This window comes from Homarus americanus, unplaced genomic scaffold, assembly GCF_018991925.1.
Source record: "Homarus americanus isolate GMGI-L3 unplaced genomic scaffold, GMGI_Hamer_2.0 scaffold57965, whole genome shotgun sequence".
Taxonomy (NCBI): Eukaryota; Metazoa; Arthropoda; class Malacostraca; order Decapoda; family Nephropidae; genus Homarus; species Homarus americanus.
This window is the reverse complement of record NW_024725031.1, coordinates 4,617,006-4,689,094: the sequence shown is the minus strand read 5'-3', so window position 1 is coordinate 4,689,094 and position 72,089 is coordinate 4,617,006. Positions and strand designations below refer to the sequence as shown.

The 72,089-nt window shown below is 46.0% G+C and overlaps 1 protein-coding gene across 1 annotated transcript; it reads right to left on the bottom strand.

The window, feature by feature from the left end:
* Window positions 1-14,532: 14,532 nt before the first annotated feature.
* LOC121864703 lies at window positions 14,533-54,196 on the bottom strand. Its single transcript, XM_042363862.1, has 6 exons — window positions 53,740-54,196; window positions 49,343-49,526; window positions 36,659-36,915; window positions 18,971-19,176; window positions 18,285-18,606; window positions 14,533-17,615 (listed from the first exon to the last, which is right to left on the bottom strand). Exons 1-6 carry the CDS (start codon window positions 54,194-54,196, stop codon window positions 17,509-17,511), a joined length of 1,533 nt encoding a protein of 510 aa, XP_042219796.1. The 3' UTR covers window positions 14,533-17,508.
* Window positions 54,197-72,089: the final 17,893 nt, after the last annotated feature.

Sequence of the window (72,089 nt, the reverse complement as noted above, 5' to 3'; positions counted from 1 at the left end):
CAAACCCAAACCTCAGCCTCACCATACACTAGAAAAGTACAAAGATATACACCACTTATCTCCATATAAATATATCCTGAGTCCAGACCAATTGTACCACACTTGCACCACACACTATCACCAGCCTGGCTTGTCTACCTCCCTGCACTTGCCGTGACCCGTACTTAGAATGTGGATACAATGCCGCCAATTACCATACTATTTTACCTCAGAAATATATATACTAGACAATGTTTACATATAGTAACATATATAAAATATAGTCCTACTTATTGAAGAAGCAGTGAAATTACCTCTCAATCAAATATATGTAGTGCCTTATAAAATTCCCTCCCCAGAGATAAAACACCTGTGTTATATTTTTCAGTCTGGTGAATGAGATAGAGCATTTGCTACGAAATTCTCTCACTCCTACACAACATACCAAGTCCATCCCTCACTCCTACACAATACTACAAGTTCATACCTCAATCCCACACAACATACCAAGTCCATCCCTCACTCCTACACAACATACCAAGTCCACCCCTCACTCCTACACAATACTGCAAGTCCTTCCATCACTCCCACACAACATACTAAGTCCATCCCTAACTCCTACAAAATACTACAAGTCTTTTTCTCACTCCAACACAACATACCAAGTCCATCCCTCACTCCTACACAACATACCAAGTCCACCCCTCACTCCTACACAATACTGCAAGTCCTTCCATCACTGCCACACAACATACCAAGTCCATCCCTCACTCCTACACAATACTACAAGTTCATGCCTCAATCAACATACCAAGTCCATCCCTCACATCTACACAACATACCAAGTACATCCCTCACTCCTACACAACATACCAAGTCCATTCCTCACTCCTACATAACTTACCAAGTTCATCCTCTCCTCCACAGCATACCAAGTCCCTTCTGCTCTACCTTTAGAGTCCTTCCCTCTTTACACGTGCTACAGTTATTTCCCTTCATACCCCTTATGCACCAAGTCCTTCCCTTACTCCTACACCACACTGCAAGTCCTTCCCTCACTCCTACACAATGCTACAAGTCCTTCCCTCACTCCTACACAATACTACAAGTCCTTCCCTCACTCCTACACAATGCTACAAGTCCTTCCCTCACTCCAACACAGAACTACAAGTCCTTCCCTAATTCCTATACAAAACTACAAGTCCTTCCCTCACTCCTACACAAAACTACAAGTCCATCCCTATCTCCTACACAAAACTACAAGTCCTTCCCTCACTCCTACACAATACTACAAGTCCTTCCCTCACTCCTACACAATGCTACAAGTCCTTCCCTCACTCCTACACAATACTGCAAGTCCTTTCCTCACTCCTACACAATACTAAAAGTCCATCCCTCACTCCTACACAAAACTACAAGTCCTTCCCTCACTCCTACACAATACTGCAAGTCCTTTCCTCACTCCTACACAATACTTTAAGTCCTTCCCTCACTCCTACACAATACTACAGGTCCTTTCCTCACTCCAACACAAAACTACAAGTCCTTCCCTCACGCCTACACAACATACCAAGTCCTTCCCTCACTCCTACACAACATACCAAATCCTTCCCTGCAGAGTTAATCACCGTCTATTAAGTCTCTGATTCTTGTTTTTCATTCGATTTCTGAACTGTAATAAATTATGGTCACTGTAAACTACAATTCTCTGGGAGGTGTTGCCAAGATATGTTAAACTTTTCCAGTGCCATAAGCGGAGTCACAGCTTCTTTCTCTATTGTAGAGTAATTCCATTGCACCAGCCCCAACGTCACTGGTAAAACATATATTTTACTTAGTAACTATTCAAAATCCTGTCTCTGCCTCGTCCAGTTCAACACGACTTCAGTCCATGCGGCAGTCGAACCCGAGGCCTCCATCGTCCACAACAGGTACCTTGCCAGTGAGCCACCATACTCTGTTGAATAGTATATACACCAGTGTCAACATTAGATCGGGTAAAAAAGGGCATGCATATTTTAAATTGCAATTTAGAATTTGTAATAGTCTAGAAAAGTTGCTCCTATATAAAGTTTATCAAACTCCAACATATGGTATTAGTCTTGTATTATTACAGTAAAAGATGGCACCAATTTGCATCCCTTAACTAATACTACGTAGATCTATCCATACTATTAATACTGAAATGTGCTCCTTAATTTGGGTTATTTGATCAACAAACACCTTTCCCTCAATATCAATATCTTTTTATTTTTTCCATCAGTATATAATACAGTTATCTCTTATTTTTCCTCTTCAGTGTACAACAGTTTACATTACCCATCATCATCTCTGACGTTTGCCTCGAGCTGCTGGAGGCTGCCCACCATCCGTGCCTCCACACTCGCCTATTTCATTTTTCTAAGTCGCGCATTTTCACCTATATGAAGGCGCCAATTCATGATATAAGTGTTAACAAATTAGGTTTGATGAATATTATTCACTTCTTTGATAACTGCCCTGTTCACACGGCACGAGAGATGAAGTGCTGGTCAGAGGAAAGGTCGAATGAAATTGACCTTTTGGACTGGCCATCTAAATCTCCAGGTCCATATTCCATAAGTTTCTTTCAGTTAAACAATACAACTTTTCCTTTACCCAATAGAATAATAATGTTGTATTTTTATTGAAACATTTAATATCACAAATATAATATTGAATAGGGCCAATGCTTGTGTTAAGAGATTACTGTGACTGTTTGTGAGTGCTACCCAGACCTCAATCCTATAGAGACCATTTGGACCCAGATAGTGAACGCGTGCGAACCTGAAGACAAGCTAAACACAGGTCCCGACTCCTCCTACACACCCAGAACGAGTGTGAGCAGTTTGTGAGGAATCAACCACCTATATAACCTTGTGTCTCAGTCCCAAGAAGGCTCCAGGGGTCTATATAAAAGGGAGGCCGTTGGACAGGCTATTGATGTTCTGTATGACCTGTGTTGGTAAATATTAAAAGTAAATGTGATTTCCACCCTCGTATTTTTCAATATTTATCCTCATATCTACGTTATTATAAATATCTAATTACTGGTGATTAAAACCTGATCAACAACTTGAAAATATTATAAATATAGAAATGGATGGTACATTAAAATAATGTATTAGCCCGTCAGACAGACAGTAATACTTATACTAATGTGGGCTACAAACATTATGTTTATATAATTACATCACCCACGGTAACTAGCCTATGAGCCGCGGTTAAGATACTAAACGCCTGGGCAATATTTCTATAGTGTGGGTTAGTTTTTATAAGACACAATTGAAGTGATTGTGATTGTGGTGATAGTGTTGTGATTTTGATGATGATGAAGATTGTGGTGATGGTGAAATGATTGTGGTGATGGTGGTGAAGCGATTGTGGCGAAGTTATTTTGGTGATGGCTAAGTGATTGTGGTGATGGTGAAGTGATTGTGGTGAAGTGATTGTGGTGAAGTACTTAAGTATTTAAGTGGGTGAAAGGAATCAATAGAGGAGATATAGGTAAAGTTCTTATAATATCCGAGCAGGATAGGACTCGTAGCAACGGATTTAAATTGGATAAGTTTAGGTTTAGGAGGAAGGTAGGAAGGAACTGGTTCACAAACACGGTGGTGGACGAGTGGAACAAGCTTAGCAACTTTATAGCAAGTGCTGGAAAGCTGGAAAGTTTTAAAAGAAGGCTAAATCGATTCATGGATGATAGAGAGTGGTAGTAACTCGACAGTAGCTGCCATGCACAGGTCAACCGGCCGAGAGTTACTACCACTATCATCCATGAATCTATCCTTTTAGGTACCGTTCCCTTTAAAGTTATTCTAACCAGTTCCTTCCTATCTTCAGCCCAGCTCCGTTGCTACAAATCTAACATTCCTTTCACCACTAAACCTCTTTCTTATCTCCCGCACTCTTCGTCTTTCTAGGGAATGCAGTTTAGTTTAGTTTATTTAACCTATCTTGATACGAAAGGTTTTTAATTCACGGAATCATTTTCGTCATTCTTCGCTGCACCGACTTCAGTGAATTTATATCCATTCTATAATAAGGGCACTAGAACTGAACCGCATAAAGGAGGTGCGGCCTGACTAGCCCAAGATATAGTTGCAATAAGACCTCCGCACTCTTATTACTTACACTTCTAGATATAAAACCTAATACTCTGTTTGCCTTATTTCGAACATTAACGCCCTGTTTTCTAGGCCGTAGGTCCGGGCTTACAAGTACCCCTAAGTCTCTTTCACAAGTCGACTTCTCTAGGTTGAAGTTGTTAAGGCTGTATATATTGACAGTATTTATTCTTCCAATATTAAGTACGCTGCACTTGCTGGTGTTGAATTTCATTTGCCATTATACTGACCACTCCTGTAGTTTATTTAAATCCTCCTGTAGTGCATTTGCATCCTTCCCTGAATTAATCTGCCGCCCTATTTTGGTGTCATCCGGAAACTTACTTATGTCACTGCTGATCCCAGTATCTAGATTGTTTATGTAGATTATGAACAAGAGTGGGCCCAGTACTGACCCCTGGGGAACCCCACTGGTTACACAGCCCCACTCAGATTTAACACCATCTACGCTGACCCTCTGTGTTCTATCGGTAAGCCATGATTTTATTCAATTTAAAACTTTCCCCTCGATACCACGAGCCTTAACTTTTCTCCGAAGCCTCTGATGCGGTACTCTGTCAAACGCTTTGCTAAAGTCTAAGTAAATAACATGGTAATTTTCGTCATTATCTACTACCTCGAAGACTTTCCTAAAAAAAACGTTAGCTGATTTTTAAACAAGATTTTCCCTTTGTAAACCCTTGTTGAGAATTGGAGATTAATTTGTTTTTCTCTAAATGCGATCGGATGTTATTTGCTATAATTGATTCAAGAAATTTCCCCACTAATGACGTCAAACTAATCGACCGGTAATTTGACGCTGATGTTCTGTCACTCTTTTTTTAATATGGGTACTACATTTGCCTGTTTCCACAAGTCTGGAACAACTCCCGTGTCTAATGATTTTGTAAATAAATTTACGAGGGATCCGCTAATCTGGTCCTTACACTCTTTCAAAACTCATGGAAAAATTCTTCCGGCTCTGGGGATTTTGTCTTCTTTAATTTATTGATCTTCTTATGAACATCCTCTTTTCTGATAGTGATATTCTTTAATTTCTCTTCTTCATTTCCCTAAATATCAGTGCGTATCTTGCGAAGGTCATAAGTAAATACAGTAAATACGGTGATAATGGAAAGTAAACTTTTTATTTGACCATTATACTTCACTTGACTATGTAATAATTTATAGCACAAAAGTATATTATTCTACTTGTCGAAATTATCACCTTTACACTGGTGATTGGAGGTTGGCAAGTGAGTTACCTACCACCACCACAGACACTTCCCCATCACCACCATTCCTCCACAGTGACCAACTGATGTACTCAAGATGGATCTGATTGTTCCTGGCTACAGTATTTGACTGTCAGGTGAACAAGGTAACATCGCCTCTTACACTAGGATTTAAAACGCTCATAGAAATCGTGTTTGGATTAAACAAGATAAAATTCTGAAATCACGAAGATATGGCAGCAGCCCATCTTATATCACCTGAAGTGAGATGACCATTCAACACACCCCCCCCACCAAAAGTGGCACTTCTGTGTATAACAAGTAAAATCTGATTGGGTGCCTAATCTTCACGTGATGGCTAATGTCGAGCTGAGTTTGGCTGCGTTGAGTGGTTAGTTGCTTATATTGTTACATACGTTTTAGCCTAAAAGTTCTGTTTACATTTTGTTCCCGACAATCATAGACCACTTAGAACACTTATGAATATACCAATGACGACTGAAGGCACAATGTACACAGTTGAGACATCTCTATTACGCAGACTGGGAACAACCATTTATAAGGTTTGATCATGGACACTATTAGGTGTTAATCTGATGTTCATAATCCTGTAAAGCCGTGTTAAAGGACTCCGTATAAATGCTAAATCGGATAATGTTCTAGGGGAGAAGGTCGGGATAACCAGCGTGGGTGGTCGCCTTGTTCTGGTACCTAGCCTTAAATTCCCATAACCAAATCACGTTGAAATGGGTTTCTACCCCAGTGAATCATTCAGTATAATTAAGTCCCAATCATCAACATTTCTATACAATTAATGGGCTATCGAATTGACGTAGATTGGAGAGAGAAATAAGTTGTAAGGGAAATATATACAGCGACATACCTTATATTTTTCATCACCAACACACACATGATGGCGTCTGTATTTTATAATTCTTGACAACTGAATGTATTAATTTAGGAGCATTTTGTAAACGTTAACTTCCGTCACACATCCACTAATTCCTCGACCGTGTCACTACTGGCCGGCTCCCTCCCTCCACGTCTGGCTGTCCCTGGTCTAAAGTTCATCCACATCTCCACCACACACTGAACCATCTCCAGTACGAACATACGCTCTTGTGGTGTTGAAGCACACGATATAAAGCGTCACTTGCGAACCTTAGTAATAACACTTAATCGGATGGCTGGCGTGGCCATATTTGTTTGGCTTAATTTGACACCATAAGAAAGTACTGATACCTTCCAAAGTGACAACTAAGAGCTCGACTCCTAGACACTGAACCACCCGATCGAAACTTCTATCTAACCGACGCTCTTGTAATGATAAGGACTCGATATTACATGTAAATGCTCACTCACAGAAAAACTGAGTTGCTTCTGCAGGAAATATTGGGAAACGTTTTTATTCAGCTGATCAACAAAAAATCACAGATGGTTCAGAGAAATGTGGCTCCAAGCTCGACTCGATCCAAAGGCCTTTGTAGTCAGCCAGGAACTCATGATACAAACGACAGGTTGACATATTCCCATGATGAATACATTCTGAATAAATTACACGTAATGGCATGTAGATAATCAGAATTTATTGCATATGCTAAACAAAGATTTTTATTTGGAATATTACGATACATTTATTTTTAGGTTAGATTTCATTTCACCCCACATTATGGCTTCGTCCCCGTGCAATAATAACCTACCTCAGAGTTCCTCATTTACTATTTATGAATGTTCAGTCATACTAATTCCCTCAGTGGCAAACCTCTGGATGAAAGGCTAAATATAAAATGATAATACACGCGTAGTTGCTAGTGGCGTATCCAAAGCCTGAGTATTTTTGTTTACCATATATAAGAAAACCTGATATCGGGACACAAGCCATCTGGGTGGTTAGTTTATCCAATGTAGGTGCAGGCGAAAACCGGAAATCGTGCTACGTCAGACATACATTTAAAGCAGAGACGATTCGATCCCTGGACTTGTGGGAGAGAAATACGCACGTTACGATATACAACCCAAGATCCAAGTGAATCCCTGCTCTTGGTTCGTCTCCTTCTCCCTGGCTGGATTTTCAACCTGAAGTGATTGCCCTCGGTGGACCGCTCCCGAAATCCCACGTGAACCCTGTTATTCTCTGCAAATACCACCTCTCCAGGATCGCCCACTGGTCCCAAGGTAGGGTCGTCCTCTACACTGATGGTTCTGTTGACCCCGCTATAGGTCGGGCCGGGGCTGGTGTCTACATCTGCCGTCCTGAAGCACCTGAGCCTATCAAACTGTCTCTCAGAGTTTCTGACGGGGCATCCTCCACTCAGGCGAAACTAATAGCCCTCCTTGCTGCCCTTCTCGCTGAGGAAGAAGCAGATGGTTTCTGCCCCTTGCTTGTCTGCTGCGATTTCAGGTCTGCTCTCGACGGGATCGCATTTGGATCAGGGGAAAATAAGGACCTCATCCTCCGAATACGAGGGTTAACATCCACACTTCAGGATCCAGGCCGTCCTGTGACATTCCTATGGATACCCAGTCATGTCGGTATCTTAGGGAATGAGGCAGCAGATGGCCTTGCCAAGACTGGCTGCAACAAGGCCACACCTGACTACGTTGTTCCTCGAACACTCTTACAGATTAGGACCCAAATTCGCCGCAAACAGAGAGAAGCTCGGGAAGCAGCCATCCCCCTGGACTCCCCGCCCACCTGGTACGATGTCCTCCGTAAACTTCCTGACCTCTCGTACGTCTACGGGAAAGGGTCGCGGAAAGGGGACGTGATTGCTGCCCGTATCATCATTGGGTATGAGTTTGCTTGGGAGATTGGTATCCCCGCATCCCCTGAGCAACGCTCTTGTGCATTATGCAGAAGACCCGACAGCAACACCCTTATCCACTACCTCCTAAGATGTCCCCACACACAACGCTTCCGTGACGCCTACTGGACCACCACTCCGCGACCCTATGACGGAGACAGGATGATCCTCCCCATACTGGCCAGATATTATGTAAATAACGTTGATTATGTGTTAAAGGAATATCCTTCCTTCCTTAGGCTTTAGTAAGCCCCTTCATAATATTTATACTGTATATACTTGTGACACTTGCCAGATGCTTCTGGCGTTATTGTACAGGGGTATCTAGTGACAGCACTAGGATCCCGCTTCCTCTATCAAGGAATAAACAATTGAAATTGAATTGAATTGATCCAAGTGACGCGCTAGGTATTTACACTGTCAAGGGCAAATAATTATATTGAAATGTTGGTTAGTGATCCCATTACATAATTTACTTCAGCAATAGCAGCATATGGGCCCCGGTGACGATACCTACCACTCTTACTCTAACAAAAACCTCAACTGAACAAGGTGTTTAACATGACATAACCAGGCCGATAACCCTCAGGTATGTATGTATGTATGATTTTTACTCAATAAATTCATACAAAATCAAGGTCCCAGTACAGGTGGATAAGTACCCAGCACTGCAACAACAATGTACCGATACAATTCTAGGATTTTATTCATATATCCACATATTAGCTTAGGTTAATAGCCATCTTAATAGCAGTATTATATGTCTATCCACATGATAACTTTGGTTAATAGCCATCTTAATAGCAGTATTATCTATCTATCCACATGCTAACTTTGGTTAATAGCCATCTTAATAGCAGTATTATCTATCTATCCACATGCTAACTTTGGTTAATAGCCATCTTAATAGCAGTATTATCTATCTATCCACATGCTAACTTTGGTTAATAGCCATCTTAATAGCAGTATTTTCTGTCCGAGCCACGGCATCCACAACTCCTGTACACATGGCGGAGAGCTACACTACCGCCTCCTCCTCCTGGACCCCACAGTACAACAACACAACTTGTTATCACCTTACCTTCACTCAACTGCTAATATCCATGCACAACGTAGAGTCCTGGAAGTCCTCACGACGCCACAAACACGAGGTAATCCACAAACAGCAAACGTAAAACATGGAAATAGCGATCAAATACTGTATGACCACACACACACATGTTGCCTCCACCACTGCCGTACCTCTAATGATCACTGGCGAGTGGCGAACCCGAGGTGCTTCGATTCCTTAATTCATTGGTTCGCTTTACTGTTTCATATGAAAATAATCGACTGGACGGCGGAAAGAATACCATACACGATTGGTCCGTCATCTATAATCTCATTAATTTTCTTAAATCACTTCTATCCACCATTAGCTAAAATAGAACTGATGATTATTAACGAAAGATAGTCATGAGTTTCGAAGCTTCGTCAACGTTCCGCTCTTACGTCACTAAACTAGTCCACAACCAAACAAGCAGTTGGCTTCCACGGTTAGCATAAGCGTAATACTTCCATTACTATTTTTATCATTATTACTATTATTATTATTATTATTACTATTATTATTATTATAAATACTATTATTATTATTATTATTATTATTATTATTATTATTATTATTATTATTATTATTATTATTATTATTATTATTATTATTATTATTATTATTATTATTATTATTATTATTATTTATTTGGGGTTTTTAGGCCGTGAGACGTGAGTTATGTTCGACGATGGCTCGCTCCTTGCTCGTGAAAGAATATCAAAATCATCAAATATTCATTTGAGTTTTCTTTCTAGGGTGTGTAGATGGAGGAAGGGTGTGGATTGGGTGGGGTATGGATGGGGAGAACCAGAGGTGGAGTGGGAGGAAAGAGGGTGAGTGGATGGGAGGGAGTGTGTGGATGCGGGGAAGGGGTTGTTGTTATTTTAGATTGTTTGGCTCTCTGAGGCTGAGCAGGGTTTATGGCTGGCTAGCTGGGAAGTAAGCGGCTGGCTGGCCGGTGAATAGCTGGCTGGCTGGGGTGAATGGCTGGCTGGGCTGAGCAAATATCTGGCTGACCAGAACTCCGCAAACAGATCCTCCAATGCCAGACAGGCTGCATGTGGTCGTGGCAAGTGCTGGGCAAAAACTGGCTGCAGAATGTATCTGCACCTGCGCCAGTATTGGTCAGTTTGGTGTGAATAGGCTCACTCTCCGGTGCTGTCACTCTCTGGCAGAGTGTGCGAAGGTTCTAAGAGCTCGAAGAAAAAGTACAAACTCAGAAAAAGTTTGCCTTGACAATTTCCGAACATGGCTTCTATTCAACTATAAGCTGTGACCACCGCCCCGCCCCAGGCTTGGCCAGGCGTCCCCCAACTCAAGTATGAGCCCTAGACTGAGTAATGCCCTCTGAGTTGTTTATAAAACTTCAATTAAGTCGCCCCTTGACTCCCTGTAGTATAAGCTTAGGTAATTCATGTAGGGGAGGAATATAAGAGCTTGCCCCACTTAAAGTTTGATAAAAAGCAAACCAAATATGAGCACTATGAGTGTATTCAGCATGTGGAGATTAATAGTTCATGGTATAATGTGCGTGTAAACTGAAAGATATGAACAAGTACTGTGTACTTAGGCTATGCTATTTACCTAGCAATGGCACGTATAAACACTACCACTTGTATGGATTCATCAGACACGTCATTAATTGTCACATATGAAGAATTCGTTCTAGACTTGACAGTTGGCATCACTACAGCAGTAAATTCCGATTCTATTGGACAAAGTATTCCTTCCAGTGACTGAAATGGAACGTTGTCATACAAATTTTAACTTAAGCAAACTTACCGCATTTTGAAATTAATCAGGGTTTGGAAATACACCGAAATTATAAACATTTTAAGTAGTCACAGGAAAGTCTCCTTAAAAAATAGATCACAATTGATACAGACTAACGCCAATTCTATTGAATAGCCAGAAGATTGAATTTAGACCTGTTGAGCCTACATTTTAGTTGCCGCTTAATCAAGCAAGTGTTACCTTTTACCGCTTATTTCCTGTTGTTGGTGTTATTGTGGAGATGGAGTGACTATAGCTTGAACTCATCATGGTATTTCTTTTCGATTGGATTTGCTTCTTCATTCGAAAAGTTGAACAGGATTGCTGAGCATCATCCATTGTCCACTTCTCACATCATGGGGAACCCTTCTGTAGAGAGCAGCTTCTGTAACTCAAACATTTGTCATTATTCCCGAATCAGATTATTCAGTTGATGAATTTAATCACAGTCTGCGTGAAGAGAACTGCTCTACGAATGTTGCCTCGAACACTACTAATTTTACGAAGGTTCATTAATTAAGATGTATGAACGAGTAACTATTTATATTACAGTTAAATTAGAATTGGTTATGTTTGATGGATGGTAACCTTAAGAGGAGGACTGAGAGGGAATTCTGAACCAACCAATAATTCTTGTTTACTGGTAAAGTATATGCACAAAATCGGCGATTATATATTGCATATAATTATTCACTTGAACAAGATTATTCCAGATAGATTAGATTAGTTTCTTCTGTCATTCAAACAGACTTCACATAATAGATAACATTGCTGTTTCACTACCAATTGGTTTTGACCAGAAATCTATTTTTTCCCCATGTTATTTAGGGCCTCATTTGAATGTGACCTTCATTTCCGGAGCGTTTTTGGAGTTCTCACCCCTCCCCTTAGAACCTGACCTAGCCTTACCTAACTTCCTCGTCGCACCATATTAATCAGAAAGCATTTATTTCGATATTTGGTACCAACGAAAGCAACTTTGTTGAGGTATCATGGTGTAATTTTACTTTTTGTGGACGTATCTTACCTGTCCATCCCCACCATCTAGCTGGCCACCTCGCTTGTACGCCCCATTAGCGGATCACCTTACCTGTAAGCCCCATTAGCTGGTCACCCTTACTTGCACGTCCCATCATCCAGCTGGTCACCTCGCCTGTACGCCCCATTAGCGGATCACCTTACCTGTAAGCCCCATTAGCTGGTCACCCTTACTTGCACGCCCCATCATCTAGCTGGTCACCTCGTCTGTTCGCCTCATCAGACGTCATGGTCACAGCACCTATCATATTCATCAGCCATATTAGTCTTCCAGGAAACATCTTTCTTGGTTCAGTTGACACAAGACGAGTGAAGATGTGGTTGGGTCTTGCTACAAACTCTTTTGTTGGTTAATGAAGGTAAATACTAACCCTTTACCTGTTGTGTACTTACTCTTGGGGCTTTGTTTTATCATACGTTAATACTTTATTCATGACAATTTCTTCAACTTTTTTAGGCGCTTAATACCCAAAGCATTGCCATATATCATACTAGTGTTATTGTAGAAGTAGCATAACACTTGAATAACACGACCACGATTCCCCATTACGTGGGTTTTTGTAGTAGTGACCCCGGGTATACTAGGTCCTGCGTAGTTCTGGCCTGCGATAAGGTTCCATTTATTTTTGTAAGTTGGGTGTGTAGTGAGTTAGTATGTTATGTAATGTGAAAACTCCTGAATTAAACTATCGATCTTGTATACATTAGTTAGATAATAGTTAGGATTAAATTTGGGTTTTTTTTATTCTACACCAAGGTGGTAGTGTTCCTCTAGTGTTCCTTGGTGGTAAGTGTTCCTCCAGTGTTCTTCAAGGTGGTAGTGTTCCTCATGTGCTCCTCAAGGTGTTAGTATTCCTCCAGTGTTCCTGAAGGTGGTAGTGTTCCTCCAGTGTTCCTGAAGGTGGTAGTGTTCCTCCAGTGTTCCCCAAGGTGTTAGTGTTCCTTTGGTGTTTCTCCAGGTGTTAAGTGAAAGTAATAACGACAATGTTTACAACACCGACGCAGACCAGAGCTGCTTTGTCTTGTGTGCCATTGACATCAGTTGTGTGCCTTAAGGCTGGCAGGGTGACCTTCATGCGGTTATCTCTTATGTTTAATACTGTGTGAGTTCTATGTTTAAGTGGCCTCTACGCCCTGTACATGTAAATTTGATTAAGCCAGTGTGCGTAACAAACCCGGGAGTAAAAGTCAAGGAGGTAGTAAACTCAATGCCAACCTGTGTAATTGTACTAAAGTGTTTTGTAGAGAGATTGAATGGGTTCAGTGTATTGAGCAAACTCGTCTGTTTTGGATGACGTCAGTACTAAGATATCTCGTCTTCTAGTGTCCAACCCAGGGATGTTAATTTATCACTACAAGAGTTCCGGAGTATCGTCAGTGACTATCCTCATCCCCGCTCAATACTACAGCATGATGACGTGACTCGAGGAGTACGGCCGATTCAACAGTCCCCTTACGGCATTAACACCTACAAGCGGAACTACCGAAGAAAGCTGATACAGCGCCTTAAGGATCTGGGCCTCGTGGAGCCAAGCATCAGCCCTTGGGCTTCCTCGTTAGTACTGTTAGTACTTGTACGTAAGCCAGAGGGTTCCATGCGGCAGTGTGGGCTACCGCAAGGTTAAAGCCGTCACTGTACCAGACTCCTATCCTCTGCCCGCATTGATGATGTAATCGACGACCTGGAACAGGTGCAGTATGTCACCAAATTGGATTTCCTACAGGGCTACTATCAAATAAACTTGACCGAGCGCTCCAGGTCTATTTCTGCTTCGTCACTCCAGAAGGGCTTTGCCAATATTATCTATCTATGAGGCAGACTTCCTCCCTATTCAAACTATGGGATTTTTCCGATGTTATTACATCATACCGTTTGGCTCACTGTGCTTGGGACCTCGTGGTCGAATTTCATCATCCACCGGAGGTCAAGGGTACGGTCCTTGTCCGTAGGTCATTGGCACGTCCTCTTGAATTGCCAGGTAGCTATTTTGTGTTATACCCATTTGTTGTTGCTTGTGTACTCATTGTTAGCTCATTAATTACCTATTGCACTCCCATAGATATCCAGACCTTCTCCCATTTAAAGCTTTGGCTTGTAGTATATGTAAGCTTACTGAGCAGCTTAGGTCAGCAACCAGGAGCAGAGCCGTCCCTATGGGACACGTGCACTCGAAACACCACGGGTACACATACACCCAAAAGCACTCTGGTACAGATGCACCCGAAAGCACTCTGGTACACGTGCACCCAGACGTCCTCTAGTGCATCTGCCTCACTCTTTCCTTATTGACATTCTAGACAACCTTGACCTACCTCAATATGTCCCTTGGTGCACATGCACCGAAAGCACTTTGGTACACATGCACCTAAAAGCACTCTGGTACACATGCACCCAGACCTCCTCAAGTACATCTGCCTCACGCTTTCCTTATTGACATTAGAGATAATCTTAAGGAGAGGTTTAATAAGTTTGAATAAAACAACACTTGTGAATTAAGTTTTATTTTAAAAAATATAAATTAGTTAAACATGAGATCAACTTACATAGTATGTAGACATGCCGGTAGAAGACTTTCTCCTGCCGGCACTCAAAAAAGAAGTACCGGCAGAAGACACTCTCCTGCCGGTACTTACAGAAGACGTACCAGCAGAAGATCTCCTCCCACCGGTACACACAGAAGAAGTACCGGCAGAAGACTTCCTCCTGCCGGTACTTACAGAAAACGTACCGGCAGAAGATCTCCTTCCACCGGTACTCACAGAAGACGTACCAGCAGAAGACTTCTCCTGCCGGTACTTACAGAAAACGTATCAGCAAAAGATCTCCTCCCACCGGTACTCACAGAAGAAGTACCGGCAGAAGACTTCCTCCTGCCGGTACTTACAGAAAACGTACCGGCAGAAGATCTCCTTCCACCGGTACTCACAGAAGACGTACCAGCAGAAGATCTCCTCCTGCCGGTACTCACACAACACCCAGCGACCTCTTCGCCGGATTAAAGGTTTTAACACTACAAGAAACTGGTCAAAATTATCTCACCTGCCTCTACACTGGAATAATTCGGAATATCAAATTCATGCAAATTGTTGACCTTCCTATTGTCACTGAATGTACTGTACATGGGTTGTCCTCACCTTAAAAGAGTTCATACACTTATTATACAAATATACACAGTTTCACCACTCTACATTGTGGTGAAGTGGGGTCGTTCTTGTTACCTGAGGACGTGGGTTGGAATCCGTCAGATAAAAACGCCAGGTGTTTCCCCATAGATGATTCACTGCTGAGCTTCACACCTGTTATGTCCACGGAATATAAACACTGTACAAGGGAGTTTTACTATGTGGACGTGTGCCGTGGTCAGTGCTATCTTATACACACCGGAACTCACACTTAGTATACTCAAATATTGTCTCTGGTATACCGGTACACTTCCTTTGTATCTCCTGTACCTTGGGTCGAATGTAAATATACAGTGGCATCATAGCCATAAGTACGTTCGAATTACACATAGACCACACAGAGGCTGTCAAATATACACCAGGTGTTTTACCAACTCGGTGTGGCGATTGGATTCGAAACATCGACACACCACACAGACAGACAGACAGACATACACGGGTGATGTGAAGCACTTTTAACAAGGATTTTTTTTTCTCCACTGTGTCACCTGTACTCCGGGCGTGGTGGAGCGAGCGGTAACAACAACAATAACAACAACAACAAACACAGCATTAATAACACTCTACGTCCGTATACAAACACATATATACAGTCCACCATCTACTCCCGCCAACAGCGCCCTATTATCTGGCTGTTCCAATGACGTGAGCTGAGGTGTCTTTTCACAGCACCAACCACAGGAAAGCTTCGACATGTGTCAAAAGTTCGCTTTTCTGAATTGGGAAAAATATCCAGAAAATGGCTCACATGTTTATACCTCTCATGTCGGCAGTGTCCATAAGTTGTATCATTCGGTTACATAGTTTGGCTGTTAAATGTCCTGAAGCTGTGCTATGTGTTTACAGACCCGGATTAGGAAATGTCCACACCTTATCTTACGTTCATGTAAGATTGGGACATCAAACATAAAGACTTCATAAAGCCTCACTTTTCTCTTATTATAATGACAGACATTACTTTTAAATTATTGTCACTCGGAAAATTCACCTCACTGGTCGAAACTAAAGCCCCGAGACACATACACGGCCCAGCCTCAACAGAGAACTACTTGCGCATCACATTACAAACTTAACACAAGAACCACTTAAAGTAATGGTGTCCAGGAAGGTTTCTCTACAACTCAGCCTCTACACCTCAAGCTTTACTTCTATGTAATTTCTATGTATTGTTCAAGTCAAATACACAATTTTGAGTAAGTTTTTCATCTTAAGGTCCAAATATTCCTTCTCATACTTTTTTCTCGTGTGATTATAATTTATTTTATATCTCGTTAACTAATGATGAAAAAGTTGTGTATGATTTTGTGCACCAGTAAGACATACAATTTCATTAAAGATATTTCAACATAAAGAGGAATACGTTTATAGAATACATAGATAAACACAATTCTCTGAAAACTGTTGACTCAATATGACCATCAATTGAAATGTAAACAAAATACATTATCTCATGTGTCATTAAAAAAATTCACGATTAAGTTCACAATACATTATATACTGTCATATATTATACAGTATATGTAATAATATAGTGTTATCCCCGTATACCGTCTATAGAAAACGTAACATATATTTAAAGAAGGATTTAAAAAGCTGTTAACTTGAGGAGTATTATGAGGGAGGGGGGTAGAACAACTGCCTGACACACACCGGGAAGTGACCAGCTGTTAATAACCATCTGTTTCACGAGGCTCCGAGGCTGAGACGCAAAAGACGACCAGAGGAGTCGTCGTCCAACTCCAGCTGTGAGTACGACACACACACACACACACACATACACACACTCGGTCGTCACTCTAGTAAACATTCCGACCCACAGATCCGATCACCACAGACAGCTCACAGTAGTTTCACAAGTTGTGGTTTTAATAACTGGAGTCAAAGAGTCACACTATTGGCACTAGAAACTAATTGAGACGCTCTACATACTAATAGCTTAATGGTCGTCGAGAGGAGGAGAACGACGGAGTTGATTTTTTTTTCTTCTTCGCCGTCAGGTTGTTCCTCTCTTGGTGTCCTTGGGGGTGTTGTCACCATCACCCCTCCCCCATCAGGATTACGAGCCCTGATCTTGGCAGTAACAGCAAGTAGGGATGGTAAGTGTAGGAGTGTGGCCTGTTTAGGATGGGTAGGATGTATGGGAAAGAGGTGTAGGTGAACCAGGTGTATTCTGTAAAGGATTGAGGTGTAGGGGAGAGCTGGGTGTAGGGATGGACGATCTTGCCGTAGGGTGAGGTTGATGTGGGTAGAAGGTGAGGTGTTGTCACGGGGGCAGCACCTTAGCTGAAGCGAGCCCTGGGTGCCTGGGCGAACAACACTCCCTGATACATAATGCCGTTTACCTCCATGCTGACCACCATACTCTGGTCTCCGCCACGACCATCCCCTGCAAAGATCAACAAAAATTAACAAGAAAAAAAAACCTACAATATTTACGCACAACACAAAAACGAATCAGAACAATCATACAATACTTACACGTAACACATAACTATCATCAGTCATTGCAATACCTGTCAGTTGCAAGTGTTTCGATCTTGCTAATTCTCCAAAATATAAGACAATATTTAAACACAAATAACTTCTTATCAGACCTCATAACCCTATATTAGTTAAACACACCACAAATGTATGTCTCACTCACTGGTTAGACAGACACAAGAACAACACCCAAAATATTTAAGTAGCGACACTCTCTTGTGTTATCAGTACCTGTTGTGTTTGGCTGAGGCGGCAGTGAGCTCGTGTCATGTGCGAGCAAGTACACACAAGATGATAACAATCAAACATTACATACACATTACAATAAAACACAAACACACATAACTCTCTCTCTCTCTCTCAACTGCTACACGCATTTGAAACATGTGTGTGTGTGTGTGTGTGTGTGTGTGTGTGTGTGTGTGTGTGTGTGTGTTTGTTTGTTTTCTGTATGTGTGAGTATGTTTTGTGTGTAATTGTGGTTTTTGTGTGATTGTAATTTGTGTGTGATTGTAATTTGTGTGTGATTTGTGTGTATAAATGAGTGTGTGTGTGTGTGTGATTTTATACTCACCCCTGGAAGTGATCTTGATGTTGGCGCCGGGTGGTCCTGGGGGTGTGGGTGGCGTGGGCGTGGTGGGCGACGGTAGGCGAGGATCGTGGTGGTCTTCGTGTTGAGCGGGTCGTTTGGCCGCGGGGGGTAACGCGCCTTCTTCTAAACGACTGCGTAGGTCGTTACGCATGTCGTTACGCATGTCGTTACGCATATCATTGCGAATGTCATTTCGTAGGTCGTTGCGTAGGTCGTTGCGTAGGTCGTTGCGTAGGTCATGGCGCATATCGTTGCGGAGGTCGGAGTTCTCCTTAAGTCGTCCCGGCCGCTGCAAGAAGAACATCTGATGTTTTCGGTTATAAAGAAGGAGAGAACTTTGAATAAATTGATCATAAAATGAACATGGCAGCAGAGAACAATGTTTATATAATTATATTAGGTAAGTTTAAGTCATCTGTGATATTAAAATAATGATCTTCGTTTAATTATTTTGATTGATGCAATAAACATACTTGTGTTTGTCCTATATCATATTTAAGTATTATTTCCACAAAGAGAGAGGTGGCCAGAATGACCCCTTGCATGACGCCAGATACTGAACACCACCAGCGTCAAGGTCTCTGTTTGTGTCATCAGTCTTACAGTGTTTACAACCTGGGAGAGACAGGCGTTACTCTTCTTCCTAAATGATTTACATAAATACTTACGTCTTCTTTAAGGTCAAGGTTTAGCGCCTCCTTCTGTGGAGGGAAGGGGACCCCCGCCAACGGGTGGTAAGGAGGAGGCAGCTTGGGCGGCTCGTCCTCGTGCTGGAAGCCGCCGCCCCCGAACCCCTGGTTGTACAGCTTCCACATGGTGAGTCGCGTCGCCTCCAGCAGCGCCTCCTGTGAGCCTGGGGGGGACCCGCCCCGACCTGCATGCCAAAAGAAACGAGGTGCTTAGTTACGAGTCAACATTCAGATGGATTTAATCGCCCGTGTGTATTGTTTCACCGTAAATCTATGTAATCTTCATCACACACACACACACACACACACACACACGTGCGCGCGCGTACGTCTTCAGCACAGTGCCAAAGTGTAAACACAGTGATAAAAAGAAAGTTAAATCACTCTCTCACTACAAAGAACACGTATTAGCAGGTATAAACAAACACCAGCGCTTCTCTAACACGTATTAACAAGTCTGGGCATGTGTTCACCATTAGCAACATGAGTCAACGGGTGGGAGAGAGGGGGGTTGGTTGGGTATGAGGGGCGTAGTGAAGGGAAGGGGGAGAGGGTGAGAGAGAGAGGGAGGGAATGAGGGAGAAGTGTGTGTGTGTGTGTGTGTGTGTGTGTGTGTGTAGCGGAGCAGCGAAACAAAACGAGAGGGAGGAGGGGCTTATGACGCCTCTCCCCGCCCATCCCCGCCCACACAAGCTCTTCCTCCCGCCCACACACACCCACTACCATCACCGACACTTAATAATTACATGATACATACACCCTGATCTCCTGGCTGACTGGAACATGGTGTAAGCGAGTACCTAACAGCACCGGTCGATCACTGTAATTGCCAAACCCTAATCTCGAATTACTTAGTATGATAAAAATTGTAAAACAGGCTTCTTTATAATCTATGTAAATCAGAGGACTTAGTATCTTCTCTCTCTCTCCCAGGCAATAGCCAGCGAGATCAAAATATCGGGTTCACGAGCCCAGGTAGAAGAGCCGATCTAAGGACTCTGTAATCACCTGGGAAGAGGGTGTCTTTAACACTGATACCAGATAAGAAAAAATATCGCTTCGTTTTCCCACTTTTGGGTAAAAGAAAACTGGACGTGGGAGTGAGGCTGAGTGTGTGTGTGTGTGTGTACACACACACACACACACACACACACACACAATAATACAAACGGTTTATTAATAGAGCGTAGGCTGGTGGCTGAAAATATACAGACTTACATTTGATTTAGACATAATGATATAATATGCATTGAATAAATTACAGGGAAGCTGTACAGTACATAAATCAGAGTTGTTATTATTTTGAACAATAGATGGGATGGTTGCTCTTATATCTATCATGCGGGCCTCTGTGGGCTGAATTTTGTTGTAGTGGTGGGATCAAAATGAGTTGGTGGGGTTGCAGGTGGGTGCAGGAGGTGGCGATGACGAGGGTGAAAGTAGTAGTCCAATGCTGCCAAACCTTTCCAGTGCTTGGTGGTGGAGGTCACTGAGGGATGGCATTTGTGGGTGGAGAGAGCGTTGGTGTAGCCGGAGTATTCTAAGTGCCGAGCATGATTCTGCAGGCCCTTTTCTGTACCTTCTCTAGCTGACGTTGTTGGGTGGAGTTGAGAGAAGACGACCAGGCTGGTGACGCATACGTTAGTTTGGGGAGAATAAAGGACGTTGTAGATGGTCCTCAGCTCCGGCGTGGGTGTCCCAAGTGACCTAAGTCGTCGTAGCATGTAGAGACGGTACGAGGCTGCCTTGACTGTGTTATTTACATGGGCCTTCCAGTCAAGTTTGTTGTCTATGGTTACACCCAGGAGTTTGGCAGACTGCACCAGTGCACCAGCTGGAGAGGATGGGCACCCACTGTGACTGCTGGGGCTTGCACTGGAGTGGTGGCGGTATTGATGTGAATGACTACGGTTTTGGTGTGGTTGATGGTGACCTTGTTCTCCGTGGTCCATGCCTGTAGCCTGTCCAGGGTGCCTTGTAGCGATGAGTAGTCTGGTGCGGTGTTGTCCACTGACACCCCCACAGTGCAGTCATCCACGTACTTCCACCTGTGAGGAGTGTCCGATAGAGCGTCGTTGATCTGGATGAGGAAGCACAGTGGTCCCATCTTGGTCCCCTGGGGAGCACCGCAGGTGAGGTGTTGGAAGGTGGAGACCAAGCCCTGATACCTCACTGCCTGGCGACGTCCACTCAAGAAATCAGTGAGCCACGAGACCAGGTTGGTGGGCAGCCTTAGTGCGATAGCCTTGTTGATAACAGTGCAGTGATCAACAAGGTCAAAGGCCTTCCTGAAGTCCACAAGGGCAACGGCCAATGATGTCTTACGTTTCTGCAAGTTTTGTGTGTGTGTGTGTGTGTGTGTGGCCACAAAGCTTCATCATCAAACACTGGGCCACACGTCACAGTCCCAGGAGGTAATTATCAAATATAGTGAGAGTGTAGGAGGTGGCCAGGCGATCCTGACCCTTGTGGTCCCCGACACAGAGGCCACAACTAGCCTCTCCTCACCTCCACTATCATCTTTAATGCCTCACGCCCTGATTAATTGAGAAATGCAGATAAGGCGAGGCACTCGGGGGTCTAGTCTTGTGAGGAGGCTGTGCCACGTGTGTGGCACTATGGCAAACACTATGTGGCACTGTGACTCTCCAAATGTAAACTATGGCATCATTACTGTTGAGAATTGGCACCCTTAGTAGCACAATGACTACCTCAATGTAACAGTGTGGCACTCCTACTTTTGGATACCCTGTGGCCTACAGTACGACACTCAGTCAATCTCAGTGTGACATAATGGCAAAGACTAACACTCAAAGGAAGCATAAATTCAATATTAAGCGCCACCACAGCTCAAAGTATGGTGCTCATGAGATTTCCAGTATGGCACTGTGGCATAACCAGGGCCATCCCGGCACCACATAGTAATAACACATCAGGTGGAGAACACAGTGCGGGAATCTCAACACAGCCGCCAGCGCGTCCGGCTTCGGTCTGGTCCGGACCCGAAACATTGTGGGAAGACCCGAAGACCAAAGACCCGGCACTCCCGCTCTCCCATTAATCTTGTCCAAATAGATATGTAAATAGGCGGCGCGACCTGCCCTGACCCGCGCTCCCAGGCTGTGGCGGAGACTCTCCCAGGCTGTGGTGGAGACTCTCCCAGGCAGTGGCGGAGACTCTCCCAGGCTGTGGCGGAGACTCTCCCAGGATGTGGTGGAGACTCATTCCCAAGCTGTAGTGGAGACTCATCCAGGCTATGGTGGAGACTCATAAGGGCCTAACCAACTCTCAACCATCTAAAGTTATCAGCTGGTTGTCGTAACATCATTGCGACACTGACTTGTCTCCCAGTTAGTAAATAGTGGTCGTATTAAATAATAATAATAATAATAATAATAATAATAATAATAATAATAATAATAATAATAATAATAATAATAATAATAATAATAAACTAACAACAATACGACAACATTAACAAAAATAACAATAAAAATAATAACTAAATAAATAATAAAAAAATAGCGTAAATCTACAAGAGAAAGGGACCGCCATTCTTACTGAACAGGGAAGGTTCAAGATGGCCGCCTCAAATGTCAACAATAGCACAAAACGTCTGACTTATATAGACACAAGACAGTTTGAAGGGATAATATATATATTTAAATGTCTTTATATTCCAGGATACCATGTCTATTTACTCAAGGTGTCAATGCATGTACGTTCTTGTCGTAGGTAATATCAGCCAATAACCATCTTAATTTAGTTATGTATTTACTGTCGATTCGTTTTTGTTTTAGATACCTGGTGAACGTCAGCTCCTTCACCTGACACACCTGTAATTACGGCCTCATGTGAAGGTTTGTCTGTCCTTCAGGTGAGCTCGTAGTCTCTCACAGGTAATCCCCGTAAAATATAACATTAATTTTCCTCAATGACGTATTAATTACACTCTGATAACTTACTGACTTTTCGCTTAACGATATCAAAAGCTAAGGTGATTAGTTTGACGATTTTTTTTACATATTGTCACTAAGTCGTTGAGGTAGACGTAAGACAGAGACTACAACGCGCTATAAGGAAATGATCTCTTTATTTTTCTGTCTCTATTACATGGCGTGTGAGGGACGGTGAGTTAAGATGTCTGTGCCTTAGTCATACCTCTAATCATACTTTCACCTGGAATTAAAACACCTGCAAAATTTACCTTGGAGCCCAAACACTTCTCTAAAAACTACTATGCAAGATTTAGTAATAATATCTAACTCTTCTTCCCTTTTTGAGTTTTTGAAAATTACTTGCTAGGAATTAATTACGTGTTTGAAAGTTGTTAGTTAATTTTTGAGGAATTAATTGTGAATAATTTAATAATAGCGCCAATAGTCAGCTGTTGATGAACTATACGAGCAGTGTGGTGTGTTGGCACGACGGGCAAACACAGGAACAACTCTGACGATCATGATTCAACAACCTTCTGCAACCAGCAACACCTCCACCCCCCCTCTTGTAGTACACCTCAGCCTCCTCTTGCACCACACACCCCCTCCTGCACCACACCTCAACAAAATCCGACACCACATCCTACACCACACACCCCCTCCTGCACCATACTGCAACACACCTCAACAAATTTTTGCACCACACAGCACCACATCTTACCAAATTCTTGCACCACAAAGCACCACACCTCAACATACTCTTGCACCACAAGCACCATACCTCACCTCCCCTGCACCACACCACTACTATAGGAGGAAGACCACAAGAGTCGCGCCTCCCATACTCCGGAATGATAAGGGCACGATTTTACGTGGGTCTCCGTTAGGTGTGGGTGGCAGGTAACAATTAGCGGAGGTAATATAAATAGATCCAGGCGCTGGCCATTCATGTAGGGAGAACGGCACAAAAGGCTCATTATCATATCGTTTATGGACGGAATCAAACCCTTATTGTCTCGGTCCCTTTGAGGCAGTGGGCGAGTCCCGCCTCTCCAAGGTATTGAATGTCCGGGGCATCAGTGTGCCAGGCGGCCGCTCTTTATCATCAGGTGTCAATATCTATACCTGCACCTCAACCCACGAGAAGGTCTCCCCTACATACCCACTGTGAGAAAAACTTCTGCCAGGACGTGTGTGAGGTGCTGAGAGTACCAAGGGCATGGCAGAACACCTGGCAGGAGGGGAGACCGACGAAGGTGTGGCTGCAACATTTGGTCAGGGAGAAACCTGGGATTTTGTAACAACATCGGAATAAACTTCTTACTATGAGATGAGGTTTTAACAAGCAGCAAAACCACAGCGGCACTGATACATGATCACAGCACTTGTCCACGTTGTAACCTGAAGGAGGCGTGGCCGTAACACTTGATCAAACTATAGCCTGAAGGAGGCGTGGTCGTAGCACTTGATCAAACCGGAGCCTGAAGGAGGTGTGGTCATGAACCTGGGCCAGGCAGGAACCTAAAGGGAACATGGTCACAAAACTTGACCAGGCCGGAGCTGCCTGCCTCAGGGGGGATGGCTGGGGTGAGGAGGATGAGGAGGGATGGCCACAACCCTCGGTCATGCCGAAGCCTCAAAGGGGGCGTGGCCACACCACTTGGCCCCGATACATGGCCACAATTCGTCAACATCCAACACAACTCACGTAAAAACGAGGAACAATTCAGATTAAGTCAGGCGGAGAGGCAGAGGCGTCAGGGTCGTATCAGCGTGCAAGAGGCCATGAGACTCTCGCTTTTAATTACCTCTAAGATAAGGTTACATGTAGGATGGCGCGGGAGGGTGGGATAGAACCAAGGTATCGGATACTGGCGGGATCTATCAGCGTTGTGAGACTGCTGGCGGCTGATCCATCACCTTCTTATCTACACTTATCGTTCCTGCTAACTATCGCCAGGAAGCGTGACTACCAAGATATCTCTCTCATTATCTCTGCTTTACACTATCTCTCATTATCTCTGCATCGTTGTAATTATCGGCTCAACTATCTATTACACGGCTACGTTAGGATGTGAGGGTTGTTCTTCACTACAGAGATTCACGTGTGGTCGTGGTGGTGATGAAGAACGCTGGGGTGGTCGTGGTGGTGATGAAGAACGCTGGGGTGGTCGTGGTGGTGATGAAGAACACCGGGGTGGTCGTGGTGGTGATGAAGGACGCTGGGTGGTCGTGGTGGTGATGAAGAACTGGGGTGGTCGTGGTGATGATGAAGAACACCGGGGTGATCGTGGTGTTGGTGAAGGACTCTGGGGTGGTCGTGGTGGTGATGAAGGACACCGGGGTGGTCGTGGTGGTGATGAAGGACGCTGGGGTGGTCGTGGTGGTGATGAAGAACGCTGGGGTGGTCGTGGTGGTGATGAAGAACACCGGGGTGGTCGTGGTGGTGATGAAGGACACCGGGGTGGTCGTGGTGGTGATGAAGGACGCTGGGTGGTCGTGGTGGTGATGAAGAACACCGGGGTGGTCGGTAGTGATGAAGGACGCTGGGGTGGTCGTGGTGGTGATGAAGAACGCTGGGTGGTCGTGGTGGTGATGAAGAACGCTGGGTGGTCGTGTTGTTGGTGAAGGACGCTGGGGTGGTCGTGGTGGTGATGAAGAACGCTGGGTGATCGTAGTGTTGGTGAAGGACGCTGGGTGGTCGTGGTGGTGATGAAGAACACCGGGGTGGTCGTGGTGGTGATGAAGGACACCGGGGTGGTCGTGGTGGTGATGAAGGACGCTGGGTGGTCGTGGTGGTGATGAAGAACACCGGGGTGGTCGGTGGTGATGAAGGACGCTGGGGTGGTCGTGGTGGTGATGAAGAACGCTGGGTGGTCGTGGTGGTGATGAAGAACGCTGGGTGGTCGTTTGTTGGTGAAGGACGCTGGGGTGGTCGTGGTGGTGATGAAGAACGCTGGGGTGATCGTAGTGTTGGTGAAGGACGCTGGGGTGGTCGTGTGGTGATGCAGAACACTGGGGTGATCGTGGTGTTGGTGAAGGACGCTCGGGTGGTCGTGGTGGTGATGAAGAACATTGGGATCGTGGTGTTGGTGAAGAACGCTGGGGTGATCGTGGTGGTGATGAAGAACACCGGGGTGGTCGTGGGGTGATGAAGAACGCTGGGGTGATCGTGGTGTTGGTGAAAGACGCTAGGTGGTCGTGGTGGTGATGAAGAACACCGGGGTGATCGTGGTGTTGGTGAAAGACGCTGGGGTGGTCGTGGTGTTGGTGAAGGACGCCAGGTGATCGTGGTGTTGGTGAAAGACGCTGGGGTGGTCGTGGTGGTGATGAAGAACACTGGGTGGTCGTGGTGGTGATGAAGAACGCTGGGGTGATCGTGGTGTTGGTGAAAGACGCCAGGGTGGTCGTGGTGGTGATGAAGAACACCGGGGTGATCGTGGTGTTGGTGAAAGACGCTGGTGGTCGTGGTGGTGATGAAGAACACTGGGGTGGTCGGGTGGTGATGAAGAACGCTGGGGTGATCGTGGTGTTGGTGAAAGACGCTGGGGTTGGTCGTGGTGGTGATGAAGAACGCTGGGGTGGTCGTGGTGGTGATGAAGAACGCTGGGGTGATCGTGGTGTTGGTGAAAGACGCTGGGGTGGTCGTGGTGGTGATGAAGAACACTGGGGTGATCGTGGTGGTGGTGAAAACAACAATCTTGACGCTTGTCCCTGCTGGAGAAACCCAGTAGCACCAAGTTTCCTGACCTCACCCACCACCACGTCCTCCTCCACGACCATTAGCACACTCCTGTTGTACCTCAACTCCAGAAGCAGACACTGGCCAAGATCTCGAATGTCTCTGGCTAAATCGAGAACGGAGCGACAACATTTCAATTCACAGATCCACAAAAAACCAGGACCCTACGTCATTATTGTCATGAACTGTTTACCCTCTCATGTGGCATGGACCCTTGTCACAGAAATGCTCCCATCGGTAAAATTTATTTCCCAAGACGTGAGAGGGGGGCAAGGAGCAACATAAAAAGCAGCTAGCGCCCACGAGAGGAGTCGATAGTAGTGTAGACATATGCTAGAGGGAGTTCGTTCCCTTGAGGGGTTAGATTCCATCAGTCTGTCTCAAACCGTATACTCAGAAGCCCCAAGGAGCCACGCCCACCCGACCCTAACCTAGTCTACTGTGGGAGCTGGTTCTCTGATCCTTCCAGCTTGACCTTCCACCCTCGGCACTCACAGACGACGTCTCCGGAATCCCCCAGGACTTTCCTCTGACTCCTTCGGTGATTATCAATATCCTTACGTAATTTAAAGGTCATGAAATCAGTTGCAAATTTCTGCCATAAAGAATAAGAACTTTTTGTGTGTTTATGCGTCTTTTCTGCTGGTTGCCTATTGACTTATGTTTGAAACCTTTAAGAATTGGGTAAATATTCAATGAAAGGTAGAAGGATGAACTAAGCCACTCGAGTCTAATAAATTCAAAATGGGATGGAGAAGGAGGATGAGAAAGTGAGGATAAAGAAGGATAAGGATGGACGAAAGGGAGGAAGAAGAGGAGGAGGAGGACAAATATGAAGATAGAGGAAGAGGAAAAGAAGGGAGGGATGGGGGGGGGGGGGAAAGAGGAGGAGGAGCAGGAGTTTGGGGTGAATATAAAGGTCAACCTTGATGAGTTGGGAACATTTCGTGTATTTTTCCGCTGGGTCACGACGCTCCGGCCAACCACGCCACCAAGAATCCGGTCCCGAGCCGGTCCTGGGCGGGCGGCCGGACACTAAACTCCGTAAAAGCCTACTACATAGCCGGGCGCAAAGTGTATAAAACACATATAAACCACATAAAGCACGGAGGCCCGTCGTTGCGGCCGGCCACGGAGCCATAAAGACGGCAGCAGGTCGGTAAAATAAATCGTTAGGTGGAAGATCTCCCGCCAGATATCATGGTGGCTCCTCTCGCAGTATTTATTGCCGATATTTGATGGTTCCTCATAAATTCACGTGCAGTTTACGGTTGGGCTGCTGCGTCACCTCGGCCGCCACCGCCATCACCGCCACCTCCGCCGCCACCGCCGCCGACACCAGCCTGACGCGCCTCTATAACTGCGGTGATGATGCCGTAGCGTTAAAGTCACACCATAACTGACGTCTATAACTGTTTACCAACACTTGTGATGTTAACTTCAGCACATCTGTCCTCTATAACTGACACCATACTGCCAACATTACCACCACACCTGTCCCCTATAACTGACACCATACTGCCAACATTACCACCATACCTGTCCCCTATAACTGACACCATACTGCCAACATTACCACCATACATGTCCTCTATAACTAACACTTTAAATTCAACTTCACCATCATAACTTTCCCTCAACTATGGACTTCACCATCACTATCACCAACACCATCAGCAGCAGTAGTAGTCTTATCACCCCTACTCTCACCAACACTAATACAGTCACCAACACAACAACACACAATCACCAGCAACACAACAACCATTACCACCACTACCACCACCCTCAACACAAGCCAAGCAGTGTTACCAATACCCAAAACTTAACCAGTAAACTTCTCACATCAACCATTAAATATGAATTACAACAACCAACCTGAAAATCAATTGGCATTAAAATGTTACCAATAAAAATCACCCAAAGTGGTAAACAGGACCAAATTTAGAGGACGCGGGGTAAGAAAGTGCTGTACTGTGAAGATAAGTCTTACAGCAAGATACTTACTTCACTGATGATTTTTTGCACCGGATAATGAAAAATGTCAATCTCTTTTTTTTTCTGGTTATATACGTTTATATATATGGTGGGTGGGCAGGGGTAAAGTGGATGTAAGAGGGTGAGGGTGGGTGGGGAAGGGTGAAGGTGGGTGGGAAAGAGTGAGGGTGGATGGGAAGGGCAAGTGAAGGTGGGTGGGGAAACCAGGAGGGTGGGTGGATGTGAAGGTGAAGGCAGGAAAGGGTGAGGGTGGGTGGGAAAGGGTGATGGTGGGTGGGAAAGGGTAAAGGTGGATGGGGATGGGTGATGGTGGATGGGGATGGGTGATGGTAGGAAGGGGTAAGCCTAGATGGGGAGGGATGATGGTGGGTGGGGAAGAGGTGGAGTGTGAATGGGGTAGAGACATGTGAGGGGAAAAATAGGTGTAAGGGGTGCGTGTGGAATGGGTGGATAGGGAAACGAGGGAAGCCAGGGTGGGCGGATGGGCGGGCGGGTGGGTGGGAGTGCTGCCGGCGGCCCTCACACACCTGGAGTTCGACCTTGACAAACCTCACGCAAAAAAAGGGGCAAAAATAATTACTCCTCTAATTAGGCACATTACAGTAGTCATTGTGGTGTGTTATTCAGCTGCTGAGATGATGGTCCTTTCCTAACCCCTACCCTCCCCCCAGCCCTCCTCTCTACCCCTCCCAGCCCCCTCTCTACCCCCCCAGCCCTCCTCTCTACCCCTCCCCAGCCCTTCTCTCAAGCCCCTACAACTTACATATGAGGTTTCCTGTCCCCACCTCCTCCCTCCCCTTCCCCTAATTTTCAGTCAGTCTCATCCCTACACAAGTTAGCGTGTCCCTGGCCCCTGAACCTAGCCTAAATCATAGGTTTTATTTTACGTCAGGTTGGGTTAGGTTAGGTTAGGTTAGGTTAGGTTAGGTTAGGTTAGGTTAGGTTAGGTTAGGTTAGGTTAGGGGCAGCAATCAAAAGGTGTAGTTGTTGTTGTTGTTCAATTTGAATCTGTATTATTTTGGCTAAATAATCTCTCTCTCTCTCTCTCTCATCATGTGTTGTCATAAGTGGCAGTAACTCGCTGACCTAGACACTCATGACAGCTTCAACAGAGAGACTCTAAACTTTCTTTATATTAGTCATCAAAGTCATAGAAGAGAGAGACGCCATTAGAGCAGCACTAAAGATAAAAGGCGCATCAAGACAAGCATCCTTAATTTATATCATTATTAACGTAGTGAAGATGACAGTGAGGTATATGTAAACTGACTGGAGGTTATTAACTCGTAAACATCAGCTCCTTCACAGTTACCACTCCTATGACTGTATTAGGACTCCAGTTATATTGGTGTTAAGTTGTAGTGTTATAATTGAAGTGTCTCGGGGCAGATATTAGGTGTGGACAGGTAAGCTCCAGGATATATATCAACAGGTGTGCACAGGTGTGGAACAGGTGTAGGACAGGAGGAGGGTCGTCATCATCATCATCATCATCATCATCATCACTACTCACCGTACAACACCTCAGTGCATCGAATTTTGCGCCTCCTCCTTCTCCTCCATCCCCTCCTTCACCACCTCCCCCTTCTTCCCTCACCACCACCACGTCTCCCCCTACTACACCTCCTTCCCCACCTCCCTCTCCTCCTTACCTCCTCCTCCTCCCACCTACTCCCTGCATTTTATTGACTCTCAGTAAAATTACACCATTAAACCCAATCTCGTATAACAATAGAAACCCCTGAAGAGAAATAAAAGCCAGATGGAAATTCAATAATAGATCTTCTGTAACCATTTTATTGTCCCGGCGATTGAAATGCAGTGAAGAAATCGTAATAAAATCATTAACAAAGAAGAGGAATAATTAGTTCCGCCAGACAGTGAAGTTTGGGTTTGGTTAATTACTTTCAATTTTTATCGCTCTAGTTCCTGATGGGGAGCTAAAAATTAAGGTGTGCGTGTGACTGGCTGGAGAGAGCTTAATGGTTAGTGCTCATTTCTCAGTGGTTAGTGTTCTGTGTTCAGTGGTTAGTGTTCTGTGTTCAGTGGGTAGTGTTCGGTGGTTCAGTGCTTAATTTTTAGTGCTCAGTGTTTCAATGGGTGGTGTTAAGTGCTCACTTGCTCAGTCAGTACGGGAGGAGGCGGGGGTGTAAGCTCTTAGTTGTTGATGAGAGAGAGAGAGAGAGAGTTAGGGAGATTGAAAATGATAAAAATGGGTAACCTAAATAGTACTGATTAATAAACGTGACGAAAATAAATAAACAAATAAATAATTTTAAAACACAACAAAGTATAAAAAATAAAAAAAAATGTTAACAATTAAACAGAATTATCAAAGACTCGATACTCCATCACCTTCCTCCGCTGCCGAGTCTCAGGCCACCACACACAAGATATTTGGTGCCCGGCCATAAAGCTCATCTCTCCACAATCTTTCTCATTAACTCTCAGTCCTACAACAACAAAGGAATAATACTTCCTAGTTGAAAATAAGGACACGGTGTTCTGGTATCGTCATGACAAATTTATGGGTGATGTAAACAGTTCAGAGGCGATATTATGAAACAACACAAAGAGGCTACATCAACCGAATTACATAAGTTAAAAACGTAATATATAAAGACCATAGGAGGTGGTTATAATAATAATAATAATAATAATAATAATAATAATAATAATAATAATAATAATAATAATAATAATAATAATAATAATAATAATAACACTAATAATAATAATAATAATAATGGGAGAAGAAAAATAAAAACAACAATAACAACCACAAAAACAGAAGAACAGGAACAAGGTGAACAAAAACAAGAAAAAGAAAGAACAAAAACAACAAAAACAACCCGAAGAACAAGCCAGCAACCTGCCGCCCCACTACGTCAAGCCATCACCCCCTCTCTCCCATTACGTCAAGCCATCAACCCCCTACTACGTCAATAACCTCCACTTGTCAACTCACCCCTCTCCCATTACGTCAAGCCATCACCCTCCACCCATATGTCAACCATCACCTCTCTCCCATACGTCAAATCACCCTCACCCACTATCAAGCCATCATCTCTCCATTTAATCATCACCTCCACCCATAATCAAGCCATCACCCCTCTCTCCCATTAACCATCACCCTCTCCCCATTACGTCAAGCCATCACCCCCTCCACTATGTCAAGCCATCACCCTCCCTCCATTACGTCAAGCCATCACCCCTCTCTCCCTACGTCAAGCCATGCACCCCTCCCACCCACTATGTCCATATCACCCTCCCACCACTATGTCAAGCCATCACCCCCCTCCACCTATGTCAAGCCATCACCCCCCTCCCACCCTACGTCAAGTCATCAAGCCCCTACCACGTCCAAGCCATCGACCTTCCTCACTACACCAAGCCATCACCCCCACACTACGTTAAGCCGTCAACCCCCAGGTACGTTAAGTCATCAACCCCAGGTGTCAAAATGTCACCCCCACCACGCCAAGCCATCAGCCCCCCACGCCAAGCCATTAATTCCCTCCTAAGCCAGGACAACGACAGAACTCCCTCTATATTTAAGACGCTCTCTCACTAACAAGTCAGGACTTGAGGATATAAACGCCACTATTACTACCTCTAAGCCAGGTCGTCGACACTTCCTACCTCTAAGCCAGGTCGTCGCCACACTTCTACCTCTAGGTCGTCGCCTTCCTACCTCTAAGCCAGGTCGTCGCCACACTTCCTACCTCTAAGCCAGGTCGTCCCACACTTCTACCTCTGCCAGGTCGTCGCACACTTCCTACCTCTAAGCAGGTCGTCGCCACTTCCTACCTCTAAGCCAGGTCGTCGACACTTCCACCTCTAAGCCAGGTCGTCGCCACACTTCCTACCTCTAAGCCAGGTCGTTACACTTCCTACCTCTAAGCCAGGTCGTCGCCACATCTCCACTGCTCAGGTCGTCGTCACACTCCTCACCTCTAAGCCAGGTCGTCGCCACACTCCACTCCTGCTCAGGTCGTCGCCACACTCCCTACCTCTAAGCCAGGTCGTCGCCACACTTCCTACCTCTAAGCCAGGTCGTTACTACACTTCCTACCCTGCCCAGGTCGTCGCCACACTTCACCTCTGCTCAGGTCGTTAGTACACTTCCTACTCTAAGCCAGGTCGTCGCCACACTTCCACCTCTGCCAGGTCGTCGCCACACTTCCTACTCCTAAGCCAGGTCGTCGCCACACTTCCTACCTCTAAGCCAGGTCGTCGCCACACTTCCCACCTCTGGCCAGGTCGTCGCCACACTTCCCACTCTCAGGTCGTCGCCACACTCCCCACCTCTGCCAGGTCGTCGCCACACTTCCTACCTCTAAGCCAGGTCGTCGCCACACTTCCTACCTCTAAGCCAGGTCGTCGCCACACTCCCTACCTCTAAGCCAGGTCGTCGCCACACTTCCTACCTCTAAGCTAGGTCGTCGCCACACTCCCTACCTCTAAGCCAGGTCGTCGCCACACTTCCTACCTCTAAGCCAGGTCGTCGCTACACTCCCTCCTCCCAAGCCATGTCGTCCCTACACTCCCTCCTCCCAAGCCTTGGCTAGAAGAAGCTCTAGATGCGGAAGTGGGACTGGTCGGGACTCAATACAAGGTTGATGCCATTTAGTAAAAACTCCATTTGCACATTGTGGTTACGATTCATCATGCACTGTTGTTGACGATCACGGCAGCCTCCCACCAGCCTCCAGACAGCCAGCCACCCCGAGGTCCTACACCTGATATCTGTCAGTTTCCATACGTTACAGACCACAGACCCGTCACAACTACTACACGCAATTCGTCATTCAGTAGGTAGCGTGTGTACCTCAAGTTCCCTGCGCTAACATCAATACAATTAAGAATATCCCCCTTCCTCCCCACCCTACTTCCTCCCCACATAACTTCCTCCCCACCCCACTTCCTCCTCACATCACTTCCTCCCCACACCACTTCCTCCCCACCCTACTTCCTCCCCACATCACTTCCCCCCACCCCACTTCCTCCTCACACCACTTCCTCCCCACCCTACTTCCTCCCCACCCTACTTCCTTCCCACTCCACTTCCTCCTCACTCCAGCCCCTACTTTCTCTCCACCTCCAATCTCTTATTCCCCATCCCTGCCCTTTCCCACTCACTTCAGCCCCTTCCTCCCCACTTTAGCCTCCCCTCCACCCTATCTCAGCCCCGACATCTCATCAAAAGTAAATGTGGCGGAGTGGTCAATGCTCTGGGATCTAAATTCGATGGCTCAGGGTTTGATATCGACTATGGGCCGGTATCAGGGGGGGACCGGGTGCGGAAGGAGGAGGAGGAGGTTAGGAAGAAGAAGAGGAGATGAGGAAGAAGGGGAGTTGAGGAAGGAAGGGGAGGTGTGGAAGGATAAGGAGGACAAGACGAATAAAGAGGTGAGGAAGGAAGAAAAGGAGGAGGAAGTGAGTAATGGTAAGGAGAGAAAGGAAGAGGAGGTGAGGGAGGATAAGTAGGAGAGAAGAAAGAGAAGGTGAGGAAGGATAAGGAGGAGAGAAGGAAGGAGGAGGAGAAAGTAATAAAAAGAAAGACTTGATTTCCCCTTTGTCACCTGTTGCTGGACTGGTGTCACAGGTAGACCCGTAACTGTTCTCTCAAGCGTCCAATTAGACCAAATTTCAGGGACACGGGACCATGGATATAAGGCACAAGACCACTGTGGCCTTCCCTAGTGACCACAATATTCCCACAACAACAAAAAAAAGAGAGAAAATGAGAAACAAAGAGAGATACCAACCCTCCAGGATCCCACGTTATGTACAGGATCATCCAGTACGACTCTCCCCTTAGTCTCAAACTCTCGGGGATTTACATAATATTACCTGATGCTAATAATTCACAAGTTGGGCGAATATTTTAGGTCATACCTGTATTTTTCTCTTATTTAACTCGGCGAACGAAAAAGCAAAACCCCCAGACTGTGTTTTTATTGAATACGTGAGTCAGTTATGGTTCGTGTAAACAAGGTCACCTGAGATTGTAAGTGATCTTTGTGGTGTCAGGAAAAACAGATATTGTGGTAAGACTACGACAAGTAGAGCTGTAATGCATCAGGAATTGTTCTTGGTCATTTAGGGGGTGAAGACGAGCAGTAGATGAGCACATTTGTACGGTAGTGAGACTCCTGGGATCCTGGAGGCAACATAAGGTGGGAATTATGGACCACAGGGGAGGTAAGTCATAGAGAAAAAAATGGGGAGCAATAACAGCGATTATGGGCTACTGGGAAGAGTTAAATCACTGGCGGGGAAAAATATTCAAATTTTCTGGCCATACAGACAGTTTTGAATGACTGAAGACCACAAGGTATGATTTTTTTTACCACAGGGACAGTTGTAGACTACTGAAGGCCAAGAAAAGTGTCATAGACCAGCCCCAGGAGGAAACAGGAGCAACCGACTACAGGACACAGGGGCAGTACTGGGCCAGAGGCAGTGCGAGATGGAGGATACGTGGCAGAGGGGGCGGTACTGGAGCAGTGAGAGGCAGGAGGAGGCAGCCACCGTCATCCTGAGCTGACAGCAACAAACTCCGCCGTTCACAGAGATATAGAAACCGTGGGTGGCTCTGACAACCGACCCGCGAGGGATCTGGCAAGGTCTCGAGGGGAACGAACTGTGCTATACTCTTCCACAAGTAGGGTTCTCACTCCTATACATAGGTTAAGGAATGTCGATCATCGTGGCAGCTGGCGTGTACCTCCCCGCTGCTCCGCCATCACTACCACTGTCGGTTCATCATTTACATACGTAATCACGGAGCAACGGATAATTGCGATATTGCTGAGCGTGGCCGTGCAAATGCAAATGTTGAAAATGATCACGTTTTCCAGGAGACTACAAACAGCCGGCGAGTTCAAGTCAACACTGATGGTTGCAGCTGAAGATGGCGCCTTGTGCTGACAGCTGACGGTAGTGCTGATACCTATAGCTGACGGAAGTGCCACGCTGACATAATAAATTTAATAAATTTACTGCCCAGTGCTCATAAACTGAGACAAGTGCCCGGTGCTGATGGGTGAAGATGAAGCACTGTACTGGGGGCTAAACATGATGTCCGGTTCTGAGACTTAAAATGGAGTCAGGCACCGAGACATAAAAGGCTGTCTGGTACGAGGAGATGAAACTGGTATCCGGTGTCTAATGAACACAGGTGACCACGGCGCCCGCCAGGTGAAAATGGTGTTATGATGATGATAGCGGCCGATGGTGGTTCTTGGCGCTAGATTCTGAAGACCCTGACGCACACGGACTCTCTTAGCTGCGGAAGTTAGGGGAGCTCCTGGAATCGTCGTCCTCTTGTGAACCCCAGATACAGTAGCTTGAGAAGATAGTTCAGTGGTGGTGAAGGTAACTCTCTCTCTCTCTCTCTCTCTGACGGCAACGAGAGATAACGTCTGCTGGAAGAACTCATCTAATTTCGACAACAGTGGGTGACATCCGGTGCCGGTAACAGATGGTGGTATTCAGTGCCTATAATAATTTATGATGTCACTACCCAGTACCTGAAGATGTCTCCCGGTGACTGGTGTTGTCTCCCGGTGTTTGGTAATGTCTCCCGGTGCCTAATGTTGTCTCCCGGTGCCTGGTAATGTCTCCCGGTGCCTGGTGTTGTCTCCCGGTGCCTGGTAATGTCTCCCGGTGCCTGGCAATGTCTCCCGGTACCTGATAATATCTCCCGGTACCTAATAATGTCTCCCGGTACCTAGTGTTGTCTCCCGGTACCTGATAATATCTCCCGGTGCCTGACAATGTCTCCCGGTGCCTGGTAATGTCTCCCGGTACCTGATGATCTCCCTCGAAGCTTAGAATCAATTTCCACAACTTATTTAACATTGTGAGGTTTAAGCAAACAATATACAAGAGAAATACCCACACAACACCCAACACACACACACACTTAACACACCCACTACACCCACTACACCCCACAATACCCAGAAGAGTTATACTTACCCATCAAGCAGTCTGGTTGAGGGAGAGGATAGGTGGTACCATTGCCGTTGAAGTGTGGTCGGCCCGCTAGAGACAGAGGGTTGTGGAGGTTATGGAGGGACTGGAGGTTGAGGAGAGGAGGTTGAATGGAGTCACAGTAGGTACCGTAGGAGGAGCGGCGACCTTCTCTCCTGTTGTTGTCGATGGCACACTGTAGCTCCGCCGGGTTCGAGAGTTTTGTTTTCTCACACTCGTATGGATACAGGTATTTGGTGTACCTGGAGGAAGACAAAGGGGGGGGGGATTAGTACCTGGAGGAAGACAACGGGGGATTAGTACCTGGAGGAAGACAAGAGGGGAATTAGTACCTGGAGGAGGACTGAGGGGAGAATTGTTACTTGGAGAAAGACAACGGGAGAAATATTACCTGGAGGAAGACAAGGGGAAAATTAGTACCTGGAGGAGGGCAATGAGGGATAATTGTTACCTGGAGGAGGACAATGAGAGATAATTGTTACCTGGAGGAGGACAACGAGAGATAATTGTTACCTGGAGAAGGACAATGGGGGATAATTGTTACCTGGAGGAGGATAACGAGAGATAATTGTTACCTGGAGGAGGACAACGAGAGATAATTGTTACCTGGAGGAGGACAATGGGGGATAATTGTTACCTGGAGGAGGACAAGAGGGAAAAAATTATCTAAAAGACATAAAGAAAATTATTTGCAGGACAATAAGGAAAAAAATAAATACAATCTCTTTAACATACAAAACTTAACATGAAAATTATACATGTTTAAAGATTTTAGTTATTGAAGTACAGAAATACAGCTGTAGCGGCACTTGTCTGGGGTTACAGTATTTGAGCAGGTGTTACAGTGACTTTGTAAGCTGTAACACTGAAGAATCAGCTATACAGCATAACAGCAAAGTGACGGGAGTAAGGTTGTGGCTGGGGCAACACACACACACACACACACACACACACACACACACACACACACTGTAGTAAATTCTCAAGACACCATCATTAACAAAGTGTACATCAACCATCTACATGACCCTATGACCTCACCTTCACCTCCTCCTCCTTCCAATTATTCCTCTTCTTCCCCTTCCTCCTCCTCCTCTCCTTCCGATTATTCCTTCTTCTTCCCCTCCTCCTCCTCTTCTCCTCCTCATTCTCCTCCCTCTCCTTCACTTCCCCCTCATCCTCCTTTGCTACATACCTCTGTAATGTCACCTCATCTCTCTTACTCTCCTCCTCCCCCAAAGCATCCTTCCTGCTCACCTCGACCTCCCTTCGTGCATCCCCTCCTCCTCCTCTCCACCCCCTCCTCTACTCCTCCTCCCCCAGTATCCTCCTGCACTATAACTTGACCTCGACCTTCAACACCTCATCCTCGTCCTGCTCCTCCTCCCCCAGTATCCTCCTGCACTATAACTTGACCTCGACCTTCAGCACCTCCTCCTCCAGTACCTTCCTGCACTATAACTTGACCTCGACCTTCAACACCTCATCCTCGTCGTCCTCCTCTTCCTGCACTATAACTCTACCCTCGACCTTAAATCACCATAATGCATTCATATATAAATCCATCACAACTCTATGATGACCCGGAATTAGTGACTGTAGAATGACGTTTTAGCATCCTGACAAGAGATGGTTAGCATACCTGCATAAGCCGTCCACAGGAACAAAAGACTCACAGCTCAAGGTAACTCAGAGTTGAATATATTTTACGATCAGAGGGAAAGGAGGCTCAAATGACAGGTTGGTGGAAGGGGGGGGGGAGGAGGAGGGTAGACAGAGGTGATGGTAGGAGGAGGAAGAGAGAGAGGTGATGGTAGGAGGAGGAGGAGGTGATGGTGGAAGAGGAAGAAGAGAGGGGGGCGATGGTGGAGGAGGAGGAAGAGGGGAGGTGATGGTGGAGGAGGAGGAAGAGGGGGAAGTGATGGTGGAGGAGAAGGAGGGGGAGGTGATGGTGGAGGAGGAGGAAGAGGGGGAAGTGATGGTGGAGGAGAAGGAGGAAGAGGAGGAGGAGGGCAGCAAAGAGAATTGGTGGTGGCAGATAGAGGAGGGGAAGGAAGTGATGGTGGAGGAGGAGGATGGGAAGAGAAGGAAGAGGAGGAGAAGGAAGAAGAGGTGGTGATGGTAAAGGAAGAGGAGGGGAAGAGAAAAAAGAGGAGAAGAAAGAAGAAGGGGAGGTAATGGTAGAGGAGGAGAAGGAAGAAGAGGAGGAGGTGGTGATAGTAGAGGAGGAAGAAGGGATGAGGAGGGAGAGAGGGAGACGGAAGAAGAGAAGGAGATAGTGATGATGATGATGATTGTAGTGGTGATGATTGTGGTGGTGATGATTGTGGTGGTGATGATTGTAGTGGTGATGATTGTGGTGGTGGTTGCAGTGTCTTATGGTACACCCTGCAACATATTCTCCTCTCATGATTGTTGTCTTGGCACTTGAGGGAGAGAGATGAAGGAGTGAGGTGAGGTTTTTCTCGCAACATCTCCTTCATAAAACACTAACTTATCATTCCTCCATCAACCTCCTGGAGATCATAATTTCTCTCTATCCAATGGCAGGAACAACGAGAATCACGAATCACGCAACTTCTTGACTTCTAATGATGGCGTATCTCAGGGCTATGTCTTTACCCCTATTTTATTTCAGTATTAATAATCCAATCACACCGTGTATAAAACAAAGTGATACTGAGATGAGTTAACGACCCGACAGGTAATTCAGAGTTTAAACTGGTTAAGGAAAGGCGGGTGAGTGGGTACGTGGAGAGGCGCCGTAGTGGGCATTCGTGTCAGTGCCGCATAAGGGATATGAAAGTTGCTCTTCGCTGGTCCAAACGCCGATTAGGCCTGGGAACCTGAGTGAGAGGTGCATACATCAAACACACACACACACACACAGTCAGGCACAGGCACACACACACACACACACACACACACACACACACAGTCAGGCACAGGCACACAATGTAATAATGAGAGACCAGGGCACGCAAAATAGCTCCCTCTCTCCCTCCCTCACTTTACACACACAGGTAAGAGGTACCTGTGTCATTACTGTGTTATTATTTCATTCCTAAACACACAACCACCATAGAGAGAGGTTAGATTAGGTTAGGTCAGGTCAGGTTAGGTCAGGTCAGGTTAGGTTAGGTTAGGTCAGGTCATGTTAGGTTAGGTTGGGTTAGAGCAGAGCAGGTTAGGTTATGTTAGGTTAAAATAAGAAAACTATAGAATGATAAAACGAGATAGAATGTAGGATTTGGTGACTGACACAAAAAGCAGAATGTTTTGCGTCAAGGAGGAGGATGTTTTGAGTCATACAAAAAGTATATTTTGTGCCAAGGAAAATACTACGTCAGATAAAGGCTGCAGTTACTGAAGAATGTTTATATTGGTGGAGGTGAGGTGAGTGAGGTGAGGTGAGGTGAGATGAGATGAGGTGGAAGCGAGGGAAAGTGTTTGAAGTCTCACATAACTCTCCTAAGTGTTAATTTAAGTGGCACTTACTTAACACCTAAACAAAAGTGAAGGTAAATAAAATTAGAATAAAAATGACGTCAAAGATATTTAGGTAAATAAAGTGAGGCGCGGAAGATGAGACGGGCGGAGACAACAGAAGACGGAAGTGAAAGCCAAGAGGTAGACAGGTTAGACGGAGGTGGTACACACACACACACACACACACAGACACACACACACACACACACACACACACACACACACACACACACACACACACACACTGAATAAACGAACACAATTTTTATCAAGGAATTTTTGTCCTATTTGCCATTACTTAACGTCAAGGTCTTCTTCTACACTAGTTACAAGAAACAAGTGATACAGGTGTAGAGAGACAAGGTCAACATCTGTAAGTACCTCATTACCTGCAGTTATACACCTGTCCGGGGTAACACACCTGCTGCTAGGCCACGACACCTGCTATTCTGACCTAAAATTCTTAAGAAACTCCGTAAATAAGAATTAACAGAATATTTCATAGTTACGTCATTAACTTTATATTCACAGGTAAAATGGACAGTCAATATGTAAACATCTTTGAGAATCTGGACACGTTCTTCATCTCCCTCAGGCCGTCTCTGTTGTAATCTCCTGCAACAGAACTGACGTATTTCCGGGGGTCGCTATCTCTCTATTTCCATCTCTTAGAACTATTTCTCGTTTATGACTTTTTTAGAACTGTTATCTCTCTCTCTCTCTCTCTCTCTCTCTCTCTCTCTCTCTCTCTCTCTCTCTCTCTCTCTCTATCTCCACAACCATCTCTCACTTGCGACTGTTTAGAATTACTCTCTCTCTCTCACAACCATCTCTCACTTGCGACTGTTTAGAATTACTTCTCTCTCTCTCTCTCTCTCTCTCTCTCTCTCTCTCTCTCTCAGAACTATCTTCCACTGGCCCAAGACAACTGAACTATCATAAACTATTCAGATCAGTTCCATCGTTAACTATCATATAGTTTCTTGAACCACTGAGAGCCATTACCATCCGTGGAGTAGGTGGTGGTTCTACTGGTTCTTACTACTAGTACCACTACCACAACTACTACTACCATTACCACCACTACTACCAAACACCATTACAACAACCACTATCTACATCGTTACCACCAGCCAGTACCACCACTGCTATAACTGCTACAACTACTACCACTATTTTTACCAACTCCACCACCACCACTACCACCACAACCACCAACGTTATAAACAGGAATCTTCCAAGAACGCCCTGCCAGTAGTGGTGGAGGGCGTGGGGTGACGACGGCAGAAGGACGGCCACACCAGTAAGACGGTAGCGGGCGTGGGCTGGGTTGGGCGTGTGGGGGCGTGGTCGGGGCTGACTTACGTGGGGCGCGCCCACCGTTTACGAGCGCGCGGACCACAGTCTCCCAGCCTTACTTGGCCTCGATACCACAGTATAAAACCCACATCGCTACCAACCTCACGGACACGGACGCTCGCACACACAAGGCCACGAACATATATGGGAACACGGGCGGTCATACACACACACACAAGGGCACGAACATACGAGTATATAAGGACACGGACGCTCACACGTACACACAAGGCCACGATCATATAAAGGAACATGGACGCTCACACACGTACACACAAGGCCACACGAACGCACACGAGCTAGAACACACACACACACACACACACACACACACACACACACACACACACACACACACACACACACACACACACACACACAATAATAACAGTTCGGGGCCCGACAAACAGACTAACAAGCCCTGACCTAACATAAACAACCCCGCTATAGCAGTTGTCTTCCATTACCGTCTCATGTTATGCATAGTTAATACGTGTAACTTAAATGAGCTTGTTACAACACGAACCCATACTTGTTATTAGGTCCTGTTCGGTCTAGTTAGGTCTTGTTAGCTGTTGTTAATTTTTGTTTGGTCTTGTTTGGTCTTGTTAGCTATTGTTTGGTCTTGTTAGCTATTGTTTGGTCTTGTTAGCTATTGTTTGGTCTTGCTAGCAGTTGTTAGCTGTTGTTAGGTCTTGTGTGTGTTTGTGTGTGTATGTGTGTAGGTCTTTTTAGATCTTGTTAGGTTTTGTTAGGTCTTATTGGGTCTTGTTAGGTCTAGTTAGCTGTTCTTAGGTCTTGTTAGGTCTAATTGGGTCTTTAGGTCTTGTTAGATCATGCTAGCAGTTGTTAGCTGTTTTAAGGTCTTGTGTGTGTGTGTGTGTGTGTGTGTGTGTGTGTGAGTGTGTGTTTCTGTAGTCCGTAAACTTAGGTTAGGTTAGGTTAGGTTCCATCACATGAGTGAGTTCATCAGTTACAACAACAGAAAACGACACATAGTAAACACGACAGATAATGTATACGCGGGTCTCAACAACTCGTTTTGGAGGTGTTCACTTGGGTGCCTCCAGATGATTTGTAGGAGTGTGGGTGACAAGTGTCAGTGCGGGAGGTAACAGACAGCGGTGTGTGTGTCGGCAACTATCTCCTGTCCACATTGTAACCCTTTGAGCTCAGAGAATGTTGTCCACGTGGCCTCCAGCCCAGAGCTCTGCCATGGCACAATGGGTCGTGTGGCAGGAGGCAATAGGAGCGACGGGTCAGTCTGGCGGTCACGGGGTTACTGCGAGGCGAGGCGAGGCGCTTAACACCAGTAGCAGCTTGTGTGATGATGGCCAGACCCCTCCCCTCCCTCCTCCCACGCAAGCTGTGCTGTGCTGTATGCTGTTGTGTGCTGTGCTGTATGCTGTTGTGTACTTACTGTTGTTGCTTTAGTACCCTCTCCCATACCACCTGATACCTGGTATGTAATTGTGGAGTTAGAATTTACCCTTACACCTTCACACGTCCTTACCTTGTTCCTCCTTGTTCTCCTCCTCCTCATCCTCCTCCTCCTCCCTCCTCCTCCCTCTCCTCCTCCCTCCTTCCCTCTTTCATCAACACCTCCTCCTGCAGCTTGGCCATCTGACGACCCCCTATAATGTGTCCTCACCACCACCCCATGTGTCCTCACCACCACCCTCATGTGTCCTCACCACCACCCTCATGTGTCCTCACCACCACCCCTCATGTGTCCTCATGTGTCCTCACCACCACCCCTCATGTGTGTGTCCTCACCACCACCCTCATGTGTCCTCACCACCATGTGTCCTCACCACCACCCTCATTTGTCCTCACCACCACCCTCATGTGTCCAAGACCACCACCCTCATGTGTCCTCACCACCACCCTCATGTGTCCAAGACCACAGCTGCAGCCAGAAACACACACACACATACACACCTGTCAGAGCTGGCATGTGTATAATTCACCTCACCATAAATGAATAATAATACAGGGAAAATAAAACATAATGAGATATTTGACTCAGGTCTTTTATTTCCATAGATTAAATAAATCAAATATCCAAAGACTCGAAGAAAAAAATTAAGTTCCCGAATAGCGTCAGGTCATATCCAACTGGCTGATGACGTCACACAAGACACTAACGCCAAACCGGCCACCCAACGAGTGTTTGAGTGTTTTATGTCACCTGTTAAGTTAATATATATGTTTGTTTACATTGTTCTATTTCTACCATCAAAATAAACTGTGTGTACTATTGGTGGTGTTTGAGGTTGAGTTACTGTAAAGAATAATACCCCAAAAAAAATTCTCACTGGTATTTATCATATTAGGATTTTTTTTTTTTTTTACAGTATGATAAAGACTGACACGTGGACACTAAAGTAACATTCCTCCTCATTTAAAACGATCAACCCCAAATAACTCCCGTTTTCTACACAGGTAAACACCATCCCTAACTCATATAAACATCACACATTACAACTCCTATCACAGACCCTTGAATATAAACCAACAATATCACGCCCATTATCTCACCAATCGCAATATGTAGAGTCAATAAAATATGAAATGTGTTTAATAAATGGACTATTAACAATCAAACTACATCTAGGGTGCCGCCTCCGCCAATCACGAGCGAGGACGAGGCTGGTTTAATCAAGGTGATCGGAGAACCCCTTAGTGAAGCGCCCCGGGTGACCACCACCACTACTGCCTAATAAATATGATTGTCCGGGATATTGTAATGTTAATGCAGGAGGAGGAGGAGGAGGAGGAGGAGGAGGGGAGGGGTAGGGAGGGGGGAGAGGAGGAGGAGGAGGGAGGGGTAGGAGGAGGAGGAGGAGGAGGAGGGTAGGGAGGAGGAGGAGGAGGAGGGGGGGAGGAGGAGGAGGAAGGGTAGGGAGGAGGAGGAGGAGGAGGAGGAGGAGGGGGTAGGAAGGAGGGGGAGGATGGGTAGGAGGAGGAGGAGGATGGGTAAGAGTAGGAGGAGGATGGGTAAGAGGAGGAGGAGTTGAGAGAGGGGATGGGAAGGAGGAGGAAGAGGTGGGAGGAGGAAGGGTAGGATGAGAGAGAGGAGGAGGAGGTGAGAAGGGAATGGATAGGAGGAGGAGGTAAAAGTGAGAGAGGGATGGAGGAAGAGGAGGAGGATGAGTACGCAAGAAGGGACACGGGTAGGAGGAGAGGGAAGAGGAAAAGGGAGGAGGAGGAGAAATAAATGGTAAGAAAGGAAGTAATGTAAGTTGAGGACGGAGAGAAAGACAGACATTTAGACAGATAGCTATTTAAACAGACAGACATATACTTCTGGCATATCCCCACTAAATTATCACTCCCCGCACATGTACCACAGACAGACAGACAGAGATTTCGACAGACAATCAAGAGGAAATAGACAGGCATTTAAAAAGGCAATTACGAGATGGACAGAGAGGCATTTAAACATACCAGCCTCTTGCATATAATTTGTTTCGGGGATTTTTATCGAGTCGTGAAAATAATATGTAAAGAAAAACAAAACAGCGATAAAGATATTATTGTAATTTGGAATTCGTGGTTAAAAAACAAATTGCTGTCGAATATTGAGTTGTGGGCGAGGAGCGGAAGACGCCAGTCATGGTAACAAGAGAGGAGGAGGGGGAAGAGGAGGAGGGGAGGAGGAAGAGAAGGAGGGGGAGGAGGAAGAGGAGGAGGAGGAAGGTCTTTTATTTAGCGACTGATGCGTCGATTAATAGCTTATTTTGGGGAAGAGGAGGAAGAGGAAGGTAAGGAGGAAGAGGAAGGGAAGGAGGAAGAGGGGGGAGAAGGAGGAGGGTTCTTGTCTCTCACGAATGATACGTCCATCATAAATTTATTTAGGCGTGTTAGTGTGGTTAAGAACACCTGGGGAAGGGTTAACACACCTGTCCCCCCTCTTCCTTCCTCCCTCCCTCCCATATCCTCTCCCTCTTTTTCCTCCTCTCTCTCCCTCCCAGTCCCTCTCTACCCCGTCTCCCTTCCTTTCCCTCGCTCCCAGTCCCTCTCTACCCCCTCTCCCTCCTCTATCTTTCCCTCGTCCTCCCCCCCATCTCTTCTCCGTCCTCTTCCTATCATTCCCTCCCTCCCATCTGTCCTTTCCTTCCCCCTTTCCCTCTCTCCCTCCTCTCTCTTTCCCTCTATCTCTCTCCCTCTCACTCTACTTTTCCCTCTCTCCTTCTTCTTCTCCCTCTCCCTTCCTCTCGCTTACGCTCTTCTTCTCCATCACCCTCTCTCTTCCTTTCTCTCTTCTCCTCTTCCTCCTCCTCTCCCTCACACCTGTACATTGTCAGGTTAATTATCTTAGGTTCCATGTCGTTTTAATTTTGTTGTTATCAAGTTTTTCATCAAGTCTCGTTCATCGTTCCTTACAGAGAGAAAAATATGGCCCCCAAAGAAAAAAATGACCTTGCACTGATAAAACACCGAAGCATGGCACTGGATAAAGAGAAGTATGTCCCTCTAAACAAAGAAGAACGACCCTCCACAAACAAACACACAACCCTCTATAGACACTATGTATAACACTAAACAAAGACAGGAAACAAATACTCTATAGTCCCTCCCTTAGACATAAACAGTACCCCCCCTCCCTAACACACAGCTTCATGTAGTATAAGAGGTAAGCGTCGAGTCTTGGTGAAAGAGGATCACATCTCCCGTTGAATATGACAAGAGGAACCCCAGTGGCCACTCCAAGGTCCAGGGTTTATTATTAATGACATCGTAATTACATATCTAATACACCGCCTAATTTGCATACTGGCCAGACACACGCCATTACTCCTCACCCCCACCTCTGTAATGATTGGCAGGATGAGATTTTCTGATTTCACTTGAAGATTAGTCTCTCTCTCCAATCCCCTTCCCCTCCATCCCCTCCTTCCCTCCCTCCCCCCTCCCCAGCCACACCAGTTTATTTCACCTGATGATCAGATACCTTAACTCTGCTTGTGGGGTTAGGTTAAATTAGGTTAGCGTTAGGGTAGTTATTCTTATGGTGAAATAGATTAGGTTAGGTTAGGTTAGGTTGGGTTAAGGTAAGGTAGGTTAAGTTAGGTTAGGTTAGGTTAGGTTAGGTTAAGTTGGGTTAAGGTAAGGTAGGTAAAGTTAGGTTAGGTTAGGGTGGTTAATCATTAGGTATAATATGTTAGGGTGCCTAATCTTCATGCGATTCAATTTCCCCCCCTGAACTAGTGACACAGGGAGGGAGAAAGATTTATTTATTCTATAACTCAAAAGTAGATGAATGGATCAACCTGGATTGCTTTATTAACTTACAAGATAAAGATTATTAATAAGGGGATAAAAAAAATGGATACTTTGCTGCATTGAGACTCTACCCCTTAATGGATGCTGAAATACGTTGAGACTCTACCTTGTAATGGATACGTAATTGCACTAAGACTCTACCTTCTGTTACGTTTTAGTTAATGAAAGAAAATTTGGAGAAAAAATGACGTAAGGATTTTTGGCTTGTTGCTGTGTTATCTAGGAGGGAGGTAAGGGGGGAGGGAGAGAAGGAAGGGAAGATGAGGGAAAGAGAAGTGGGGGAGAGATGATAAAGAGAAAGGGGGATAGGGAGGTGATGGACGTGAGGGAGAGGGGTGATAAAGATAGAGGGAAATGGAAGGGAAATGGTAGATGAAGGAGAGAGATAGGAAGGTAAGGGAGGGAGGGAGGAAGGGAGAAAGATAATAAAAAGGGATGTGAGAAAAAGAGAAGGAGATGGAAGTGAGAGAGATGAAGAAGGGGAGAGAGAGAGAGAGAGAGAGAGAGAGAGAGAGAGAGAGAGAGAGAGAGAGAGAGAGAGAGAGAGAGAGAGAGAGGTCCGGGCACCACCAGTAAGCCATGCATAATTCATGTCAACAGCCAAATATTTAAATTGATAGCAAGAGCGCTGGTCACTTATGAGTCTCGCTGACGCTCCCTCCCTTCAATCCCCCTCCATCCTTCTCTCCCTTCAATCTCCTCCCTTGCCTCACTCCTTCATTCCCCTCCCTTGCCTCCTTCCCTCCTTCAATCTCCACCCTTCCTCTCTCCCTCCTTCAATTTCCTTCAATCTTCCTCCCTCAATCTCCTTCCTTCCCCTCCTTCAATCTTCCCTTCCAAATCCCTCCCTCCCCCAACTCCCTTTGCCTCCTCCCTCCTTCAATCCCTCCTCCCTCTCCTTCACTCTCCTTGCCTCCTCCACCTTCAATCCCATAACTTCCTCCCTCCGTCAACACCCCCTTCATACCTTCCTTCCTTCCTTTCTATCCTCCCTTTCCTCCATTCCTTTTATCCTCCCTCCCTCCTCCCCTCAAGCCCTTCACATGAGTTCACTAAGCCAACACAACAAACTCGAAAGAATTCAAATCGTATTAAAAATCAAAACAATTATTGAAGTCAAAGTTCCCCTCTGGCTCAGTCTTAACATACAAGGAGTCTGTCACCCAAGGCTTAGAAAATGTATCTGTTTCTATCACAACAACGATGAAAAAGATATTGACAAGATACACAAACTAACTATTATTCACGATGGTAATTTCTGAGCCACTTTGGGTATTGTGAATGGCTTTTGAATATTATTGTATATGGTCTATCAATCTTCGTTATTTTCCTTCTCCTCCTCCTCCTCCTTCTCTTCTCTTCTCTTTCTACCATTTATTACACTTACTACTACTACTACAACTACAACTAATAATAATAATACAACTACTACTACTTCTACTACTTCTAAAGCTACAGGGTACTTCAGGGTACTACTACTACATCATCTACTACTACTAACTGATCCCCGTAGCTCTCCTTACATTATGTATTAAAGAAGAAACGAATCGAAGTACCATTGTGTCGTCAGCCCCCACGAACACACCATCACCCCCCCACACACACCACCTGAGCTCACCTCCCCCAGCAGCGCCTGCCACTGGGTCCTCACTACCAGGTCTGAGCTCATCACTAATGCAAACCTCAATTTCCTTGGATGGGCGGGCGTGGGAAAGTGTAGGATGGGCGGCCAGAGGATGAGAGGGATGGAGAGGCGTGGGATGGTCGATGTGAGTATGGAAGGGGGATAGACAGGAAAGGGAGGAGGAGGGGGGAGGAGTAATGTGGGATGGTCAATGTGAGGATGGAAGGGGACCAGACGGGAATGGATAGGAGGGAAGAAAGTGGGGGGGCGGGTGGCGTGGAAATGGAAGGTGTGGAAAAGGTGCTGGATGGTGTAGTATGATCTCAAGAGCTACTGGGTTCTGGGGTGGTCTAAGAACTTACTGGGTTCTGAGAATTGAAGGTCTAAGAACTTACCACAGGTTCTGGTGTGAAGGTCTAGAACTTACTGGGTTCTGGTGAAGGTCACAAGAACTTACTGGGTTCCTGAGTGTAAAGGCCACAAGAACTTACTGGGTTCTGAGGTGCAGTCTGAAACTTACTGGGTTCTGAGGGTGAAGGTCTAGAACTTACTGGGTTCTGAGGGTGAAAGGTCACAGAACTTACTGGGTTCTGGTGAAGGCCACAGAACTTACTGGAGTTCTGAAATTGAAGGTCCTGGGAGCTTACTGGGTTCTGGTGAAGGCCACAGAGCTTACTGGGTTCTGAGAGTGAAGGTCTGCAGAGCTTTACTGGGTTCTCAAATTGAAGGTCACAAGAACTTACTGGGTTCTGAGGGTGAAGGCCACAAGAACTTACTGGGTTCTGAGTGTGAAGGCCACAAGAACTTACTGGGTTCTGAGGGTGAAGGTCACAAGAACTTACTGGGTTCTGAGGGTGAAGGTCACAAGAACTTACTGGGTTCTGAGGGTGAAGGTCACAAGAACTTACTGGGTTCTGAGGGTGAAGGCGGCGCTGGTGATGGAGGAAGGCAGTTTCAGTCCCTTGATAATCTCTTGCCACAACTTCTTGTTGATGACGTCCACGAGGCCGCCGCGAGCCACCACCAGGTTGTACAGCTCGTAGAGGTCCAGCACCTGCTTGGCCATGATGGGCAGCCGGTTGATGGGCGTACCTGATGGGCGGGAGAACAGTGTTAGTGATGGGTGTACCTGATGGGCGGGAGAACAGTGTTAGTGATGGGTGTACCTGATGGGCGGGAGAACAGTGTTAGTGATGGGTGTACCTGATGGGCGGGAGAACAGTGTTAGTGATGGGTGTACCTGATGGGCGGGAGAACATAGTGTTAGTGATGGGTGTACCTGATGGGCGGGAGAACAGTGTTAGTGATGAGTGTACCTGATGGGCAGGAGGGAACAGTGTTAGTGATGGGTGTACCTGATGGGCGGGAGAACAGTGTTACTGATGGGTGTACCTGATGGGCGGGAGAACAGTGTTAGTGATGGGTGTACCTGATGGGCAGAGAACAGTGTTACTGATGGGTGTACCTGATGGGCGGGAGAACAGTGTTGATGATGGGTGTACCTGATGGGCGGGAGAACATAGTGTTAGTGATGGGTGCACCTGATGGGCGGGAAAACATAGTGTTGTGATGGGTGTACCTGGTGGGCAGGGAGAACAGTGTTACTGATGGGTGGCTTGCCTGATGTACAGTGTTAGTGATGGGTGTACCTGATGGGCGGGAGAACAGTGTTACTGATGGGTGTACCTGATGGGAGGAGAACAGTGTTGGTGATGGGTGTACCTGATGGGCAGGAGAACAGTGTGCTGATGGAATTGTACCTGATGGGCAGGGAGAACAGTGTTGCCCAGTGGGTGTACCTGATGGGAGGGAGGGAGCAGTGTTAGTGATGGGTGTACCTGATGGGCAGGAGAAGACAGTGTTACTGATGGGTGTACCTGATGGGCGGGGAGAACAGTGTTAGTGATGGGTGTACCTGATGGGAGGGAGAACACAGTGTTACTGATGGGTGTGCCTGATGGGCAGAGAGGAGGGCTTATAGTGGTGGCGTGATGGGTGTACCTGATGGGCGGGAGAACAGTGTTACTGATGGGTGTACCTGATGGGCGGGAGAACAGTGTTAGTGATGGGTGTACCTGATGGGCGGGAGAACATAGTGTTAGTGATGGGTGTACCTGATGGGCGGGAGAACAGTGTTACTGATGGGTGTACCTGGTTGACACAAGGTTATCCTCATGTTATTAACATTATTCGGTTTACAACAGTCAGTCACTCAGTCAACTTATAACACCAGCATGAGGACGAGTCAGTAAGCCAGTCATTCAGTTAATTTACACCTTCAGATACAGCCAAACAGTCAGTCAGTCAACTTAAAGCACCAGCACCACCAGTCAGGGAGGCAGTACAAGCTGAGGTGCCAACTGGTGCCAGTCATCAAAAGTGCCACGAGTGATAAATGAAGCGTGTGGACGATGGTAGAGCGTCACTGTTATTAATGGACCCACAACAATTAGTGCCGCTGCCAATATGGAGAGCGGTGGGCGGCAGGGTGGCAGTGGTGGGCGGCCGGGAGGGCGGGGGGGGGGGGCGGCAGCGGTGGCAGAGCAATATCACTTCCCAGCTCACCACCCCGTCTGATTAATGGTGGTCCCTCTCCAACACCCCAGCCACCCTCACCACCCTAGCCACCCACACACCCACCAAGTTCCCTCCCTCTCTCCCTCACAATATAACACATGGACTCCATATTGCATTTTCGTGTCACTCCCTACGCGTCCCATCATGAATTTGAATTATTTTTTTGTAGTTCTAACCCGGGAGTGACTAGTTTATTGTGCACCCTCAATTCATCTTGTAAGCTACATCAGAGGTCAGGAACAGCGTTTATCAGACCCCAATAATCAGGTTAATATATCAAGTTCTTAACACAGTGGTTAACTTTTCTACTATAGGTGTTAAATATATAGTCTCAATATATATTCGCTATATTATCACATATAATATACTAAGACCTCTCGCTATACACTTCTATTTTCTCATAGTTTAGGACCTTTTCACTATAGATAGATGGCCATTAATACTGTCACATCATACAGGGACCAGCACCATACACACACCATACAGCATCATACAAACACTTTTCTTCCTTACACACACACACACACACACACACACACACACACACACACACACCTTCCTACCAACAGTGGACAAAGCCCTCCAAGCATCCCTCTGTCGACCGTCCTCTTCCTCCTCCTCCTTCTGTTTTTCATCCTCATTTTTATCTCCTCCTCCTCCTCCTCCTCCTACACTATCCTTCTCTGTATTCATTTACCAATCCATCTCTTTCCCTACCAGGTGACGGAGACAACAGCTCAGGTCGGTAGGTAAGTAGGTACCAGTGACGCCAATTCCGTAACATTCATCCTCCTATCCCTCCCTCTCCTCCATCCCTTCTCCCAATCCCTCGCTCTCCCTCATCCCTTCCCCCAATTCCCCCTTTTCTTAACCCTTCCCACAATTCCTCCCTCTCTTCCCTTCTTCCAATCCCTCCCTCTCCGCTCCCCTCTCCCTACCACCCAGGTTGACTCCTTAATTACACAGGTAGGTAATGAGACGTGGAGAATTATCCACATTTCAAGTATTTTCCTCTCATACAAAAAAAGAAAAATAAGAGAGAGACATTTTAAACCCCTGACAAAAAAATAATAATTAGTAACATCCGCTCATAAGTCACACCGAAAGTTAATATCCATCATCACATTAACATGCTAATTACGTTAATATAAACGCTCCCCGGTGCTCATAAACTGACGCGGTGGGACAAAAAAAAAAAGAGAACACACACACACACTACACTGGGGTACAGGAGGGGTGGTGGTGGCTGCCAGACTCAAGACCACCAGCAGGAGACGGACAGAGAGAACTGGTCACAAGTCCCACTCGAGGTTGTTATTATTGCTCCTACATACTCCAGGTTAAATTAAGTCTTGGGTCATTTTTAAGGTCAAGTGTGGCCATATTTCGGGGTCATTATTTGTGGTGTAACTTGTGGCCATCACCTGATTCCTCGCCCCAAGGTCTTCATCAAGTTATAATCTAGGTTAAATGTGGCCATGTTTCACGACACAACCAGATGATACCTCTGGTCATTGTGGCCATCTGGGTACTAATTCCAGAGAGGTGGACCTGGTAAAAAGCGGCCATGTTTCAGGTCAGAGCCAACTAACATATCAGCTTTACTTACGTGTAATTGAAACTGAAGCGGATTATTCAACTATTTTTTTCTCACAAACACAAAGTGAATATCAACATGGCTGAGCCTCTTGGTACCTCCTCAACTGGTTATAATAGGTTGAGTTGAAGGTTCCATTAGACTAGACCTCAATCATAATAACAAAGCTAAATTAGATATGGGGCCCCTTAGGACTGAAAGCTAATTGTAAATAGAACTAGGGGGCCCAGTCAGCCATCAAGAGGAACCAAAGGGGTGCCAGGCGTGCCAACCTCATTCCTGAGTGAGTACCAAGAAAAAATTGCACTAAATTACTCTACTGGGTCACTATTCTCTCCACCATTCTATATAACTACTGTAATATACTGTACCGCCACTCATATAAGCGAAGAGTCAGTACCCTAGCCTAACCCAACCCAACCCAACCACCATAATATAGCTTAACTGATAACTAAGAACCAGTAATGTGTGATGAAATACTGAATGAGAACACGACATTACCTGAGGTCATTAGTCTACCTGTCGATACACTTACCTGGTGTAATTTCTCACTGTTTGTTATATTTTGATGAAGAGTTAGATAATACTGTGTTATATGGAGTGTAATTATACCCTCATTACTGTTATAGATACTGGGTAATTATAGGTGATAAAATAGTACTAAAGAAGGGTGTTAGATCAGATCTTATTAGGGTTTGATTACTTTAGACGGCTACTGATGGAATTAGGTACTAAATTAATGGATAACACTCGCCATATCTGGTATAATTGGAACATAACCACAGTCGATTAAACAACTAATACAGAGATTTGTCGTTAATGTTTCGTAAATTATTGAACAGGAAACGAAGAGTATAATTCTTACTTAACTATTACATCCAGAGACTTGTTGAAGACTTAGAAGTTCTGTAGAGTAATAAGACCTGGGCTGTATTCTAAGGCTTGTATAACGTCAGTTCTATTAGTAATGATCCCGTGTTATTGGTACCATGTAATGAATTATTTGACAGGAAGCGTAGTAGGACACACTCCCCCTCCCCTCCATCATCAATATAAATGTTGCAACTGATACATCGTGTTGCAAGGAACGCATGATAACAGATACCCCTTGTTGCAGGGAAGGAGTAATACCAGATACCCCGTGTTGCAGGGTACGCATGATAACAGGTACCCCGTGTTGCAGGGTACGCATGATAACAGATACCCCGTGTTGCAGGGAAGGAGTAATACCAGATACCCCGTGTTGCAGGGTACGCATGATAACAGATACCCCGTGTTGCAGGGTACGCATGATAACAGATACCCCTTGTTGCAGGGAAGGAGTAATACCAGATACCCCGTGTTGCAGGGTACGCATGATAACAGGTACCCCGTGTTGCAGGGTACGCATGATAACAGATACCCCGTGTTGCAGGGAAGGAGTAATACCAGATACCCCGTGTTGCAGGGTACGCATGATAACAGATACCCCGTGTTGCAGGGTACGCATGATAACAGATACCCCTTGTTGCAGGGAAGGAGTGATAACAGATACCCCGTGTTGCAGGGTACGCATGATAACAGATACCCCGTGTTGCAGGGTACGCATGATAACAGATACACGCGAGGTGGTCAGTGTCGTCGCTGGAGCCATAAAAGTGAGGTGAGTCGACCAAAATGACCTTATAATATCTACCTCTCCTCACACACACACACACACACACACACACACACACACACAGGTAAAACAAGTGTACCTGCTCCATCTACCTGAGTTATGAAGCTAATTTAATTTTCTTTATATGTCTTCTTCTAGCTACCTCTTGTCTTGCCCTCACCTGGTGTCTGTATATACATTGGTGTAACAGTGGTTATGTATGTATGTATGTATGTATGTATGTATGTATGTATGTATGTATGTACTGTAAGTATATTTTATCGTCGAAGTTATTTTTTTTCGTCGGTAGTCTACAAATTTTAGTGTCAACACCTATAAATGACAACGATCGTGTCTCTCTGTCTGTCTCTCTGTCTGTCTGTCTGTCTGTCTGTCTGTCTGTCTGTGATCATCTGGAGGCAACAACAGCCGTCAGCGAAAAGTCTCACATATTTTTGATAAAACAATAAAATTTCACAAACAATAAATTTTAACTGACAACAATGAGAAAAATACAGAGGAAGGCAATATGGCGACCACAAACACACACACACACACAAAATAAAAATTACCCTATTAACAAGGCTATCATGTGATTGTGTACATGCCGGAGGTAATTTAATGGGCAGTGTCGTAATGGTTCGTTCAGGAGGGGGTGAGCAGGAGGCGCGTGTGGGTGAGCCAAACACTGTGGGAAGGTCGGTGGCCAGCAGAAGGTGGAGGTCGCCCCAGGCACGTCGGTTCTTGCTGCTTTCAACACCAAATATTTCAATGACCGAAGCTGATAATTATTGGTGGTGGCTGTTCCTTCTTTATTGCCCCCCCCCCATCCCCCCCGACCGAGCTCTCCGCACTATCGCAGCTCCTCTCACCCTGCAGCCGACCGAGCTCTCCGCACTACCGCAGCTCCCCTTCCACCCGCCTACCGCATTCCCCATTATTTGACTGCACCTTTGCCGGTCCACCAACCCACCACAAGCACCACCTTTCCGCTGCCTACAGCTGACTTCAGCGACCAGCTGCAGTCTAAAGCTGACCTCTTTCACTGCCCGCAGCCTATAATATTACACGGCACCCGACTGTAACTCACAGTAGACCGGCCACTTACTGCACCAGTCTGACGCAGTTCACTTTGTACACAGTATTATGGTGGTGGTTACTGTACTGGCTGATGGTCTTAGAGGTGCAAGGTTTGCTACTGAGCCCTCCACTATCCTTCTATACCGTAGAAATGGCTACTGGTATCCTGCTACCTGACCCCAGCCACCTGCTTCCTAACGCCTGTCACCTGCTACACCAAAGACGCGTGCGGCAGAATTAGGGGGAGGAGGAGTGAGCATTGTGTGTGTTTCGTGGAGGCTGCCATCATCACCGCTATACCCCGCCATCATCATCGCTGGACCCTGCCATCATCATCGCTGGACCCTGCCATCATCATCCACACTGCAGCCATCCTGCCACCATCACCAGGTAATCAAACACCTGATCGATCACCAGCGCCGCCCACACCACGCCCACTCCACGCCCTCGTCACGCCCACACGATGCCCCTCGTTACTCATCCCTCCAAAAAGTGAACTAAGTGTCTGATGACCCGGAAGCCAAGAATTACCTGAGAGATTGTGTGTGATTACCACCTGAGCCGCCACGCTCACACCTGTAATTTGGCCTGATATCAGGGGGCCCACCTGAGGTACTGCCTGCTGGAGGAGGAGGAGGAGGAGGAGAAGGGGGATATGGAATAAGAGGAAGATGTGGAGGAGGAGAGGAGGAGGAGGAGGAGGATATGGAAGAAGAGGAAAATGTGGAGGAGGAGAGGAAGAGGAGACAGAGAATGTGGTGAAGGAGAAGGTAAAGGAGCAGCAGGAATAGAAAGCGGAGGAGCAGAGAAGGAAAAATATGAGGAGTAAGAAAATGAAGAGATAGATGGAAAAAAAGACTGGAAGAAGAAGAAGGAGAATGAGAAAGAGGAAGAGAAGAATGTGGTAAATGAGCCAGTGACCGAGGTACACATACAGCTACTGACGCAGCTAAAGGTAATAGTCCCACCTGTGTAATAATCGTATACACAACTTTCTCTCATAGTAAACAATAAACAAACAACTTTCCCACAGCAAACAACACAAAAACATCTTCTCTCCAAACACCATTTACACGGCAGTAGGTCAGCTCTATAGAACATCCCCCTCGATCCCTCCAGTCTTCCCCAAACACAATTGTCGGTGGTCTGGTGTCCCCCCCCCCCAGAGGAACACCCCCACGTAGGACCCTCCCCCAGAGAAACACCCCCACGTAGGACCCCCCCAGAGGAACACCCTGTTGTATGACCCCCAGAAGTCCCCCCCTGACGTAAGATCCCCCCTCCCTCCCCCGAGGCACTTTAGGGGTCCTACGAGTGTGGTAAAATTTGGGGTTAATTGTAAGGTAAATGTGATCAAGTGAGGGACTGAGTCAGTGGATTAGGTTAGTGAAGGGCTGGCGTGCCGCTTGTCATTACTGCTTCCTCCGTCACCTTCTTCTTCTTCTTCTTCTTCTCGTCTATTATTCTCTGATTTTCTTTCCCTTCTCCTCCTCCTCCTTTTCGTTCTTCTTCTTCTTCTCTTCCATCGGTTCTTCCTCTCTTTATTTCTTCAGCCTCATCCTCTCTCTCTCTCTCTCTCTTTCTTATCCACCTCCTCCTACTTCTCTAGTCTCCTCCTCCTCCTCCTCCTCCTCCTCCTCCTCCTCTTCCTCCTCCTCCTCCCCCTTCTCGTTCTCCTCCTCCTCTTTGTTCTCCTCCTTTCAGTATCTTATTATTAATTTGCTCAACATGCAAGTCTGACTTAAGTGTTCCTCCTTAGATCTTTTAGAAGGGCAAGCAAGCAAGCGAGAGAGAGAGTGTGTGTGTGTGTGTGTGTGTGTGTGTGTGTGTGTGTGTGTGTGTGTGTGTGTGTGTGTGTGTGTGTGTGTGTAATCAAGAAGAAAGATCACAAATGGGAGACCGCATGACCTGGGAGACCGCATGACCTGAGAGACCACATGACCTGGGAAGCCATGACCTCCCACTGGTCACAGGGAAGCGTGAGACGATTTTAAGAGACATTTATTACAGTTTACTGATGGCGACCACTATACTGTAGGTCAGGTGAGTGTTGACCCTCTGCCCGAGCCGCCCACAGCCCGTGTCTCCCACATCCAGTGCCACCCTCTGCCCGTGCCACCCACAGCCTGTGTCATCCTCTGCCCGTGCCACTCTCTGCCCATGCCACCCATAGCCAGTGTTAAAACAAGTGCATTATGCCACAGCCCCCACGACTGGGATGAGCCATAACAAAGACAAATAAAGTACGAGAGAACTGAGAAAGAAGAGAAGAAGAGAAAGAATAAATACAATTGACGAACAAAGGAAGAGTCAAAGTGTAAATAGAAGGTTAATACTGACCGCCATGTGTGTAGTGTAGCTGAGTCTGAGAGGATGTAGAATTCTTACATCTACCGTTATGAGGAAAATTTAACTTGTAAACCTTCCTTTAAATCATCTCTTAAAAAATATCTATTGTCTAAGTATTAATATTTCTTGTAACACTTACTATATATACAGTACCTGCTTTTATTGTACCATCAAAACCGTTTTATCGGAAGTTATCATGTAAATAGATAAGAAATTACCATTGTTGTAAACATAATTGCCAACTAGACATAATCCTGAAAGCTCTGTCCTTTTGTTCAACCTTATTACTGTACAACCCAGGTTGTACTGCTCCCCCATTATATTGATGCTTTTCAATTCCTCTGTAATTTATGTATATACTTATAATATAAAAAAAATAAAAAATAAATAATAATAATAATAAATAAATAAAATTAATAAATATTGAAGTGATAATCGAGGTAATATTTTGAGATGTTCTTATTACCACCATGCTATTGTACTATTCCAGATGATACTAAATGTTACATAATACTTCCTTGAGATAATTGTATAGTATATATCAGGTGCCTACAGGAGAGCTCAGGTTCTCAACTGGCTCAGTCATGTTAATATTGTCATTATTATCCACTCTGTATCTGTGTTCTTCTGGCTAAATAAACTGTTTCAATATCAATATCCGATCTGAAGAAAGGGAGGAAGGGGGGGGGGAGTGTTTAGTCTTGACCGTCCACAAGCGTAAACGTGAGAGTTGTGTGTACGTCTTGGCTAGCGACGGACGTACGACGGATGGGGGAGGTGGGGATCATCGCTCAACATGCCAGAGGAACAATAAGGCTTAAATCTAGTTGTCGTGTGGTCGTTCTTGTCGTCGTCCAGGGAAGTAATAAAATGACGGAGGCGCAGCGGGACCAACTCTCCATCAGGACACCAGTGACTACCTCCAGGATGACTCCCCAACCCTCCCTACTACCCCACCCACTTGCCCCCTACCCCTACCCCACCCACAACCCTCCTACCTATCCTCATCGGCTCCCCCTCCCTCACCTTCCCTTAGCCCCGTTTTTGCTTCCCCTTACCTCCCTTAGCTCTCCCTCACCTGTGCTGACCTCTCCACTATCCTCCTTCATCTCTACTCACCTCTCTACCCTCCACCTCCTCACCTCTCTGTCCCCTTCATCATCAATATTACTATCACCATCATCACTATCATCACCATTATCATCATTAGCATCATTAGAATCGTTATTATTATTATTATTATTTATTTATTATTATTATTATTATTATTATTATTTATTATTACCAGGCAGGTTGGGGTGAGGACATAACACAACACAGGGACCTGGAGGAGGAGAGGAACGGAGGAGAAGACCCACAGGTTTTTGTCAGGAGAATCACCTGGGGTCACCTATTACCTCACTAATTAACCTGCTGGGGGAGTGAGAGGGTAGCAGGGTGGTCGAGGAGGAGGAGGTCGGGTACGGTGTTACAAGATGCTTTGTGTCTGTGTCTGTACCTGTACCTGTACCTGCACCTTCACCTCTACATATACCTGTTACCTGTACCCTGTACCTGTGCCTCTCATGTTGTGCCTGTATACCTGTACCTGCACCTGCACCTGTGCCTCTACATGTATACCTGTACCTGCACCTGTACCTGTACACTGCCTGTACCTTGTATACCTGTACCTGCCTCTCCTGTACCTCTACAAGTATACCTGTACCTGTACCTGTACCTGTACCTGTACCTGTACCTGCACCTGTACCTCTACAAGTATCCTGTACCTGCATACCTACCTGTACCTGCACACCTGTACATTATACCTGTACCTGTATACCTGTACCTGTACCTACCTGTACCTCTACAAGTATACCTGACCTGCCTGTACCTGTACCTGTACCTGTACCTCTACATGTATACTGTATTACCTGTACTGCACCTCTACAAGATACCTGTACCTGTATACCTGTATGCCTGTACCTGTACCTGTACCTCTACAAGTATACCTGTACCTGTATACCTGTACCTGCACACACCTGCACTGTACCTCTATATACCTGTACCTGCATACCTGTACCTATACCTGTACTGTACCTGCACCTGTACCTCTAAGTATACCTACCTGCATACCTGTACCTGTACCTCTACCTGTATCTGCACCTATGCCTCTTACCTGTACCTCTACAAGTATACCTGCCTGTACCTGTACCTGTACCTGTACCTGTGCCTCTGAAATATACCTGTACCTGTATACCTGTACCTGTCCTGTACCTGCACCTGTACACCTACAAGTATACTGTACCTGTATACCTGTACCTGTACCTCACACCTGTACCTCTACCATATACCTGTACCTGTATACCTGTACCTGTACCTGTACCTGCACCTGTACCTCTGTATACACCTGTACCTGTATACCTGTACCTGTACCTGCACACCTGTACCTCTACAAGTATACCTGTGCTCATACCTGTACCTGTACCTACCTGCACCTGTACCTCCAAGTATACCTGTACCTGTATACCTGTACCTGTACCTGCACCTGTACCTCTACAAGTATACCTACATATACCTGTACCTGTACCTGCACCTGTACCTGTGCCTCTGTATACACATGCCTGTACCTGCACCTGCACCTGTACCTCTGGATACCTGACCTGTATACATACAATGCCTGTACCTGTACCTGCACCTGCCTGTACCTCTACAAAGTATACCTGTACCTGTATACCTGTACCTGTACCTCACCTGCACCTGTACTCTACATGTATACCTGTACCCTGTACCACGCACACCTGTACCTCTACAAGTATACCTACCTGTATACCTGTACCTGTACCTGCACCTACCTGCCTCTAAGTATACCTGTACCTGTATACCTGTACCTGTACCTACCTGTACTATCTCAGTATACCTGTACCTGTATACCTGTACCTGTACCTACACACACCTACAGTATACTGTGCCTGTACCTGCACCTGTACCTCTACAAGTATACCACATATACCTGTACCTGTACCTGCACCTGCCTGTACTCTAGTATACCTGTACCTGTATACCTGTACCTGTACCTCACCTGCACCTGTACCTCTGCAAGTATACCTGTACCTGTATACCTGTACTGCACCTGTGCCTGTACCTCTGCAAGTATACCTGTACCTGTATACCTGTACCTGTACCTGTACCTGCACCTGCATCTATGGAGACGTAAGGTAACAACAGATCACAGAACTTCACAAGAGAACAATGCAACTTCCTCGTATAACTCATAATACCTTTAATACACCTGTAAGTCAAGATAACAAACACACGTAGTGGAGTTATCGCTAAAAGTAACATGATAGTAGATATATATTATATGTTTATCATATCTTAATAGTTAAATCATAGTATTGCTTTCTTCTATGTCATCAATATGCTCCTCTACGCTCCACCCAGACAGCTAACAGCTTCTCACCCCAGCTAATGACAGGGTGGGCCAGGAGGAGGGTGGAGCGTGTCCTTCTATTGTGTGTGTGTGTGTGTGTCGGAGTCATCCTCTTGTCTGTGACCTCTGGCCTCACTACATATGGATGACAACCTCCACGTTACACTCTCTCTCTCTCTCTCTCTCTCTCTCTCTCTCTCTCTCTCTCTCTCTCTCTCTCTCTCTCATACAAGGACATACAAAAACAGACACATCAAATATAATCTTTATCTGCATTGTCTATAAAACTGACACAATTGTAATCTTATATGACAATTTTACGGAGTCTGTCTGTCTATCCGTCTATCTATCTATCCATCTATCTAGTTCTCAATCTATCTATCTATCTATCCTCTCTGCTAACATCCCTATACGGAAGTTTGTGTTCCATCCGAGACGCCTTGTGGATATACCGTACTAAATGCTTCTTGATTCACTCTCTCAGTTCAGCTTCAATGGTATAACTTGCCGACCCGGTGCCCCTGAATACCCTCGTGTGGTGAAATTGTGAGAGGGCGAGAGGTGGGGTATTGTTGTAGGGGCAGGTCTGTTGTGAGGTGGGGTGGGGGTGGGGGTGGGGACTGGGGTGGGGGCTGGGGTGTGGGTGTGGGGTGAGAGGGGGTGGGTACATCCCTCCCTCCGGCCAGGGTAGTGTAATTCATTCGTTCCGGCGTCCACTACTGGCGAGCTGTCCTTCTATCGTGAGTGCCATGTGGTGTATGGTACTGACACAGTGTCAAGATGGTCACCTGAGAGAGAGCTATTATAATATCTAATTAATTATTACTCATCACAACTAATTATCTAATAAAATTAACCAAAAACCCTCTTTGTTAGAATCCATATTGACATATTTAACCCAGCAATTTAACCCGGGTATAACATAAAGTGATTTAAGTTAATGTTACTTCTGTCGCCTGTAGTGTAAGTTAATGTGTGGTGAAGGAAACATTAATATTATAAATATTCCATGAGTGTTGGTTAAGGTCCTACGAATAGCAGCTGTGGTCCTGTTGATGGTCTCGCAGGGAAAGGGAGTCCGTGGAAGGGGAGAGGAATGGGAGGGGTCCGTGGATGGGGTGAGGGATGGGAGGGGTCCGTGGATAGGGAGTGGGATGGGAGGGGTCCGGATGGTGAGGGGATGGAGGGGTCCATGGATGGGGAGTGGGATGGTAGGGGTCCGTGGATGGGGTGAGGGATGGAGGGGTCCGTGGATGGGGTGGGGATGGGAGGGTCCCAGATGGGAGAGGAATGGGGGGGTCCGTGGATGGGGAGGGGATGAGGTCCGTGGAAGGGAAGAGGGAGGGGAGGCTGGGTCTGGAAAGGCACCTCTTGCAAGGATCAGGAAGAGAGAGAGAGAGAGAGAGGGAGAGAGAGAGTGTGTGTGTGTGTGTGTGTGTGTTTATAAATCAAAAGCCTACGAAAAGCATTATGATTTTACAACTTCAAAAACAAACACGACTACTCAACTAACAACAACAGTACTGCTCTAACCACCAGGACTAAACCATCCAAACTACTCCCCCACACCAGAATGAGGAGTCCGTCGTATTAACCATTCACGTAGAATGATCACCAGTGGTCTAACTACACATTCACCCTTGGAACCATCATTCTACTGTAACATAGCGTGAGATACAGGAGGCAAAATGTAGCGCTGGAGACTGAAGGAAATTACAGCTACAGTCTACAGTTTTCAGTGCAATGGGTGTATTCTATCTATCTATCTATCTATCTATCTATCTGTCTGTCCTGTCTGTCTGTCTGTCTGTCTGTCTGTCTGTCTATCTATCTATCTACATCTGTCCATCTGTAATTGTCTATCTCTGTATACGTCCATCTATTTGTCTATTTATCTATCTATCTTTTCATCTATGGTGGTGTTGGACATGTATAGGGGAGGCGTGAGGGGGAAGGAGGGTGAGGGAAGGAAGGAGGGAAGGTGAGGGGTAATGGAGGGGGGTTGTTATGACCTGATGGATTACCAATAATTTTAAGCATTACACTCACCCTCCTCGTAGTCTCTGCTCCCTTCCCCCACCGTCTCCCTCTCTCTCCTCCTTCACCTTCTAACTTTCTCCTACCCTCCTTCCTCCCTCCCTCCCTTCTCAGTCTTCCCCCACCATCTCCCCCAATCAGGTTCCTCTCTACAAATTGTACCACACGTCTCAGCCAATCAGGTGTTTATCTGCAGGTTGTACCACGCGTCTCAGCCAATCAGGTTCCTCCATACAGGTTGTACCACACACCAGCATCAGTGAGACAGTATGACGTCACTCCCACGGATCGAGGTGAGTGGCAGTAAAGTTAATGTTGGTGATGTTTGGTGGTTGTGGGCGTGTGGGCGTGGTTAGAGGACGGGGTGTGGTTAGTGGCGTGGGGGTGGTTGGTGGCGTGTGGGGTGGTTGGTGGGCGTGTGGGGGTGGTGGTGTGGGGTGGGGGGCGGGGGGTGGGTGGGGGGTGGGTGTGGGGGTGGTAGGGCGTGGGGTGGGTTAGTGGCGTGTGGGGTGTTGTGGGCGGGGGTGGTTGGGCGTGGGCGGTAGAGGGCGGGGGGTGTGGTTAGAGGGTGTGGGTGTGTGGGGGTGGTTGGTGGCGTGTGGGGTGGTTGGTGGGTGGGGGTGGCTGGTGGGCGTGTGGGGATGTGGTTAGTGGCGTGTGGGGTGGTTAGTGGCGTGTGGGGGTGGTTGGTGGGCGTGTGGGGTGGTTAGTGGCGTGTGGGGGGTGGTTAGTGGCGTGTGGGGGTGGTTGGTGGCGTGTGGGCGTGGTGGTTAGGAGGGCGTGTGTGGGGTGGTTAGTGGCGTGTGGGGGGTGGTTGGTGGGCGTGTGGGCGTGTGGTTAGAGGGCGTGTGGGGGTGGTTAGTGGCGTGTGGGGGTGGTTGGTGGACGTGTGGGGGTGGTTAGTGGCGTGTGGGGTGGTTAGGGCGTGTGGGTGGTTAGTGGCGTGTGGGGTGGTTGGTGGACGTGGTGGGGTGGTTGGTGGACGTGGTTAGAGGGCGTGAGGGGGTGGTTAGTATGTGTGTGGGGGTGGTTAGTGGCGTGTGTGGTTAGTGGCGTGTGGGTTTCAGGTACATTTATTTCCATATGTAAATTAATGCAGTACCTCTGTTATTTTACGTGAGTGAGTGAGTGAGTGAGTGAGTGAGTGAGTGAGTGTCTACTATGTATCCATCTGCTCTGGGCTATCTTAAGAGGGGAGGGAGGAAAGAAGAGAAAGATGGTAAGGGGGAGGGGAGAGAAGGAGGGGGAGGTAAGGGAGGGGGAGGTAAGGGAGGGGGAGGGAGTTGGCGCTATAAAGGTAACCACAGCGGGACATACGGTGCTCTACCCCCGACTATCACAAATTGTCTCAGATGGCCACCTCAAGTGCCGCCCGACCCCTACCCTCCGCCAGGCTAGTGTGGCCCTTATAACCAGGGACACATGAGGGCCATCAGCCGTGTCAGTGGCTACAGCGGCTTACGTCCCTCAGCCCGTGACCAGAGTGACATCTTAGCCCCGTTTTCTTCCATTAAAACTACATCTACAGAATCCTTGGTCTTTTTTTTTCTTGCTTGATCCATAAAAGTTGAGGTTATGGCGGATCCGGCGGGTCTCGGGGCACATTACTGGCTCTCTGGGACTCGGCGTCGGGTATTGGGACACGAGTTGTGGATCTAGGGTATACAGTTTCGGGTATTGGGTCCCGGGTATTGGTGTTTAGTGCTCATTATTCAGTTCCTTGGTACAGTATATTATATTTCGGATATCGGGTCTTGGGTAATGGGTTTCAGGTACTCAATTTCGGGTACTGGGTTTTTGTAATGGCGTCTTTTTCGTCGGGTTTCGGGTATTATAAGTACTAATTCTCGGTCTCGAATCATGCGGGTATTTGATCTTGAAATACCTGACCTCGGTCTCGGGTACTAATTCTCGAGTATCATATGATAACTTGGGAACTATTTGGTGTGTGTGTGTGTGTGTGTGTGTGTGTGTGTGTGTGTGTGTGTGTGTGTGTGTGTGTGTGTGTGTGTGTGTCCCCTCCAGTGTTTAAACTTGAGAAACAACTTCGAGTCGTAATGTCCAACAGACTTATGGATCACATCAGGCATATATAGACAGACAGACAGACAGACAAATACCACTACCTTCTCCCTTTTTCACCCTATCCTCCTTCTTAGTTAATACCCTCCCTTTTCTCCTCCCCCACACTACCCTTTTCCCTCTCCCCCACACACACTACTCCCTCCCCTTTCAACCCTTCCTCAACCTCCTCCTCTCCCTCCCCTACCATTTTCCACCCTCCCCTTAACCTCCCTCCCCTTGACCACAGACAGTTCTTTCCCCGTCCTTCTTATCGTCGAATTATTTCCATCCCAACATTTTATGACACGACTTTTTACATCACCTGGTCACCTAGGGGGCAGGGGAGGGAAGGTTAGGGGAGGTAGGGGAGGAAAGGTAGGCAAGAGGAGACAGAGGAGTAGGTGGAAAGGAGGTTGAGGAAGGAGGAAAGGGGATGGTAGGCAGGGGTGAGGTATGGTAGGCAGAAGTGAGATAAGAAAATAGGGGGAGACGAAAGGGAGGTAGAGGGAAGGGAAAGTAGGGGGAGGGAAGGAAAGGAAGGAGGAAGGAAAGGTAGGGGAGGGAGGGAAGGTAGGGGGAGGAAGGAAAGGTAAGGAGGAAGGAAAGGTAGGGGAGGGAGGGAAGGTAGGGGGGGAATGGGAAGGTAGGGGGAAGGGGGGGAAGGTAGGGGGAAGGGGGGAAGGTAGGGGGGAAGGAAGGAAGGGTGAAAAGAAGGGGAGGTCGAGGGAGGTCGGGGTGAGGAAGAGGGAGGTAGGGGTGAGGAAAAGGGAGGTAGAGGAGGAGGGGGGAAGGTAGGGGGGAAGGAAGGAAGGGTGAAAAGAAGGGGAGGTCGAGGGAGGTCGGGGTGAGGAAGAGGGAGGTAGGGGTGAGGAAAAGGGAGGTAGAGGAGGAGGGCGTCACCAGGGGGGTCCAGCCCACCCACTTTTACTGATAACTAAAGAACTGTTTAAAATTCCTTCCTTAGGCCTCCTCAATGTTTTGTTTCTATGTAGTTATTTATCTTTAATATTATTCCTATTGATTATCTCCATTTATGTATTTATTTCATTTTTATTTATTCCTTAAGTTATCCAATTATGTTTTCTGATTTTGTTTATTAATTTATTTAAATATTTACCTGTTTTAATTATCCTCTGTATTATCTATTTTGATTATGTTGTTTTTAATATATTTTTCCTTATTCGTGTAGTAGGTAGAAGGAAGCTATCAAACAGGGAGGTACTACCGCCTGGGAAGATAGTATTGGAAGCATAATGTGTTGTCTAATGGTAGACCCTGCTGCCAGCATCACGAAAATTGTGACCAAGTCCCAGGTTGCTGATCTGACTTTCTGCCTCATTTTCACACAATTACAGGGTCTCAATTGTTTCTCTTACTTAGACAACACAACATACATAGTGTATATTGTTTCTCACTCTTGATTTTTTTATTGTCCCGTAAAAAAAATATTTATATATTATTATAATTACTTTCTGTATTTTATATTGACAATGTTTTTGTTTTTTTTAGATTTTTTTTTAATTTCAGGTTCGTGAGATATCCTGAAGATTAGGGCCAAGCTTACTTTACCTAAAATTATTAACATAACGTAACATAACATAACCTATTCCCTCACAGGTGAAATAAGGTGGGAGGTTAGCAGAAGAACAGGTGAGAGAAGGATGGAGGGAGGGAGGGGTGAGGGGTGAGATGGGAGGTTAGCAGTAGAAGGTAGTGAGGGAAGGAGGAAGGGAAGGGATGCGGGATGAGATGGGAGGTTAGCAAAAGAAGGGGTGAGGGAGGGGGGAGGGAGGGGGAAGGGAGGGGTGAGGGAGGGAGGGAAGGAGGGGTGCGGGGTGAGGTGTGCAGGCTGGCCGGCCACTCCATCACCACCACGTCGCCGCTCGGTGCATTACCATGCAAAATTATAATTATGTAAATTAAGTCGGCTGTCGGGTTGCCGAGGCGGGTACCGGTACACAGCCGGCCCACACGCTACCTGGCTAACTCTATCACACCCTACAAGTTTATTCTCAATCATAAAATTCATTCGGGATCAGAATCGCAAAGTTAGAATCAGAGAGTTTGTTCAGAATCGTGGTGCTTTAACTTATTTGAGATCAGTAGTGTACTTAGAACTTAATTAAGCACAGGTATGTTAATGAGAAGTGTCACTAAAATCACAACTTAAGTCACATACACAGCAACACACGCGGCAGATTAAGATGTTGACTTGGTTAAATGACAATGTTTTCAGCTGTAAATACATTCTGTCTCGGTGACGCAAAATACCACGCTAATTGCAGCCTTGAGTTTATTGGTATTGCCTAAGTTGAATCTTGCAACACCGGTGTGAAGGAGGGTAAGGGGGAGAGAGGGGAAGGAGGGAGAAAAGAGAGAGGGAAGAAGGAGGGCGAGAAAAGTGGGGGAGGGAAGAAAGAGAGATAGAATAGGAAGGTAAGTAGGGAGTAGAAGATGGGGGAGAGAAAGATGGAGAGAAGAAGAAAGGAAGGAGAGAAGAGAAAGGGAGGGGGGAGGAGGAAGATATGAAGGACGGAGGAAACAAGGAGGGAGAGAAGAAATGAAGGAGAGAACAGGAATGGATGGAAGGAGGGAGGGAGGGAGGGAGGGAGGGACTGAAACCGAATAACACTATACACTAAATAAAACAAAAAAACAACAACAACAAACAAATGACTTTAACTAAAAAACAAAAAACAAAAAACATCGACTCCAAGATAAATTAAAATACCGGAGTCCTTAACATGTAAACAAAACGAGAGTGTAAACAAAATAAAACACTAATAAACAGAGTTATTAAACAATACTTTTTTAACCGCGGTTCCTCGTATAAGTTTTTCTGCCTCTCCGTCTTGCACCTTGACAAGTAGTTGGTGATTTATATTGTGTGTGTTCGTGTGTGTGTGTGTGTGTGTGTATTTGTGTGTGGTAAATACGTAACGTGAGGTATAATTGTGTTTACGGAGGCTCTATGACGTACCCCCTCCCATCCCCTCCCCTTCCTCTTTGCTGATTGGATTACAGCCGAGACTCTTAGGAGGCGTACGGCACCATTAGTTAATTTAGCTCACACGTAGAGGGGCGGCTATCACCTCCTCTCTCTCTCTCTCCTCCTCTCCTTAGGGCAAGAGTTAATAGAGTTATCAGAGGCTGGTGTCGTGGGACTCCCTGTGGTCAGCGTCCTCGTCGTCACCATGGCAACCACTGATTTGTTTTGTCAACATCCGGCATCACCAAAACAGCTGACGTTTCTAATGCACATCTTCGCGTACTGTGTTTTGTCATAGAACTATTTCAATTCAACTAAAACACACAACCACCTTTCATGTTATTTATCCCTTCAAATACTCAGGTAAATTTAGGCAGGTGTGTGGTTAATTAGCAAAGACATGAAGGTACCTGGTAACGGTTTAAAACTAACAAAGGAGAACACTGAATATTTATTACTTATAAAACTTAAGAAATGCGAAACCGTGCGTGATCAAGGTTTGGAAATCTGCGACCACAAGCCGCTCTTTACACCGACCAGACCAGGGCTGAGAGTAGGAACAAGTGGCTAGGTGGTGTTGTAGTTGTTGTTGTGGTTGTTGTGGTTGTTGTTTTTGTTATAGTTCTTGTTGTTATTGTTCTTGTCGTTGTTGTCGTTGTTATTATTATTATTCTAATTATTATTTGTACACCGTTCCCGTTCTGTTATATGAATAAGGAAGCACACACACACACACACACGCACACACACGCACACACACACACAGGCACACACACACACACACACACACACCAGTAGTCGACCTCCAGAGCCTCCCACTACTGAACCATTACTATAAATAAAATGGAAAGTGTCGTGTCGGATCACCGCAAACCACCGTGTGTTTTACCCGGTCTTTTGAACTGATTTGAACACGACCAATAAAGGATCAGGTGAAGATTAGACACCCCAGCTTTTTCTACTTTCAGATTAACCACACTAACGCTAATCTAACCTAACCTAACCTAACCTAACCTAAATATTCATCTAGACAGCTTAACGAAACAATGTTAGGTTAGATTAGATTAGATTAGATTAGGTTAGGTTAGGTTAGGTTGTTATATGTTAGATTAGCTTAGGTTAGGCTGAGAACACATACATCCCTTATAAGAGATGAACAAAAAAGTCATTATCAGTTTGGTCAGGAGGGGCAAACATTTCTTCTCTACAGTACATCACTTACCATGATTTGTGCTTCACTGACCAACACCAATGTTTCAATAACCATGATTTTCTGTCGCCTCAGGAACCAGGGAACCATGATGGCTTAACACCCTGAACCACATGAAACCATTAAAGAGACTGCATGTGGTCGTCTTAACACCCTCATGAGTAGTGGTGGTGGTCGTTCTTTGCTGGAATTTAGGTACGACCTCTAGATATCATCATCCCGTCTTGTCCGCCGTTACCAGGTGAGTAGGAGGAGGAAGAGGGAGGAAGAAGATAGAGGAGGAGGAGAAAGAGGAGGGAGAAGAAAGAGGAGGAAGACGAGTAAGGAGAAGGAGGGGGTGAAGGACAGGGAGAAGGAACAGGACAGGAATAAAAAGAATGAGAAGAAGGAGGAGGAGTAGGAGGGAAGACATGAGAAGAGGGGGGGGGAGGAAGAGAGGGGGGGGGTGGCACTCACCTATGTATACACTAATGACACCAAACATATAAACTGGCCCTGATTTACAACCCACAGTTATGGCGGGGATATTTTCCGCTGTAATTTACACTTCTTGAATATTAAACATCTCGTTTTGTGGGCCAACAATTACAGCCATGCAGCAGCGGCGGCTATACTTAAGCAGGGAGGAACGACGCCCCAGGCACAGCAGCAGTAGCGAGGTATTCCATCCTACTAAGACAGCCTGCCACCATGGGAATTATGTCAGCCTCAGGGTATGGATGAGGAGGAGGAGGAATAAGAGGAGGGGGATAAGGGGAGTAGAAGGAGGAATAACGAGAGGAGGAGGAGGAGGAGGAGGAGAGAGCTGATCCCTAAATGAAGAGGAAGAAGGGGAAGAGTGTTTACGGAGGGTGTGACTCAGTAAGAGGCTCTGTGTTATATCTTAATTTGTAGTCTAGTGAATACTGATGAATGAGAGAGAGAGAGAGGGGGGGGGGTATGATTCCTTCACTCTATAGACTTACGTAGTCACCTTACCTGACCTGCCCTGACCTACTTTGACCTCTTGACCTTGCTAGTCTCATGCCCCGACCTGACCTGACCTTGCTAGCCTTATGCCTTGACCTGCTCTGACCTCGCTAATCGTATGCCTTGACTTACCCTGATCTAGCTAATCTTATGCCCTGACCTACCTTGATCTCACTAACCTTATGCCTTGACCTGCCCTGACCTCTCGAGTACGATCCGATCTTGTTGTGTGATACGACCTAATCTAACCTACTCTCTCCCTCTCTCCTCTTCCCACTCTCTCTTATCTTCCCCACCTCTCCCATAGCATCTTCCAGCTTTCTCTCTCTCTCTCACACATTCTGTCTGTCTGTCTGTCTGTCTCACCAACAGTAAATAATAACAATATTAATTAATGATCTCTGATTCTTATGGTTTAGTTTGACCTCATCACGCAGGCAGTAATTAATTTTGCATATGATCTGCCACTTTCACTCTGTCTGTCTGTCTGTCTGTCTACACGTCTATTTGTGTCTGTCTGTCTGCCTGCCTGTCTCTCTTTCTCTAATAATGGATAATGAGTATGTTACAAGGTTAGAATTGGCCAGTGGGAGGAGGAATGAGTTGGGGTGGGGGTACATGAGGGTGGTGGGAGAGGGCCGGAGGGGGTAGGGAGTAGTCTGTACTAACGGAGGTATACTGGCTGCCTCCCTCCTCCCTCCCCTTCCCTCCTCCCTCCTGGGCATACAGGTGATTACTTGTCTGCTCGTCTGTGTTCGTCTGCACATTCACTCCCTCACTCACCTGTACGCTCACCTCACGAAGCTCACTCACTCACCTGTAAGCTCACCTCATGAAACTCACTCACTCTCTCACCTGTAAGTTCACTCACTCACCTCACGAAGCCAACACACTACCACATACATGACGAAAGAAAACGGCAAAAATCAACAAATCAATAAAAAAAAAATTACTCACATAAAAACACATAAACCTTGAATGAAAAAATAAACAATGAATTAAAATACAGCCAATAGATTTATTTATTTGGATTTGAGAGTTTAATTTCGTTTATATTTCAGGGTTATATTGTGTATTATATTTATCATTTGTTTTATGTGATAAGATGGTTGAAAGTGTTTATTAATGCTGGAACATAAAACTCAATAAAAAATAGTTTATATACATATGATGATTTTATATTATCTAAATAACAAAAAAAACAGACTTAATAATCACACATAAGAAAGAGATGAAGAAGAGGAGTATATACGTGTTACTTCACTCGTTACTAACATAGAGGACACGGGGTAGAAACCAGTCCTGATGGGCCCCAGCCAAATCTCAACTGAGGACTAGGCTTGAAGTCCACTCCTAATTGGCCTTAATTTCAGTGTTTAGGATAGATTGTGAGACGTTAAGGCTGGTGCCTTTTAGAGTTGGGGCCTATTACAGCTGGGACCAGTTAGAATTGGGACCTATTAAAGTTTGACCTTTTAGAACTGCAGCCTAACAAACTGGGGCCTAATATAACTGGGGTATAATAAAACTGGGGTCTAACAGAACTGGGGCCTAACAGAGCTTGGGCCTAACACAACTGGGGCCTAACACAACTGGGGCCTAACACAACTGGGGCCTAACACAACTGGGGCCTAACCCAACTGGGGCCTAACGCAACTGGGGCCTAACACAACTGGGGCCTAACCCAACTGGGGCCTAACGCAACTGGGGCCCAACAGAACTGGGGCAACCCAACTGG

Bases quoted from the DNA above. Each gene is read 5' to 3' on its own strand.
- LOC121864703 (XM_042363862.1), bottom strand. From the start codon at position 54,196: ATGCGTACCCTGCAACACGGGGTATCTGTTATCATGCGTACCCTGCAA. The intron at 19,177-36,658 runs GTAAGTATAACT...TTTGGCATGCAG, and splicing joins TCAACCAGACTGCTTGATGG to GTCGGGGCGGGTCCCCCCCA. The intron at 17,616-18,284 runs GTGAGTATAAAA...TGATCTTTGCAG, and splicing joins CATCAAGATCACTTCCAGGG to GGGATGGTCGTGGCGGAGAC.